Here is a 60,948-nt window from a genome sequence, read left to right as displayed (position 1 = left end):
ACAAATGTGACCAGGCTCCTCTGTCCATGGGATTCTCCAGGCAAGAATACTGGAGTGGGTTGCTGTGCCCTCCTCCAGGGGATTTTCCCAACCCAGGGATCAAACCCAAACCTGTATTTCTTGTCTCCTGCATTGGCAGGCAGGCTCTTTACCACCAGTGCCACCTGGGAAGCCCCTCTCTCTCTCTATATATATACATGTACTATTCAGCATTGAAAAGGAATGAAATTTTGACACCTGCTGCAGCATAGATGAAGCTTGAGGGCATTATACTAAGTGAAATAAGCCTGTCACAAAAGGACAAATGCTATATGACTCTACTTATATGAGGTACCTAGAGTACTCAGGGTCATACATAGAGACAGAAGCTACAGTGATGGTTACCAAGAGCTGAGGGGAGGGAAACATGGGGAGTTTGTTCAATGGGTGTGGAGTTTCAGTTTGGGAAGATGAGGAAAGTTCTGGAAATGGATGGTGGTGATGGCTTAACAACAATGTGAAGATACTTAATGAACTGTACACTTAAAAATGGTTTAAATGGTGTATTTTATAGTACATATATTTGGTATAGTAAAAAGAAAAAAAAGTTGGACTTCACATTGCAACTGAGTAATGCACATACGTTAGGATAAGTTAAGCTGTTGCAACAGTTAGACCTAAAATAAATAGCTGAAACAAATTAGAAATTTATTTCTCTCTCCCTTAACAGATGAGACCAGATATTCCCGGTTAGTGGGAGGATGAAGATGGGTGGCTTCTACTCTAAGTAGTTCTTGGTGACCCAGATTAATGGGGACTCTGCCACCTGTAACTGGTTCCTGGCATGATGATTCTAGCCATCATCATTGCTATTCATCTCACAAGAAGAGAAAAAGGGTATGGGAGAGATTTGTGGAGGATTTACGGGCCAGATCCGCTGGTCCTCATCCTTGCAGACATTACTGGTGCTCACCTTCCACGGGAGATAGAACTGATTCCTGTATCGCTGGAGGTTCAGTGGTTAAGACTCTGGGCCCCCAATGTAGTGGGCATGGGTTAATCCCTAGTTAGGTGAGATCTCAAATGCTACACCGCTCGGCCAAAAAAAAAGGAGAATTTTGGTGGACAGTTCCTAAAAAGGAAAAAAGAAAAAAAATCCCTGGGGGAATATGCATATAAGAGTAGTTTTCTCTGGAGCTGAGATTGCAGCATTTACTTTTTATACTATGTAATTTTGAAGTGCTTGCATTTTTTATAATAAGCATGTGTTACTATTATAATCAGAAACTAAAAAGCAAATCCAGGGTGGAGAGAATAACAAGAACAAAAAATATTTGACTACGTAAAAGGTGAAACTACTTACTGATACATTCTTCATTAATAAAAATGGAAACCAATCTAAATTTCTTTCTTTCTTTTTTTTTTTTTTTTTTTTAGTTCTACCCGTTTATTGCTACCAACCCATCACCCTCCACCCTCATGCACACACGCTCAGTCATGGAACCCCATGGACTGCAGCCCACCAGGCTCCTCTGTCCATGGACTTTTCCAGGCAAGAATACTGGAGTGGGTTGCCATTTCCTTCTCCGCCAATCTAAATTTCCATCACAGGAGAATGGGGAGGTAAATGATGGTATAATCATATAATGGATTAGAGAGCAGGAAAATTTAATGAATAGTACCTACACACAACAATGTGGTGGAATCTTTAATGGAAAAAGTCACACAAGATTATCTGCTATCATTTTCATTAAGCCACATTGATGTGCTAAAAACCCTATTTAAAATTTGTAGTTTGAAAAAACTTTTAAAAAAAAACAGGCAGGAGGGCATCATGAACCCCCAAAGAACATCATTCTGGGGCTTCTCTGGTGGCTCAGTGGTAAAGAATCCGCCTGCTGATGCAGGAGACACGTGTTCGATCCCTGGTCCGGAAGGATCCCAGGTGCCTAGAAGCAAGTAGGCCCGTGTGTCCCAACTACTGAGACTGTGCTCTAGAGCTGCTGCTGCTGCTGCTGAAGCCCCTGGAGCCCACGCCCTGCAACAGGAGAAGCCCGCACACCCCAACTAGAGAGGAACCCCCACTCGCCACAGCCAGAGAGAAGCCCGGGCAGCAGAGAAGACCCAGTACAGCCCCAGTAAACAGAAACTAATAAAATTTAAAAGAACTTTACTCTGACTCAACAGTGATTCATATTTTGCCATATTTGTCTAATCCATCTTTTTTCCTTGGTGCAGTATTTTGAGGCAAGTCCCACATATGCCATCTATTTCTACTTACTTTAGTAAGCGTGTAGTCAATATATTTAGAGACATTTTCTTACATTGTAACAATGCCATGATGACATCAACAAGTTAGCAGTCACTCTTTGGTATTATTTCAGTCCGTAATCAATTGTCTTGTCATTTCGAAAAATGACTTTTAATAGCTGATTAATTTGAATTAGGATCTAAACGGTTCAAGTGTTTAACTTCTGGTTGTCTTGCCCCTAGGACTGCTAATCTGAGGTAGCTGCTCTCTCACTCTTTTTTTTTCTTTTTTAAATTTTCATTGGAGTATAGTTGATGTACAAACTTATATTAGTTTCAGGTACACAGCAAAGTGAGTCAATTATACTCCCCTCTCCCCCCTCCTTTTTTTTTTCATGTTTTTGACTTGGTGCAGAAACTGAGTCAGCTGTTCCTGTCAGGTGTCCCAAATTCTGGATTTGTCTGTTGCTCCACTATGATGACATTTCACTTACCCTTCTATCACCTAAGGCTTTAGCTCAGTTGGTCAAGAATCTGCCTGCAATACAGGAGACCCTGGTTCAATTCCGGGGTGGGAAAGATCTGCTGGAGAAGGGATAGACTACCCACTCCAGTACTCTTGGGCTTCACTTGTGGCTCAGCTGGTAAAGAATCTGCCTGCAATTCGGGAGACCTGGGTTAGATCCCTGAGTTGGGAAGATTCCCCTGGAGAAGGGAAAGGCTACTTAGTCCAGTATTCTGGCCTGGAGACTTCCATGGACTGTAGAGACCATGGGGTCAGAGTCAGACAGGACTGAGCAAATTTCACTTTCACTTTCACTTTTCTATCACTTCTATGCGTGTGTGTGTGTGCGCGCGCGTGCGCGCGTGCGCGCGTGCGTGCGCTCAGTCATGTCTGACTCTTTGTGATCCCATGGACTATAGCCCACCAGGCTCCTCTGTCCATGGAATTTTCCAGGCAAGAACACTGGAGTCGAGGGGATCTTTCCAATCCTGGGATCAAAGGAGCGTCTCTTGTGTCTCCTGCATTGTAGGCGGGTTCTTCACCACTGTGCCATCTGGGAAGGCCTTATCACCTACATCTCCTATGAAGGAACTTTAGCCCTAGAGGCCTGGTAAAAGTCAGGCCTGACTTTTTTGAGGTTGGTGCTGTGAACATCATGCTGCATTACCTCTGGAAATGTGGTGTTCAGGAAGGTTGTCCTGATTTCAGCAATGCAGAGATTTATCTGCGGTTTGGATAGATCAGCCTGATCTGTCCACGGTAAAGTTCCCTATCATCACCTTATCTAATGCTTTTATACATTGGTGACCATTGACAGTATCAATTATTTCACTAGAAATTGCAAAATGCTGTCTTTCTAATCCTATCTTTCCTTCCGCATTTACTGGCTGAAATGCACAATCCTGAGTTTCTAATTTCAGTATTCCTTCCATATGTATTTACAGGAAGTCTGCTGTAAATAACTTTCCCTCACCAACTGGAGGTATTTGGTTACCCCAAAATATAGTTCATATAGGAAAGGCAAGAGAGGACAAAAATCACTGATACTGTCCACTGACATATCCTAAGTATTGGAATATTGTTTGGAATATATAGGACAGTCAATAAATATTTTTTAATTGAATGGGAATCCATATATTGGAATACGATGTGCGTCTGAAAAGAATGAAGAAAATGTACATCTATCTATTGACATAATACTTATAAATAATGTTGAGTGTAAAAAGCGGGAGATAGAACAATAGGTATAGGATGAGTCAATTTTTATAAAACATATATATTCTCAATGTAGCAAAAATAGGATTAGTGGATGAATGTGATAAAACAAACAATAAAATGCTAATTGTTGAGTTTGCATAGTGACTATATGAATTTTCCCTGTTGAATCTATTTTTTATTATGAAAAGGTTCATCACAAAATGTTAGAAAAAGATATGCATGTAAAAATCAGTATTTCTGAAGAGTGGGTTTGGGGGTAAGGATGAAACTTTTAAGGTTTATATACTTTATATAGAGCAAAACTTGTAAACTATCTTTTGACACAGTAATTCCACTTTTAGGAACGTATCCTAATATAGTAATTCTAAATATAAAAAATAGAAAAAAATTTCATGTTGAAAATATTTTATAATACAAATGTGGAAATATCCTGCATGTCTAAGAATAGAATGATCACATTATGGTACAGTAACTAGGTTCGTTATAAATGATAAAAATAATGCGGTGATATTGAAAGTGCTTATGGGGACTTCCCTGGCGGCCCAGGGCTTGACTCCGGGCTTCCGCTGCAGTGAGGCATGGGCTGCATCTCTGGTCAAGGAAATCAGGTCCCACACATCCCATGGCAGCAGCCAAATCAAAGGAACGAGCGAACAAACATGGTGGCAAAAATTTTACCAAAACGACACCAGTGATTTTTTAAATGGTGTACATAAATCACACGGCACTATTATACGACTCCAAAATCCCATGCCTGGATAGGCATCCAAAAAATTGAGAACTAAGACCACAGAAAAACTTGTATACAGAAACAGAAAGTAAACTAATGAGTGCCAAGACCTGGCGGGTTGAGGGAAAACAGGGCGTGATTATGCTAATTGGTGTAGGGTTTCTTTGGGGGATGATGAAAGTATTCTACAATTGATGGTGGTGATGGTTGTACAACTCTGCAAATATACTACAAGCCATTGAACTGTACACTTTAAATGAATAAGTTGTATGGCATGTGAATTATATCTCAATAAAACTATTATCAAAAAATTTAATGATAACACATTAAAAGAAAGTTGGAAGAAAAAAATGTGCTTGAGGTGGTAGGACTATGGGTGATTAAATTCTGCTTCCCTGTATGTTCCGGTTGTTATTCATATGTGTCATTTGTACAAGGAGATAAGCTGTTTTAAAAAGCACAAGATGTGGAGAAGGAAATGGCAACCCACTCCAGTATTCTTGCCTGGAGAATGCCATGGATGGAGGAGGGCTACAGTCCACGGGTCACAAAGAGTGGGACATGATTGAGCAAGAAAAAAAAAAGCACAAGATGTACTTTTTCAGAGTGCTATTTAACTGTAAATAATCAGTGTGACAACTATTCCTCTTGCTTATTTGCAGGTTGTAGGTTTTATGTTTATCATAATATATATATTTTTAAACCTTTATTTAATTTTTGGTCTAGCCTGTGCGAGGCTGTGGGATCTTATTTCCCTGACAGGGATGGAACTGGTGCTGCTTGCACTGGGGGCACAGTCTTAACCACTAGATCGCCAGAAAAGTACCTATGATAATATTTTTAATATTAATATATTTTCATAAATAGAACAGATATCACTTACATCTATTTTTCATTTGAAAAGACCCTGATGCTGGGAATGATTGAAGGCAGGAGGAGAAGGGGATGACAGAGGATGAGATGGTTGGATGGCATCACCGGCCCAATGGACATTGAGTTTGAGTAAACTCCGGGGAGTTGGGGGTGGACAGGGAGGCCTGGCGGGCTGGAGTCCATGGGGTCGCAGAGTCGAACACGACTGAGCGAGTGAACTCAACTGATATCTATTTTTCACTATGTACACACACACACACACACACACACACATACTTACTGCAGTTTAGTTAGGAGGCGGGAGCCAGGACTCCAGGCAGATGTGGGGATGGGGTGGGAAGGGCCGGACGAACCCAGGTCCCCTGTTTGTCCAGGATCAGGCCCCTCTCCTTACTATCCCTTCGGCTCTGAGCTCTGGACTCCCTGGCCGAGAGCCTCTTCCCGGTCCTGTCCCGCCCTTCGGTGGGGTCAGCGTCCCCTCGCTCTGGCCGGTGGTTGGCGAAGGGGCCCTGGGCTCACCGGCCGGGGTCACAGTTCCACCCGCAGGGGTCAGGGCCCCCCCGCTGGAGTCACAGCCCCTCCCTCGGGAGGCGGGGGCTCACTAGCCACGGGCCGGGGTCGCAGTTTCCCACACGCGGTAGACTCGCCGCCTCGGGTCCGCGGGACGGGCCCTCCCCCGGCCCGGGGCCCCGTTTCCCGCCCGGGAAGCCCGGGCCCCTCCCCACGGCGGCCGGCGGCCCCTCCTCCCGAGCCATGGTGTGGGTCCCAGGGGCCCCCGGCGAGTCCCCGGGGGCCGGGCCCGAGGTCGCGACGCTCGAGAGGCCCGCGCCGGCCGGGTCGTCCTCGCTGGGGGCCACGGCCGCCCCGCCGCCCCCCTGGCCCGGCCCGCGGACGCCCGCCTCCTGCCCGGCGGTGGGCGGGTCGCCGCTGCGCCGCGCCGGCTGGGCCGGGATGGCGGCCGGCTCGTTGCTGGAGGCCGGCCTGGCCCGGGTGCTCTACTACCCGACCCTGCTCTACACGCTGTTCCGCGGGAAGATGCCCGGCCGGGCGCACCGCGACTGGTACCACCGCATCGATTCCACCGTGCTGCTGGGCGCGCTGCCGCTGCGGAGCATGACGCGCCGGGTGAGCCGGGCCGGGCGGGGCCGGGCCGGGCCGCGGCGGGGCCTGCGAGCCCGGCGAGCGCCGCCCGGGCCTCGGCCGCCCGCCCCTTTCTGAACCCTCTCTTTGCCTCGGCAGCTGGTCCAGGACGAGAACGTGCGCGGGGTGATCACCATGAACGAGGAGTATGAGACGAGGTTCCTGTGCAACTCCTCCAAGGTGAGGCTCCGGGCCCGGCGCCCCGCCCGCCACCCCTCTACCACTCCGGGGTCTGGGCGAGCCCGGAGGGGGTTCGGGGAGGCTGTGCTGTAGGTGACCTTGCCCCAGACACGAGCGTCCCCGGCTTTTTTTTTTTTTTTTTTTTCTGTTTTTTGCCTCTGAGGAGCTGGTCCTGCGGCTAGAGGGGGGTAGAAACTAATTTGCGAATTAGAAATTGATGTGAAAGGTATTTCACAGTAGAGTTGCCCAACTTTGATTACTCCTTTCTGCACACGTGTATTCTCGGTTTTGGTTACTCACATCAGTAACCAGAACTTGAAAGGCAACGTTTCCCTTTTGGCTACGCCTCGCAGCCTGTGGAATATTAGTTCCCCAATCAGGGATCAAACCTGCGACCCCAGCAGTTGGAAGAGCAGAGTCCTAACCATCGGACCACGAGGGAAGTCCTGAAAGGCAACTTTTCTCTGCCTTGCTTTCATTCAGTCAACACTTAATGAGCACTAAGTATGGATCGGACACTGTTCGATATTCAAGGCGAAGGCCCTATAAACTGTAAAAAAGAAAGCTACCCCCAATCCCTGATAACTGTATCATAAAACTCTTTGTAAAAACTGCATAGAATTCATTTGGTTTTTATTTGAGGGAATTTCATTTATATGTTAGAGATGATAGTGGAACTCCAAAGCATGGTGATAAATGCAGTTCAAGCCTAAAACCTAGTTTTCATTAGATGTGAGTGGTTTTTCGGTGGAACTCTCCATGATGGTTGTGAGGTGTTGCCCTGTCTTTCTAGTGTTTGACTTCTATTAGCACTGCACAATTATCTTCCCTGTTTACTGTCCTGATAGAGCCTAATGAACATGCAGTTATTTCAAGCCATAGATCTTTTTTGAAATCTAAAAAAATAATTGTGACTCACATTTAAAATCTATTGATCAGTGATGGCATACATTTTTAAAGAATAGATAGCAGTTCCTTGGATTTCCCACAGAACCTCAGGAGTTATTAGCCAAAATGCATTGTTAGCCTCAGTGTGGTCGGTCCTGTGGAGCAAGCCACAGAAAGTGCTTGGTCTCTGGGTGTGAGGCATCTTATCTCACTAGCCTAGAGAAAAGAAATCTCCAAGGTGATGGTTCTGATATTTTAATAAGGCTAAACATTATCTAGTAGTAGTGGTGTTAGTCACTCAGTCATGCCCAACTCTTTGCAGTCCTGTGGACTATAGCCCACCGGGCTCCTGTCCATGGAATTCTCCAGGCAAGAAGACTGGAGTGGTTTGCCGTTCCCTTCTCCAGGGGATTTTCCTGACTGGGGGATTGAACCCCGGTCTCCTGCATGGCCACCTGATGCAAAGAACTGACTCATTGGAAAAGACCTGATGCTGGGAAAGGTTGAAGGCAGGAGGAGAAGGGGCCACAGAGGGTGAGATGGCTGGATGGCATCACTGACTCGATGGACATAAGTTTGGGAGTTGGTGATGGACAGGGAATCCTGGCGTGCTGCAGACCATGGGGTCGCAGAGTCGGACACAACTGAGTGACTGAACTGAACTGACTGACTCCTGTATTGCAGCAGATTCATTACCGTCTGAGCCCCAGGGAAGCCCCAGGGAAGCATTATCCAGCTGTCTGTTAAGACAGCACATTCTTAGGTACAACTCTCAGGAACTTTAAATCGCTGCCTAAGAACGTGACTAAGTAGCAGGCTCCCCAAGTGTTTGATGTAATTGATGTGTAAACACACACTGCCAGATTTTGCAGTTTTTGGTTAATTTCGTGAGCTGTGTGATATATTGACCTTCATTCAGAGTCATGTGTCTGATTTGCTGAAGAGATTAGTAACAAAAAGTCTACCTGAAGTCTTAAGGCAAAAAATAAAAAAGTTGCCCAGTTTGCCAGAGGCCTTATTTCTTCTTGTTGATTCTTTTCTTCCTTCTAAGCAGTAATATTGCACCAACAAAAGTAGGTGCGTTATTTAAATTTTAAAATAACTCATTTTCTACCACATACCCCTCTCCAAAAAAGTGATAAAGAAGAGAAGACTTATGGGCAGAGAAATAGAAGGCCTTGCAAAATGTAGCAGTCTAACCCTGCAGCTGGATCACTGCACAAGCGCCAAAGTCATGCAAAAAAAAAACTTGACGCAGCTCTTGTAGATGAATTTTATACAGTTTGTGTTTTGTTGCTAAAGATTCAAATATGCTTTAAAGCTTGGGCATGATTCTAACTCAGAAGCATTGCTGTTGTTTGATGAAAGACCATGTAAGTCAGTCATTTTAAAGACATTTCTGAAAGAAGTTTCTTTTTAGGCAAGCATATACCGCATATATTACCATTCACCACGAACCTTCCTTGTTGCTTTGCTGTCTCACGGGAGTCCCTCTTCCTGCCACTCACATCAGGCGTTTTTCATTTTCTTTTCTGTGCTGGCGGACCTGGCCCCAGGAGTGGGAGAAAGCAGGAGTGGAGCAGTTGCGGCTCAGCACGGTCGACATGACTGGGGTCCCAACCCTGGCTAACCTCCAGAAAGGAGTCCAGTTTGCCATCAAGTACCACTCGCTGGGCCAGTCTGTCTACGTGCACTGCAAGGCTGGGCGTTCCAGGAGTGCCACTATGGTGGCTGCGTATCTCATTCAGGTAGGAGAGGGCCTTCTGGACTGGTGCCCCCCGCCCCCCCTTGTTTCTAAAAGCAATCTGATTTTTATTTTACTTTATTATTTTTAAAATTTTTATCTTTTGGTTGCACTGGGTCCTCGCTGCTGACTGCAGGCTTTCTCTAGTTGCTGTGAGTGGGGGCTCCTCTTCATCTAGGTGCGCACATTTCTCACTGTGGTGGCCTCTTTTTTATTGCCGAGTATAGGCACTGTACTCTGTACATTGTACTTGGGTTTCACAGGTGGCGCTAGTGGTAAAGAACCCACCTGCCAATGCAGGAGACATTAAGAGACCTGGGTTCGATCCCTGGGTCGGGAAGCTCCCGTGGAGAAGGGCATGTCAACCCACTCCAGTACTCTTGCCTGGAGAATCCGATGGTCAGAGGAGCCTGGCGGGCTACAGTCCACGGGGTTGCAAAGAGTCGGACACGACTGAAGCGACTTAGCACGCACGCACAGGCACTAGGGCCCAGGGGCTTTAGCAGTTGGAGCTCCTGGGCTCTAAAGCACAGGCTCAATAGCTGTGGCTCTTGGGCTTAGTTGCTCTGCATCATGTGGAATCTTCCCGAACTAGGGATCAAACCCATGTCCCCAGCATTGTCAGGTGGATTCTTAACCACTGTACCCCCAAGGAAGCCCCTCTTTTTGTTTTTATTTTGGCTGTTCTGGGTCTACATTGTAGCTCGTGAGCTTCTCTCATTGCAGGGTGGACTTATTTGCCCTGCAGCCCGTGGGATCTTAGTTCCCCAACTGGGAGTGCATCCACATTGCCCACATTGGAAGGTGGACTCTTTACCACTGGGCCACCAGGAAATGGACTGGTCCCCTATACAGCAGATCTCCAATCTACTGGCGGACCTTGCTGGAAGGAGCCGCATTCCTAATTTTAGGCCTTTGCGAGGTGGAAAAGACCTGAAATTTGCAGACAGGCTGCAACCTGCCACCTGTGTGACCTTCGGCAAAAGCGGGTTACCCTCTCCAATGCTCAATTTCCTCAAACTAAATGTGTTACAAAACTCAAATAAGAACTATGTCAAACACTGACCTAGAGCAGGCACTCAAAAAATGGAATTACAAAGGATGTTAATACAAGCAAAAAGGCTAGAAACATTTTGTTATAAACGGTATGTCAGGAAATACAGTGCTGTAGGTAACAGTGCTGATCACAGCTCTAGAGGACTCACATTTTGTTAAGCATTTCAGAGTACAGTCCTGGTTATTCGTTTCTAGAAACAGTGGCTCCCACAGAATTTTGCCTATCGATCTGATGATTGGCAGCGGGGATGCTTTTAAAAACATTTAGAAGCCAGCACTCTCTAGTGCATCATTTCCTATTACACACCCTCAGCTCATTTTTGTTACCTGTGAGGCCCCTGAAGAGCACTGACTAAGTAATTTAGACAGTTTTTAAGGTAAAAAGGAAATGTAAAGATAAACGGCCTGGCCTTGTGTTACGTGGCCTGGTGAATATATGATTTAACAATACTAAAGCTTTGATCGTTAGGAGTCTGTTTTGCTGGAAACTGGGTGTCAGGAGATATTTTGGGCCAAGTGAGAATTGAACCAGCAGACTAAAAATCTACTTTCTTGGTTCTGTTGAGTTCTAAACAAATAAGTTGACACGAAGATAGCCCTCCTCGAAAAACTTTAGAAGTACTCTTTTCTAGCCACAGTGACGAGTTATGACATCAATTGTGTACTTTTCCAGGAAACTCTTGTAACCAACAGCCTAGCTCAGAGACGGTATCTAGTAGGCCTAGGCCTGCATGAATTTAGGACCTCAGCTTCATGTGTTCAACCTATTTTTCCAGGGTTTGGCAGAACAAGAAATTAGGTAGAAAGACTGACTCGTGTCCCCCTCAACCCACCAGCCTGCTGCACAAAACTGTGGGACTGGCTGACTGAGGGGGCTAAAGTGTTCTCTCACTTATAATATGTGGGTCATGGTTTTTGTTTTTAAAGAAATGCTGAGAGCCCTTGAGCACCGGTTATCAGCTCAAGGACCCCTTAACACCTGCTCCTTCCTCTCTCTGACATCCCAACCCTGCGCTTCAGGTGTACCACTGGACTCCAGAGGAGGCCATAAGAGCCATCACCAAGATCCGGTCCCACGTCTACATCAGGCCTGGCCAGCTAGAAGTGCTCAAAGAGTTCCACAAGGTGACCGCTGCAGAGGCAGCCAAGAAGGAGATCCATCGCACGTCACTGACATGACCCAGGGGGATCAGGAAGAACGCAAACCAGCGCTGCTCCCTGCAGAATGAAAACGCTTAACAGGACCAGAGGGGCGTAAGCCCCGACTTGACCTAATAGGAATGTGCTAAGTGGTGGTTAGGTTTGCTCCCTTTGTTTCCTGAAATAATACTGTTGTATGGCTAGCTTTAGCATGGCTTCCGTTCGTGGGGCATGGGGAAATGGGACCGGGCTGAAGGTTTATGAGATCAAAGAAATCTGTTGTGCACCTGATGCTGTGCCTAATATTTAGCCCTGTAACTCAAAGACGTTTAGCATTAGGAGAAGGGCAGAGAAATATCCAGCCCCGGCTCTTTCCCACTGTCAGGATCCTAGTCCACTGGCCTTACGTGGCTGTCCTCGCGTTTGGAGCAGTCATCTTGTATGTAGAAAGGAAGCATGGGATTCCATCAGTATTGCGACTCAGAAGTGTGTGGGTGTGTAGCCAGTTCCCCTTAGGAAGTCACCCCTTTAGAATTCAAAACACACATATATCCCTTCAAAAACTTTTATTTGTATGAACAGTTCCTAGCTCTTGATTTATCTTAGAGCTTTTAAAAGAGTAGTGACCTTATATATTTGAGTTTGAAAAAAAGTTTCTGCTATTAACCAGAAATAATCCTTTCTACTTCTTTCTGGCTTACTCCTTGGAATTAGCCAAAAATAAAACCAAAGTGTACATTTTCTGACGGAGAGATGAAAAAGAATAGACGGACATCCTGAATTCTAGTGTAGCCTCTTGCTGGTGAAGGGCACCTTCGGTTTAGTCCATTTTTTCCAAGCAACACCTGAAGGAGAACTCTAACACCTAATTCTTTGTGGGAAAATGACCAACAAGCCGCTTTGCAGGCTACAGAAAAAAACGGAGACTGGACATCTTTCCTTCTGTCCCGGGATCAGGGGTGCTTCTATTAACATTGATCAGGTAGAGAGGGGAGGCTGTGCCTAAGGGTGGAGAAGAGGCGGGCTCTAAGCGATCTGTAGTGAGTGAGGCTCAAGATTACAGGGGGTGGCGAACAGGCTGGCCTACTCTCAGTTCTAGCAGCCAGCTGAGTAGCATTAGTCTAAAAAGCCCCAGACAGAACACTCTTTTAGGAGTTCAGGGAAGGGCTGAGGCGCTGCCTTTCTAACATGTATCAGAAAGTAACATAATACCCAAGTTGGGGGGGGCCTCCGGGGACTTTTGGGTTTGGATAGGGAGGTGCTGGAGGGAGGGAGGGCAAATGCCAGCTGCTCCTGCCCTCAACAGCCTTAGGCCAACACGAACTGCAAATTGGTCAGCAGCACCTTAATGCCTCTGGTGACAGTTACAGCTGAAGTGGCAGGGTCAAGCTTGTAGGTGTTGGCATCTCCCTTTTTATACCGGTCCCGGAAAACATAGATGCTCCCGTTACAGCTGGCGATCTTCCAGAGGGACGGGGCAGAGCTCCAGGCCTCGGGAAGGCAAAGCCGGGTGAAGCTGTCTAGCAGGGGGTTGTAGCACACCAGGGAGTCCCCCTCGGCCACGATGAACACCAGGTCCTTATGCACGGCCGCGTGCATGCGGCCTGCGAAGGGCAGCACGTAGGGCTTCACGTGGCACTTGTCTGTCTCGGTGTCAAAGCACTGGATGAGTCGGGACGGTTTGGTAAAGAAGTCCAGGTCATTCTCCTCCCCCCCCAGTAAGTAGATGATCCCGTTGAGGTTGGCACCAGCGGCCCCTGACACCGCCACCTCTAGCTGGGTTGTCTCAGTCCAGACATTATCACCCACCCGATAATAGATCACCGCGTTGGAGAGGGTGTCCTGCAATGTCTTGCCACCCAGTGAATATATGGCGTCCTTCCCAGGCACAGACACCAGGGTGTGCTGGAGTCGGTCTCGGGGCAAAGGGGCACACCACTCCCAGTCCACGGTGGCATTGTTGCACTTCCACATGCGCCGTGGGATGGATCCCCCTACCACGTACAGGTCCCCGCCGTGCTTGCAGGCTGCTGTGATCTGGTGGCACAGGCTGTTCTGGCCGCTCACACTGATGGAGTCGTCTTCCGCACAGTGCAAGGACACAGCCAACGAGTGCGTGCGAGAGGACTCCTTCCCGATCAGGTAGATGTGCACGTTCTCCCCAATCTCCTGTTGGCGAAATTAAAGTCATAAACGGTGCCTATCAGCTCGAGGCTAAAGGCGCAGCTGAGACTCACACCCTCGTATCTCGCTCTGACCCACTCCCTTCTAGTTACTGTGTGTCACCCTGACTCTCCTCTGATCACCGTCTTTCAGGTACCTTATGCTGGGACAGAAAACCTGTCACACTCATACTTCCAGCCTTTTTTGTAACTATGATGAGTTGGTGCTTTGGTCATTAATGCAATGATGAAAGCAGTTCTCTCAAGGAGCTTTGGTGCCCAGAGGCTGCTGGCTTCTAGGCTCACATACATGTCCTCCACCCCAGCTCTTATCAGCTTTAAGCCAGAGACTTACTTGCCAGCCATCAAAGAGGCCAAGCTGACAAGACAGCTGGAATGCATCTATAGTATGGTGTCCCAACCCTAAAGAAATCTGCCTTACCTTCAAGCTAGTCCTGAGTGACTCTGAAAAAGCCTCTCTTTCTTCTTTATTAAAATTTATCCAGGCTTCTATTGCCTCTGTTGGGTTCTGGGAACATGGAACTCCATCTGCAAGTCAGAGGAAAGGTCTGGTCAATGGCAGTCTGAGGATCCACAAGGGAAATTTAGAGTCAGTGGCTTTAAAAATGTGAATCTCTTTGTTAGACTACCACCATATATATATATATGTATGTGTGTGTATGAGAAATTAACCTAAAATTGCCTTTTCCCCTTAATCAAAATAGATGACTTGATATTCTCCTATTTGCCATGGAAGCAATCTACTAGGCTATAAAGCTCACATTTGAAGTACAGTTATACCTCACTTGCAGGGTTAGCATTGTTACCTAAAAGTTGGCCAGTCACTTCTTAGATGAAGCTTCTTAGAGAAGCTTCTTAGATGTCTGACTCTTTACAGCCCTATGGACTGTAGTCTGCCAGACTCCTCTGTCCACGGGATTTTCCAGGCAAGAATACTGGAGTGGGTTGCCATGTCCTACTCCAGGGGATCTTCCCAGCTCAGGGATCAAATCCATGTCTCTTGTGTCTCCTGCATTGGTAGGTGGATTTTTTTTTTTTTTACCACTGTGCCACCTGGGAAGCCCCTAACTATCTTGACTCACTGTCAATTTACTCGGGTAACGAGTCCCACAAATACATGTGAAGTGTAGACCTGATGAGAACACTTACGCACAAGAGAGGTTAGAATATAAATGCAGGTAGCTCCTCACTACCTTTTGTGGCTAAGTGCAGCTTAAAAAAAAAAATAGATATTTGCATATAATGTGAAATGCTGCTTTAGTTTCCTAATCTCTTCCTCTGGAAGGGCCTCTGTCTCTGACATTAACTACTAAATGTCAACGCAATCTCTCTCTCAGAAGGTATCTAAGTAAATTCTTATCAAGAATAATAACGGAAACTAACACCAGGAGCCTGAGGGTACCCTTGTCCTAGACCAGAACTTTCAGCGGCCGTCACACACGCGTGCAGCTGGGTATGGTGTTCCCCCTCCCTCTGCTTACCCGAGATGATATCAGTGAGTAGATGGTGGGGCAAGTGAAGAAATTCCTCTGTGCTCTGCAGCTGGGCCAGGTGGGCCTTGGCACAGTGCTTGGCAGCGGTGTAGAGCTCAGGATCGCTGTGTCGGTCTGCTAGCCACATCACCTGCAGGCAGTTGCCCACCTGCACTGTGCGGGCCAGAAACCGAGAACATTCCTCAAAGAGAGCTGTCAGCTGATACATGTCTGACACCTCATAAATCTCCTGCAGCTCCTCCGCGCGGAGCTTCACGGTCCCGTGGTAGATATAATCGACCAGGAGCTGGAAGACAGACTCACTGACATCCTGCAGTACAATCACCCGGTTGTGGGCCTCCTTCAGGTTGGAAGTGAACATGGACCGGAAGAAGCAGCTCTGAGCCGAGAGGACCAATCGGTGGAGCTGAAACTCCCGGCCTTCCACGGAGATGGTGACATCAGCAAAGAGCTCTTCCTCCAAACACAGTTTCATGATGCCCTGAGCCACACGGCCTGAGTGTGACCTATCTTTGAAAGTGTAGTTCACAAAGTAGTTCTCATCCATGGATGCTCCAGGTTCCTCTGGTGATTCCATGGTGGTAGCCAACTTCTCTCTCTGCCAGCTGTCTGTAAAACACCACCACCTTGAGTAACTGAAGGAAGCCACAGTCTATGAATCTAACTGTCCAATTCAGGGAGAGAGAAGGGAAAAGGGAGGAGGGCACAGTCGACCCAGATTAGCCTTAGTCCTGGCCCTGCTAATGACAACTCTGATGATCTCCCTGAACCAAAGCTGGGCTCATTCGCTCACAGTGACATCACATACCTAATAAAATCAAGATTTCCTATGCGAGGTATTTCCTTGAGAAAACATGGAAAACTCCTTTTCCATGATGTAACAAAAGGCTTGGTATTTAGGTCAACATATGAGAGCAAGGAGGAAGCCTGTGATTTAAAAAAGCCCAACCAAATGACCCCTGGACGTAAAACTTGTGGAGGCTCCGAGCAGCAGAACCCGACAAGAAGACCCCTACGTCCTTGCAGCCAGGCTCCTCTTTCCTGGCACAGGGAATCCAGACCTTACAATATGAGATTCAGCCTGGGACATCTCTCAGCTCCCCATCTGCTCTTTTCTGAGCCTCTCCCTGGCACTTCCCTGCTCGCCCTAATGACTCCCCAAGACTTCGTCCCAGAACGCGAGACGGAGCTCGATCCGTCTCCGGCAAGGGGCCAGAGGCGGCCCATCGCCACGTGCAGTGTCCCCTCTCCACCTGGAGTCGCCCGGGAAACGGTCGCCAGGGAAACCGTTCTTGTCTTTCCCCTCCCCCTAGCCTGGCCCGCCAGCCCTCAGCAAAAGCTTAGCTCGGGGAGCGGGGGAGGGGTGTGGAATGTGGAACCCAGACCTCTCGTCCCTTCTTCTCCTCTCATCCTACTGGCTCTTTAGGATCTTTGCCTTCTCTCCAGCCTCTGTCACGCCAAGCTAGGGCCACATTCGCCTCACGATCTCCCCACCTGCGGGCTTCGCTTTCTCACCTGCCTTCCCTCCTTTCATTCCGAAGCCCGGTACCTGGAACCTCTGCTTCTGGCCCCGCGACCGCCCGGAAGAAGGTCTGATGCACACTTCCGCTTCCGGTCCGTGCCCTTGGGGGCTCCGTGTCCTACGGGCCTGGCCTCGGCTGCCTTGTGTACAGCCGGTAAAGATGGCGGCGGCGGCGGCTCGGGGTTGTTGGCAGAGGCTCGTGGGGTCCGCGGCGCAGGCCAGAGGTGACCAGTGGGCAGCCGGCTGAAGCCCGGGGCAGGAGCGGCGACGCGCCCAGCGGAGGGAGCCCCTCAGGCCTCATCCTGCGCCTCAGTGTCTCTGTCTTTCCATGCAGTGGCCGCGAGACCCTCGGTGCTGTTGCTGCCGGTGAGGCGGGAAAGCGCTGCGGCCGACACGCGCCGTGAGTATGTGCGAGACCGGCCCTTCTCGGGACTGCAGGCGGGGCCGCGTTCATTCCCTTTGTCAAATGTTTGCTTTGCCCTCGTCCTGGCCTGTCTTTCTCTGCGTCCTCCCGGCAAGCCTCTGCTTGTCCTTGGGAGAGCTGACTGCACGCGTCCTCCTTGTGTCCTTGGGCCTGTTAGGCCCTGTTGCCGCTTGTCCATTTCTCTCTTTCTCTCTGATTAAACTGTAAGCTCTCTAAAATGAGAAGCATAGACTCTGGGCCGCTGAGCACTATTATAATAGTAGCTCCCGTTAATTGAGTGCTTATGGTATGCCAGGCACCTTGCTAAGCGATTAATGAATGATCATAGTTCCCACAACAATCTTACGAGGTAGATAGTATTATGCTCTTCTACAGTAGAGTAGGAAACGGTGCAGAGAGGTTGACCAGGATCACAGCACTAGTAAGTGATAAAGCAAAGCCTGCCTGCTGCCAAAGGCGGAGAAAACAATACTCTGCAGCCTATGGTTTGTAGTTGCTCCAGTGATTTAGTGTTACACGAATGAGTGTGTGGAGATAAGTTCCAGTCAACATAAGCCACCTGAGAATCAGGAGACCTGATATTTCCCCCTTTCTGGGCCTCAGTTTCCTGCTCTGTGCCAAAAAAAAGGTTTCAACTACATAATCTGTGAAAACTTTTAAGCCCTGAAGTTCTTAGTTTGAGAACCTACTATGAGCCAGATGTTAAGGAGATAAAGAGAATCATAAAAGTTCTAGTTCTCACACTTAAAGAGCTCCTGGTGTGGTAAGAGAACTGAGACCCATGCTGCTTTAGCAGAGTTGCAGGCATTGAGAAGGAAGAACCATGGAGTAGTTTTGAGAAGAAGCAAACACCCCAGCTGTAATAATAGGTGAGTCTTTGTGGATCGTGTAGGTAGCATCTCCCCGACATTTTCATCACTTCCTGTTCCGTGGAAGAGGAACTTTCTATCTCCACCTTTCTCAGGATTCTTCAGGGAGTCCTGACTGGGGAACAGCATGCCTCACAAGCTCAAGAGACTATTCAGGCCTCAGTCTGCAGGGCTGATTGCTGCCTTCTACTTTCCTTTTCAAAATATGCCTTCTCTTTCCAGCCACTGTCAGACCACGGAATGATGTGGCCCACAAGCAGCTCTCAGCTTTTGGAGAGTATGTGGCTGAAATCCTGCCCAAGTATGTCCAGCAAGTTCAGGTAATATTCACTACTGGTGTTTGGATTTAGATCAAGAAAGAGCCATGTTCTCAGGGCATGTGGGAGTGGGCAGCCTGGAATCAAAGCACAGACTCCTCCATCCCAGCTTGGTCCTCTCTCTCTGCCTTAAACCAGGAGGTTCCAGTTGAAGTTACCTACTCCGGCTGTAGCTTTGTTCCCTCTCCTCTCCTGTTCTGTGTCGCCAGGTGTCCTGCTTCAATGAGTTAGAGATCTGCATCCATCCCGACGGGGTCATCCCAGTGCTGACTTTCCTCAGGGATCACAGCAACGCACAATTCAAATCCTTGGCTGACTTGACGGCGGTGGACATCCCCACCCGGCAGAACCGTTTTGAGGTCAGTCAGGAGATTGAGGTTTGGAGCGTGAAGGAGGGCAAAGGGACAGAACAGTTTCAGGGTGACAGCTGCCTGTGGGAACCGTGGCCGCCTTAGTTTCAGTTCAGGTCGAACAAATACAACACATCAGTTATCACAGGGTCTCTGAATCAGAGAGACCTTGAGTTTTAGTTGTAGCTTTGCCATTAATAAGCCGTGTGACTTCAAACATTTTGTTTGGTCTTTCCAAGCTTTAGTTTTTCTTATGTGCAAAATAAGCATCTTTAAAAAGTGTGAAACACCCTACCTCACAGGGTGGTTGTGAGTACTCATGGAGATAGTTCAGGTAGGTTGCTAGCACGCAGTATGTTCTCAGTACGTTTAGCTATTGTTGTTTCCTCGTCACCTACTTTTTGCCAGATCCTGGGATCAAGAGAGAAGTAACACCCAATACCTACCCTCCAGAAGTCCCCCACACTCTAGTGAGGAAGGAGGACACAGAGAGCAGTTTACTGTTGGGGGAGGGAACGGCACCCCACTCCAGTATTCCTGCCTGGGAAATCCCATGGACGCAGGAGCCTGGGGAGCTGCAGTCCATGGGGTCTCGAGAGTCAGACACGACTGAGGGACTAAACCACCCCCACCAAGCAGATACAGTGACTGTTAATTACACTCGAGAAAAGCCTATAAGAACAAAGTAGATTCAACATATTGATATATATATATTTTAAAGTTTACTCTAATCACACAATCCATGGGATGTTATAAGAACACAGGAGGGGCACTTAGCCCAGTCTAGAAGGCTTTTATGAAGGGAGAGAGAAAATTTGTGCTGACTCTTGATGAATAATTAGGAAACCAGGTATTAGTCCCATGGGAGGTGGGGTGGCGGGGAGGAGGAGTTGGGAGACATCCAGTAGTGGGAGCAAAGATAAGCATGCTGACAGGCTGAGCTATAGCTTAGGCATTTGCAAGTAGTTGTGAGTATTGGAGCATCTTGAGGTTTTGAGCTTTAGGACAGAAGGCAGGTTCACAGGGTGGAACTTTATCCCCTCATGGTCCCACTCAAGGACTTCTGCCCCAGACCCCTCAGCCTGTGGTCATCTTGGTCCTCAGCTCCCTCCATTCTCCCTAGATTGTTTACAACCTGCTCTCTCTGCGCTTCAACTCGCGGATCCGTGTGAAGACCTATACAGATGAGCTAACGCCCATTGAGTCTTCTGTGTCTGTGTACAAAGCAGCCAACTGGTATGAGAGGGAGGTGAGTCTCTGCACATGGGGGACCCTGCACCTGGGCCAGAGTTGCAAAACGCATTGGATTCAGTGGACGCAGTGCAGCCCCTCACCCCTGTGATAGCCAGTTGCCTCTTTTTTCTAGATCTGGGACATGTTTGGAGTCTTCTTTGCTAACCACCCTGATCTAAGAAGAATCCTAACAGACTATGGCTTTGAGGGACATCCCTTCCGGAAAGACTTCCCGCTGTCTGGCTATGTTGAGGTAGGAGCCTTGGAAGTAGGCCGCAGGCTTGAGGGCGAGGGACTGGAAGGGATGCTGGGCAGGAATTATGGCCAGTGGACCGTGGTGGGCCAAGAGCATCAGTGCTGCATTCTGTCCGAGCTCCACTCTGACACAGTTTTCTTATATGCGAAATGGGAGCAAGAGTCGTGCTTAACAGCAGTAGATTTGTAGTAAACTAATTGGTGTATGTTTAAAACTGGTGTATTGTAAATGCTCAGCTGTTGTCACCCATTATTTTAATGGTTTTAATGGTCATTTTAATGACTGAGGCAGATTTGAGGACACAGTTTGTCACCACGATCTGAACGTGGAGTGTCTCTTTACCCTGCCTGGATCTCTGGAGAAGGCAAGACACTGAATGTTCAGCCCTCGGATTTCAGTGCTTTACTGAGCACTGCCGTGTGTGGCAGGCTCCAGCAGGAAGCTGGGCTGTTGTATGTATACGTCCGTGGTTTCGTAGCAAAGTAACTTTTCAGAAACGTTGAGGTGGTGGCAATCCAGCCCTTTCTCTTCAGTACCCAGGTCTCTTCTGTTTCCTTATATTTAGCATGGTCCCATTTGTAGCAGCGGATTGCCCTCACCCTATCCAGCTGCTGATTTTCCAGTAACAGGAAAAGTCGTGCCAAGTTTACTACCTTACACCTTGGCAGTGATAATGCCAAGGCCCCCAGGCCTGAACTTGAGTGCTTGTCAGCTTAGGTTTATTCTTTTCAGCCACTGACTTGCTCCCTCATCCTGGGCAAATGCTTACCATCAACTTATAGGGTGTGTGGAGGGAATTCCCTGGCGGTCCAGTGGTTAGGATTCCACGCTTTCACTGCCATGGGCCCGGGTTTGATCCCTGGTCGGAGAACGAAGGTCCCACCAAAAGGAGTATGTGGATAGGTGGGCAAGGTCAGTTCTGGTGGAAGACGAGCTCAGAGCATAGGATGTGGGGTAATGGGCTGGGAAGCCTGCCTGGGTGATGGCAGAGCTTGAGGTAGAGGCCATTTGAGACGGTGGTTGGGTTGTGACCACCTAATGGGTAACACAGATGAGGATGGAGACTAAAAGAGACTGGGACAGGAGTCAAGGACGGAGGAGTAAAGGGGCTGAGGATAGGTTTGGGAAAGTGGGCCTTTTGTGGCTGTATCAGGCTTTCCTCAGTGCTCAAGCCTGCCTTTTTCTTCTCCAGTTACGCTATGACGACGAGGTGAAGCGGGTGGTGGCCGAGCCGGTGGAGTTGGCTCAAGAGTTCCGCAAGTTTGATCTGAACAGCCCGTGGGAGGCTTTCCCTGCCTATCGCCAGCCCCCCGAGAGTCTCAAGCTTGAAGCCGGAGACAAGAAACCTGAAGCCAAGTAGTTTCAGGGAAGGCATGTGTATCCTAGAAAGCGCCTTACCTATAATTGAGTGTCCCTGTAAATAAAATCCTACTAGACTCACCACTTTCTGCGTGCTTACCATAAGGAGAAGTGAAGCTTGGACTCAGGAGAGGAGGGAGGTGCAGGCAGGGGTTTTGCTGACTCCCTTAGAGAGACTCTTCCAAACCGGGAATCTGTTTCAGTGGGGCTGAATACTGCAGTTGTGGACAGGGTAACTTGCACGCCTAGATATACTTCTGAGACATCCTGGAACTGAAATGGAAAGTTCTCACAGTTCACAGGGCTTAGGACGGGTGTGGCATAGAATCTTGGCCATTGCTGGAGAAAGCCCTTTGTCACAGCAGACTCTCGTGGCAGCTTATGGGTCCAGGGGGCCCATGAAAATAGGGCAGCTCCCACCCACCCTCATCCTGTTCACACCACAAGGTTCCAAGAGCCGACAGCCAGGACCAGGGCACGCTGCAGCCCGTTTCGAACCCTGTGTCCTGCACCCTGACAGCGCATCAGGCCTGGGCTGAGGGAACCTTCCTGGATTCTGGTCTGAGCTGAGAATGTTGTAAACAAGCAGAGGAGGGTCCCAGTCTGGGGCCAAAGACAATCAGGAGCTGCCGACCTCTCGCCAGGAAACAGTACTCCCCATTCCAGCCAGTCTGGGGTGTGTTCAGCCGGCGGCTGAGTGCCTGAGGGGAAGAGTTCTCTGCCTGTCCAGGGGCCATTCAGCCAACCCACCAGGCAGCTGGAAGATCACGCTTTGCGGCTGTTGTTCTTGGCTACTGAGGGGCTTCCTGAGGCTGGGCCAGACTGAGTGTCAGAGGCTAGAGTCAGTTGCAGTGTTCTGGGGGTGAGGACAGATAGTAAGGCAGTCTTACTGCCTGGGGTTTCGCCTACCTCTTTGGGAGGGCCAAGCCTGAGCTGTTTGCTACCAAATGCCTTTTTCCTATTAACTAAGCATCCCGCCCATCTGGGCAGGAATAGGCTTAGGGCCTGACAAGCTGGGAGCCAGGCTCCTACTGCCAACAACCAGATTTCACATTTCTCTGGGATGGAAAGAGCCCCTAGGAAGCCAGAGCCCGCCCCTCCCTGTTGAGCGCTGAAGAACGACACGCAACGCAGGGAGCAGCTGGAGCAGCCTAGTGGAAAGCTGGAGCCCCAGTGTGTGCCAGGCGGATGGAGGTGCAGAGAGACCCTGCGAAGAACAAGACTCAGAGGGCCTGGTGGGGCATGGCTGGGACAGTGCAGTTCCTGGCTTGGCTGACGGTAGCCATTTGCCTCCTCCCCGGGGTGACTACAACCTACCACCATGCAGGTACCTGGGCCATAGGGTGGCGTGGATGGGAGCTAAGGCAGGCTGGTGGCTGACAGAAGTCACACTTGGTCCTATCTGAGCCCAGCAGGGCTTAGGAACTGTGGGTGTGATAGCTGCCAGGCTGCCCTGTGGAGTGGGGGACAGAATGATATGGGCTTCACTCAACCAGAAAGGTCCAGGTGAAGTGAGGGTGGTTCGCCCTTGGTGCTCTCAACGGGCCTCGGGCTTCTTCCGGCTGATGTGCAAAGCAGGACCTCCTGCACTGCCCTGGGCTTAGGGCAGACATTCCAAGGGTTAGGCAGCACCCCAGAGAGATGCGGAAGCTGCGGCAGACATCCTGCTTTGCCTGGCCTCCCGTCTTGCACACAGTCACTTACTGAGGAGCAGGAAAAGACTAGGTCCTTCTCAAAGGGGTCTTCACCTTTGGGGAGGGTCACTGGCACTGTTTCAGGTCACGCTGTTCCCCGATGATGATAGGGAGGGGTAATGGGAAGTGAAGTGTCTTGTGACTCGTTGGCCTGGAGCTCTTGGCCAGGGGAACTGTAGAAGTGCAAGGAGGAGTCCTGGACATTTGCCGAGATGGCATCTGGGTTCGGGCTGATGCCTGGGAGAGTGAATGTCTGTGTGCGTGTGTGTAGGGGGAGGTGGACATGGGGTGGCATTCCTGTTCTTTTGTAGATAGAACTTCTGGGCACCCCCACCAGGCAGCTCAGGGGCACTCTGGGGATGCTGGGGTGTTCAGGGTGGAGCTTGGCAGGGCCCTGACTCCTCTCTGCTGCCCCAGGGCAGCCCATGGACAGCACCAGCGTGGGAGGTGGCCCGAAGGAGCCAGAGGCCCCGGAAGTGATGTTCGAGGTCTTTCCTCCAGCCTGGGACGTGGGGGTGGGAGTATCCAGAGGTCCCCGAGCTCAGGGTCGGGAAGGGGGATGCCTCAAGCTGGGGCTGCTGGGGGAGGGGGCAACCCAGCATGGGTCCTACTGCCTGCTTGTGGCCCCCAGCACAATACTGCTCGCTGACCTGCCCCCTAGGCCCCAGCCCGCCCCTTACGTGGCTCCCCTTGCAGCTGCTCTGGGCGGGGCTGGAGCTGGATATCGTGGGGCAGCTGCGCCTCCAGGACGAGGAGCTGGCATCCACACGTCCAGGCCGCCGGCTCAGGCTCCTCCTGCAGCACCAGGTGCCCAGGGACTTGGAGGGCGCTGAGCAGCGGCTGCAGCAGCTCCAGGACCTGCGGAAGGGACCTCCTCTTAGCCCTTGGGACTTTGAGCATCTGCTCCTTACAGGCGTGTCCTGTGTCTACCGGCTCCACGTGGCCAGCGAGGCCGAGGAGAGAGGCCGCTGGGCCCAGGTCCTCACCCTCCTGGCACAGGAAGCACTCTGGGACCTGTGCAAGGGCTTCTGCCCCCAGGGCCAGCCCCCTTCTCTGGGGCCCTGGGCCTCCGTCCTTGACCCCTTCCCCTAACCTCCCCTTTTGCTTGCCATCCCTCCTTCCCCCTCCCCCCCAGCCCCAACCTGAGCCAGACCCACCTTTGGCAGGGGCTTCCATCTGGCAGCCGGTTCTTGCCACTGTGTTCGGGTCTCTGGGCTTGCCTTGTATAACTGGACCCCAGTCTACCCCTCCCCCATCTTCTTCCTCGGGCCCAGGTTCTGGGTCCCAGACCGGCAGGCACAGACCTAAGGGCAGGACTTGCAGGCAGTGTGTGTGTTTGAGAAGTGTGTTTAAGAGATGCTGAAAAGGAAGCTCCCACCCTCCAACTCCTACCCTGCTAGCCCAGGTAACTCCTCAGTGCCCAGTGCCCAATCTTATGTAGATACCTCTTTTAAACCCAACCAAGGCTCTGGGGGTCCCTAAGTTGCCCAAGTATCCCATCTAGGCTAGGAGAATAGACTGGACATTTTTAGTTCAGTCTGTTGGAAGAATGAGGGGAAGCAGGTGGACAAACATTATCTTTTGAGGGGCAGGGAAGTGAGAAATGTTTTTTTGGTCCATCTAACAAAGCTCAGAGAAGGGGGTGAGGTTGGGAGGAGATTGAGGCTGGCTGGAGTGGTTCTGATCCTGTGTAGCTCATCCCATAAAATGTTCTGTTCAGGCCTCCTGGAGCCCTGTGTCGTTCTGTGTCAGATAAGTTTGTTAACCGCGACTCTGAGCAAACCCCCCTACCCATCCTGGGAAGGCAGGAATCGGCAACCAGATACCAGCTGCCTTCCGCGTTCACCACCGCCCTTACGGTGGTGAAGGTACCGTTTCCTTGAATCCCATACACCCAGTGAGGCCGCGGGGTGTTGTCCCTTGTCACAGAAAAGGAACTAGATGGGCCCTAAAAATCACATCGGAGTTCAACGGGGAAGAACTACAGGGACAGACTGGAAACGGACATGGAGGGGAGACCCACGCGGAGTTAGACCGGACAGGAAGGGTCCAATCAGATTCTCACCTCGCTCGCCCAGGGAGAATCCTGCCCTCGGCCTGCCGACCCCCCACCGGGGTGGTCCCTCTTCTCCCGCCCAGCCCCAAGACAACAGCGTCGCAGTGAGGACAAAGCGCAGGACCCCGGCAGACAGGCGCCGGCGCAGGCCCACTTTATTGGCAGAGTCCGCCACGCGCGACGGGCCGTCATGCTCGCGCCGGCGGGGCGTTCGGGCCGCGGGTCCGGGCTCGGCATGCACGCCCCGACCCCACCCCACCCCACCCCACCCCACCCCACCCCACCCCACCCAACCCCGAGCGGCTCTCCGGGTCGGGGTTCAGAGCTCGGGCGGCCCGAGGCCCGGCGGGCCGGCAGGCGGGAGGTCGGGGTACACCAGGAAGCCGGAGAAGGTGATGTACTTGCCGTGGTTGCTGTAGGCGCCGTAGCCGTCGCGGTCGTGGCTGAGCAGCCAGACGGCGTCGCCGCGCCGCAGCGCCAGCATCACGCTCTGGCTCTGCATCTCGCGGCGCCGCGACGCGCCGTCGTCGTAGATCATGGCCTGCACCTCGTCGCGGTTCTTCATCAGCTTCACCGACAGCGTCTTGCGCGGCAGCTTGCCCAGCGTGAAGGAGAAGAAGTAGGCGCCGGGCAGGCGGCAGCGGAACACGCCGGCCGCCGCGTCGAAGTCGCCGCCGATGTTGACCAGCTCGGTGTCGAAGGCCAGCGGCCGGTGGCGCGGCCCGGGGCCCGCGTCCGAGCCCACCAGGCTGCGCGTGCGCGCCGCCGAGAAGGCCGAGCGCGGCTCCGCGGGCGCGGGCGGCCCCCCGCGCGCGGGCGCGTCGGCGTCGGCGTACACCAGGTAGCCGCTGAAGGTGGCGCCGGGCGCGCCCAGCGCGTACCGCGGGGCGCCGTGCAGCCGCAGCCACACCGCGTCGCCGTAGTCGAGCTGCAGCATGGCGCTCTGGCTGGCGGCGCGGCGCGTGCCCGGCCGCCGCTGCTCGTCGAAGGCCAGCGCCTGCACCTCGTCGCGGTTGCGCACCAGCATCACGGACAGGCTCTTGTGCGGCGCCTTGCCCGCCGTGAAGGAGAAGAAGTAGGCGCCCGGCACGCGGCAGCGGAACTGGCCGGTGGCCGGGTCGAAGTCGCCCCCGACGTTCACGTACACCTTGTCGAAGGTCACCGCCATCTCCGACGTGCCCTCCAGCGGGGTGGTGCGCGCCGCCGAGAAGGCCGAGCGCAGCTCCGCGGACCCCGGGGCCGGGCCCGGAGCCCCGCAGGCCGCCGGGCTCAGCAGGCCCAGCAGCAGCAGCAGCAGCAGCATGGCGCCTGGAACGGGAGGCACGAGGAGGAGGGAGGCGAGGGTTGTGGAGGGGCGGCCGGGGGCCGGGTCCCCCTGCACCGCCCCCCCTTGACCCACAACTCGGACTTCTGGTTTTCTACACACCGAGACCTCAAAATTTAAGTGGGCCTCGGTGTCACCTGGAGGGCCTGTTAAAACACACATTGTTGGCCCGCGCCCCTGCCTCGCCTGGGATGTGCTGTGCTTCGTCACTCAGTCGTATCTGACTCTTTGTGGCCCCATGAACAGTAGTAGCCCACCAGGCCCCTCTGTTCATTGAAGTCTCCAGACAAGAATACTGGAGTGGGTTGCCATTTCCTTTCCCACTCGTCTAGGATGAGGCCTGAGAATTTCCATTGCTCACAGGTTCTGAGGTAATGCAGAGATGCTGCTCGTCCAGGGACCACAGTTTGTGAACAATTAGATCAGTGACCTATTTTTTCTTTTTGTAACCACCAAACCCCTTTGTGTAAAATTTCGCAGATACCAGTGGAAATGCTCAGGTTCAAGGGTCCTAATGCCCTGTCTGCTGCACTTGCCACGTGCCCTTCTCCTTGACACCCAGGGGCCCTGGAAACAGAGGGTGGTCAGGGCGTCCGGGGTTATCTTCAGCTTCCAGTCGGCTACATTTTCCTGGTCTGTTCCATGGCCCTTAGCGTGCCGCTCACTCAGGCACTGGCTGGCTGTACTGGCACCCTCCTTGATGGCTGCTTTTTAAGCCCCCATCTTGGCGGGAAATAGCTGCTCCCTGACCTGACTCATTGGAAAAGACCCTGGTGCTGGGAAAGATTGAGGGCAGGAGGAGAAGGGGACCACAGAGGATGAGATGGTTGGATGGCATCACCGACTCAATGGACATGAGTTTGAGTAAGCTCCAGGAGTTGATGATGGACAGGGAGGCCTGGCATGCTGCAGCCCATGGGGTCGAAAAGAGTTGGACACGACTGAGCGACTGAACTGAACTGAACTGACCCGTTTCCTGGCTTGTGACCCAGTGAAGGGTCAGCTCCCACACTGGACCTCCAGAATCACCAGGGGCCCTTCTTGCGCTGAAGAGGTCAGAACAGTTGGGTTTTGAGGTAGTTCCCTCCCCCCACAAAATCAGAGTGAGAAGAGAAAGGGACTCTTTCCTCTGAGCTTTGGGGTTGGTCCCTGAGGGAAAAGAGAGAGCCAGGGGCTGCTGGGGATACAGTGGCAGAGGGGTTCCAGCGGGCTTTGCCAGGTCTGTGAGGTCAGCAGCTTGGTTCCTCGGTAGGAGCGCTGGGGTGTACAAGACTGGCAGCTAAACCTGGGCTCAGGTCCTGGCGCTACTCCTCTACATGCTGTGAAACCTTAGGCAAGTTCCCGAATGTCTCCAGGCACGGCCCCTTCTGTATAAACCGGGGGAGGATATCCGCCTAACAACCTTACTGAGGATGCTGAGATAGCAGGTGTGAGCACCTCTGTTGGATGGCAGTGCAGTCAGTTTTGGGGGAAAACTGATCTGATCAAGTGGTTTTTTTAATCTAATTTTAAAAAATTACATTGGAGTATAGTTGATGATCAAGTTCTTCACATAAGGGGTTAGGGTTCAGTAACCCTTACCCCTGGAAGCTTGGTGAAGGCACTACTTGACTCAGAGGATTGTCTCTCGGAAGATAGGGAGATGCTTCCTCCATAATGCTTCCTAGTAGGGCACAGGCTCTGGGGACTGAATTCCCTGAAGCCCTGAAGTGGAGGCAAAGTGGGAAAGAAAATGAGCTGGCAACAGCTTAGGATGTGGGCTTCTATGGGAAATGCCCTGGGAGTGTGTGTACCTTTGTGTCGCTTAGAGATGCTGGGCGCCTGCCAAGAAGGAGTGCCAGGAGCAGGTGCACAGATGCGCTGTGCTCAGCAAGGACGTTCACCTGAAGGCAGGTGGGCACTGGAGTGCGGCCCGCATCCTATTTGCCCAACAGTGTGGAACTGCTGCAGCTGGGGAGTGTGCCTTTTTCTGCTTCCCATAAGAAAGACCCCCAAGTCCCTAGCCCAGCTGAACACTCTCCTTCCAGAGACAGTACCTTTCCTCATTCTTACAAAGGTGCCCCTTGGGCTAGCCAGTCGCTTGTTGAGGGCAGTGGTGGGGGGAGTGGGGGTCCCTGCAGCAGTGATGATTGTACCTCCCAGTATTCATCGCAGTCCCTTTCCCAGGGCACTTCTTTCACCCATGTGGGTGTCACAGCTAACCTGCAAGGTGGGTGGGCCCTCTCCCATTTTACAGGGGAGAAGCTGAGGTCCAACCAAGGGAAGCGTTTTGGCCCACGGTCACCCCTGGGGCCCTGAGGCAAGCCTTGAATGGAGGCCTTTTGGCTCCAAATTCAGTGTGCTTTCCTCTCCACCACCTTTCCCTTCTAAACGTAGATATGTCCAGCCAACCTGTTATCTGCCTCAGTTTCCCTTTTTGCAAAAATAGGAGGGGAGAGAAGTGGAATGAGTCTTGGGATCTAGGGCTAAGGGGGAAGAAAGCAAAACCAACCAAAAATACTAACGTTTTTGTCTCCTGGGAATATGGGAGCATCACAACTCTTCCTGACCCTGCGGCTCTCCTAGCAGGTCTCGGCCCGGGATCATTCGCCCACTGGACCCTCGGTAATCTCCCTGCCGCGCCTCCTGTGTGTTCGGTACCCGGCCCTGCCCATTTCTCAGATCCCTAGGTCCCCATCATTCCCTAAGCCCCCTTCCCGGAGCAGGTCAGAGGTGAGAGGGTGTCAGGTGGGCGTCACAGCTCCAGGGAAGGAAATGGCTGTTCCTGGCTTCGTGCAGGTGAGGCTCAAAACAATCATCTTCAAAGAGAAAAAAAAAACTAGGACACGGTGCGCTGGACAGAGCCCCGGCGCCGACCGTGGAGGTGCAGCCATGCCAGGCTAAGGGGATTCCAGAGACCCTCCCAGCGAACCCCACTCCCCAGTCACCCCCTCCCTCAAGCTCTGCCCAAAGCGCCCTCTCCACCTACCTTGAAAGCCCCTCGGGCTCCCAAGAAGATGAGTCCCCCTTTCACGGAAGAAGCCAATTAATCCTTTCCCATTAAAAAAAGGAAAAAAAATCCCTCAGAAAATGGTGCCTTAGCCCCTCTCTCCCCCAGACCCCCCTTCATCCATCCTTTCGGATGAAAAGCCCTTGAGCCTCTTTCATGGAAGAAGCTCCCAGATCCTCCTTTCAGGGGAAAAAAAAAAGGATTCAATTCCCGGCCCCCGCTTCCCGTCAAGGAGGAAGCCTGGCTCCTCGCGCCCCAGAGCAGCCCTCACCTGGCTGCGGGCGGCGGTCGGCCGGGTTCGCTCCGCGCCCGCGATCCGGTCCGGGCTGCGGGCGGGCGCGGGGCTGCGCACTGGCCGCCCGCGCTGCGGCGGGGCCGGGCCTGGCGGGGGCGGCGGCGCCGGGGGCGGGCGGGGCGCGGGGACCCCGGGGCGGGTGGGCGCGGGGCGGCGAGGGAAAGCGGACTGCCGGAGAGCGAGCCGCCGGGCCCGCGCGGGGAGAGGCGGGCAGAGGCGGGCCGGGGGGGAGAGGGAGGGGCGCGCCGAGCGCCGGGGCCCAGGGGCACCGCACGGAGGCCCCCTGCGCGGGCCGCGCGAGCGCCCGCCTCGTCCTCCTCCGTGACCTCCCTCGGGCTTCAGCCTCTGGGTGTGCAGAGCAGGCATCAGGAATCCAAGTTAGCAGATGGGGAAACTGAGGCAGAGGACCACCCCCCCCCCTCCACCCCCCGCCCCACTCCCGTCCCCAGCCCCGGGGTGGCTCGGGGCTGTCTAGAGACCCAGGCTCCTCCCTGCTTGGAGGAGAGGGGGCTGGAGCGGGGCGCGGAGACTGGACTAGCCTCGGGGCTGCAAGGGCAGCGGAAGGGGAGAGCGAGTTCGGCGGGACAGGCTCGGGGCAGGGGAGGGGGTCTGCGGGAAGAGAAGGATAAATGGGTCAGTGCCGCCAGGAAAGGAGGGGCTTACAGTGACCGCGTTTTCTTCCTCCCCTCCAAATCGGAAAAGGCCATGGTTGGTTAGGAAGGAAGGAGGAAGACCAAACTCCCAGGCTGGTCAGAGGGGCAGCCCGGTGGGGGTGGGGGTGGGGGTTGTCCCGGGGAGGGGGCGAGGAAGGAGGGGTGTCCTTGCAGAACTGCCTTGTGGCGGGAAGGCTGCCTTCATAGCATCTGCAAGGAGGGAGGGGGTTGAGAAAGGCGATGGGAGGCCTCAATGGGTCTGTGTGCCGAGGGACACTGACACCCCGCCTAGCTGGGCCCAGGGGCGGGTGGGCAGGCCCCAGCAGGATCCCCGGGCTGGGAGCGGCTGCCGTCCCACCGCGGCACTCTCCGGGGCCCTTCCACCGCTTCCACCCTGGACTCTGACCCCACCTCCGGGAGGCTGCAGTCCTCTCCTGAAGGCTGTGCTGGGCATGCACTGGCTGAATGGATGGTCGTGAAGAGCCCCACTCCCAGCTGCCAGAAGCAGGAGCCCTCGGACTCAGGAGGCCCAAGTTCTAGTCCTGGTCCTGCCCCAGCGCCTCTGTGACCCCCTGCGCTCTGGAGCTCTCCTGCAGCTCTCAGAACCTACACGACCCCCGTTAATCCAGCATGGGTTAGTCCTCATGAAGGTGTTGACAGTGATGAACTCTTTAAATATTCTTCAGGTGTTGAGGGAAAGATGAGGTGAATGGATATGTACCTGAACAGAAAGGAATGGATGAGGCATTTCTGGCTGGGCACAGGGTATTCGGGGGAACACAGGATGAAGCCCCTGTCCAGCCCTTCCGGACTATCCTTTGTCTCCTCACCAGCCTGTAAAGGTCTAGGAGGGGTGTGGGGAGAGGCTTAGGAGGGCTGGGGAAGACAGGAAGCCGACCTGGGGCAGCCACAGCCCTTCTTAGGGCACCAGTGCCTCTTCTGAACCAGGAGGTTGAGGTTGCCATCATGAAGGTGTGCTTTGAAGGTGTGATTCTGATGGTGGGAGGACTGGGAAGAAGGCAGGGCTCTAGAGGCAGAACAGCTAAGCCCAGTGGGGCTCTGTCTCAGGCTGAAAGCCATTTGACCCTCCCTGGGTCCACAAAACGTTTCACCAGAGGAGTTAGGGTGGGGGGTGGAGACAGGTGGCTGAGGCAGGGTTTGCGTCAAGGGATGGGACGAGGTGGCCCCTGGCAAGGAGATATGGAGGAGGAGGATGCCTTGTACTAGCGGGCATCTAGGGGGCGGGCGCCCCGGAAGGGAAGATAGGGGGCAGCAGGGTTCAGAGCAGACAGCCCCAGGGCTCAGTTGCAGTTCCTGCCTGCTCCAGCTCTGTCCTGAACAAGTTGGAGCAACAGTAATAATTTTCATAGCAAGTTCCTTTCGCTGGGTGTTGCACATGCTACCAGGCCCCCTCTCAAGCCCCCAGGTCTACGTGGAGGCCACCTCCTGGCAGCTCCTGAGCTCGCTCTGTGTCTCTCCTGAGGCATTCCCAGCTATGGAGGCAAGGGTGGGGCAGGCTGGAAGTGGGAAATTAACACCCTCCAGGGTAATCCTCAACAAGGAGGGTCCAGAGTTAGTGGGTAAATCCTCTCGCTTTCAGTCCCCCTGAAAGCGGGACAATCCTCAATTCCCAGGTGTGTTCCAGTCTCAGACTCCAGCAGAATGGACCAAAGTCGTCCATGGGGAAAACCTGCTTATCCCTGTAGGCTTTGCTTGCTTTCCTCTCTTGCCTCACTTCCCCACTTGCTCACCCTGCTCTGGGATCACCTCCTAAATAAACTACTTGTATCCAAATCTCTCAGAGTCAACTTTTGGGGATCTCAAACAGAGACAATGAACCATAACTATGTTAAGTGCTTTTTCATTTCACCCCTTATTTAATTCCTATTTATTTATGGCAGTGCTTTGAGGGATGTGGGATCTTAGTTCCCCGACCAGGAATGAAACCCATCCCCTGCAATGGAAGCACAGAGTCTTAACCACTGGATTGCTAGGGAAGTCCCCTTATTTAATTTCTAAACATCCTCTGAAGTAGATGTCACGAACCCAGTTTCACACAGGAGCAGTAAGGAAGTCAGTGCACAGAGAGGGTTCAAAGTCAGGTCGATCTGGCTCCAAACCCAGTTCTTGACCTCTATCCTCTGCAGCCTTCCTGATTTTTTGATCCTCTCTGGGCCTTAGGTTTTCATCTGTAAAATGAGGAATGAGCCCTTGAGTATGAAGGGAGGCAATGTACCCAGTGCCTCCTGCAGCTAGACCTTGTCAGTGAGATGTAAGCAGAAATTATTAGGAAGGACGTCCCTGGTGGTCCAGTGGTTAAGACTGTGAGCTTCCATTGCAAGGGGGTATGGATTCGATACCCAGCGGGGGAACTAAGATCCCCCATGCCTTATGGCTTGGCAAAAAAAATAAAATAACAACAACAAAAATTATTAGGAGAGAAAGTGGTTTAAAGGGACTGACTAGGCCCACTCTTTTCGCCCTCACTTTTCCCTTTTCCTGGAATGTATGCATGAAGGCTGGAGCTCCAGTTGCCACATTGGGCCAGGAGACAACAATGAAATTTTCTGAAACAGTGTTAAATAGGGTACTCAGGAGGAAGCTGAGATGAATAGGATGCAGAGATCCTGCTCTCAAGGAGCTGATCATTTAGGGAGAGCGGCGGGATTTGGGTATAAAGAACCACAATAGGTAAAAAGAGATCAGCACCAGGAGAGAGGTACAGAAATTCCTCCTGGGGGAATCAGGGCGGTGTCACAGGAGTTATTTCCAAATGACGGTGAGGATTTTACATTGTGCTGGTAGAGGAGTAAGGGAGTGGGATCCAGTCCAAGTTAAAATTTTGGGCAAAGGCGTGGAGCTGGCATGGATGTGCCAGTGTGTGGCTAGTTGAAGAGGGAAGGGTTTGTGAAGAGACGCGGCAGATGAGGTGTGTGGGGCTTAAATGCTGAGCTAAGGAGCTCGGTTTAACCTGCAGCAGAAGGGAGAATGCCGAGAGCAGTATTTTAAGATTGTTCCAGCCACAGAGTGAAAGGCAGGGGACAGAAGAGGCAGGGAGATCCATAAGAATCTACTCAAAGTGTCCAATCTAAACCACACAGGGTTAGTAAGAAAGGAAACGAAAGGGCAGAAACAGATGGAAGAGAGGCTGAGAAGAGGTGAAGAGACAGAGGGCACACGCGCACAAGCTCACAATTTAATTAGCTTCTTGGTTTGCCAACGGATTACAGGGGAATTAGCAGAGCTCAGAGTCGAGGGACCTTGCTGGGAGTTGAGGGGAAGCTAATGAGAAAGGCAACAACAAGCCCCAGGGAGAAACAAAAGGGGAGGGATCATTAGCCAAGCAGAGAAGCTGGCAGGAGAAACAGATGTCAGGGCGCTGAGTCCCTGCCTCCCTGGGAGATTTCAGCCTTCCGGGGGGAGCAGACGTTCAGAGCGCCTGGGCTGGGCTCCTGGCCCCACGGCGCCTGATTCCAATCCCTCTGAGCACTTGGTAAAGAGCCGGGACTGGGGGAAGTTGGGAGTGGCTGTGAGGAGCAAGTTCTTAACTCTCCATTGGCCCTTTTCCCAGAAGCAGATCCCTAGGTCCTTCTGCAGATGGGGAGGTCAAGGCCTGCTCCTGACTAGACGTGGCAAATTGCATTTTCCAAAGACAGCTGTGACGGCATCTCCCATCCCACCTTGCTCTTACACTGGGACCACACACTACCCTCTAAGAGGCCTTGGGTTCACCAGTAAAAGGTGATGCCGCTTCTGTCTGGTGTTCGCTCTCTTGATTTCACACTTGGAATCCAGCCATCATGATGTGAGAAAGCCCAGGCCTTACGGAAAGGCTGTGTGTGGATGTGGTGGCCAACAGCCTGAGGCAGGACCAGTTATCTAATTTGCAGGGTCCAGGACAAAATGGAAAGACAGGGCTTTTTGTTCAAAAATTAAGAATTTAGGTGGTGAGAACTGCCTTACACCAAGCATAGAGGCCACGTGTGGGACTCTGTGTAGTCGTATAAGGCATCCTGTGCCGCTGGCCCTGACCCCAGCTGAGGTCCAGCATCCACTGTTTGCGGTACGACTACAGAAGCCTTCAAGATGACTCGGGGCCCAGGCACAGTCTGATGGCAACGGCGAAAGAGCTCCAAGCGGGACCCACCTGGCTGACCCAGTGCACTTCCAGATCCACTAGGGACAGAACTGACTGTTTTAAACCAGAAATTTTTGAGTTACTGCACAGCCTTAGACAGTTGGAACGCTGGCGGAGCTAGAACATGTCACAGTCGGACTGAAGAGGCAGCACACTGACTGAGTTTCCCCGCGAACCCAGACTCGTCTGAGCTGATGTTTCAGGTCCTTCTTGGCCCACGTTGGCAGAGGGGATTGGAGGCACAGGTAACTCCACACCCTCCCGAGGGCCCGCTCACTATGGAAGATGGTGGAGCCATTTTGAGTAAGTCTCTGTTTCTTGAGGTTAAAAACACTCCAACTTTTACAAGTTATTTCCTCTCCCCGGGTCTTGGTTTCTGTGGATGTACACTGGGAAGACTTCATAATTTAGGGCTTGGGAGTCTCTGGAGGGAACGCACGGAGGACCTGGTGGCTAGAAGGTGAGGGGCAGGTAGAGAAACTGGAAGAGTCAAGAGGGTTGACTCTGCCTCTTTCACTGGCATCTGGGAGGACCGGAAGGGAAGAGTTCAGCCTGGGGCAGACATTGACATGACTGGTTCCACTCTGGGCACTTAGATCACACCACCTTTGGGGGCTGGGAAATTGGGGGAGTGGGTACTTACATAGCATTATCAGTCAGGTAGAGACTATGACTAGGCAGCAATTGACTGGATGAACACCAAAACAGCTAGTTAGTTATGGTGGGTTCAGGGACATTTTACTCTGTGAAATGTTTTCTATCTCCCAAATTTTCCACAATGAATATTTAGTCCTTTCATTTGAAAAGTGATTTAAAATATCAAGAAAAACTTTAATTTCTTTCAAATGTATCCAAATACACATTGGAATTGGAATATTATAAAAGTGGGAGTTTAGAGAAGACACATGATTTAATAAACTGTATGGCAACGACTAGGCAGCCATCTAGAAAGCTCTAAGTTGGATCCATACATCTTATATACACACATGTGTGGACGCTCAGTCACGTCCGACTCTTTGAGACCCCACAGATTGTAGCCAACCAGGCTCCTCTGTCCGTGGGATTTCCCAGGCAAGAATACTGGAGTGGGTTGCCATTTCCTTCTCCAGGAGATGTTCTGATATATCATACCTGATACCAAAACAAATTCCAAACGGATCACATATTTAAATGTAAGAATGAAACAAAAAATGTACCAAAAAAAAAAATCAAGTGATATTAAAAAAAATTTCAGAGTGAAGTTTGAAGTATGATATAAAATCCAGAATTCATTAAAAAAAAATTTAAGCTTTTTACTACAGCTTAAAAGGAAAACATTAACATAGCAAACTGCCAGAAGCAAAGTCAAGACAAACTACAAACTGGAAAATATATTTGTAATTCATAGCACAAAGAGCAAATTTCTTTAATATATAAGAGCTCTGAGAAAAGAAGACTCAGTAGGAAAGTGGTACAAACAGTTAATAAAAAAGAAAATACAGGTAACTCAGAATAAGATGCCATCCTTTTTTTACCTCTCACGTTATCTAAGATCAATAGGTTTATAACATATTCTGTTGGTGAGGAGGTGGAGAAACATTCATACCCTTTTAGTGGGACGGTCAACCGGTACCGCTGGATAATTGGACATTATCTACCAAATTTTAAAATATGCATGCCCTTCAACTCTTTGATTCTATTTCCTGAAAAGCTGTTCTGATATACACCCGCATCTGAAATGACATGTTATTCACTGCAACATTGTTCGCAATAACAACAGAGGACCCATCCAATAAATTCTGAGGCATAGAATACTAATAAGTCTTTATAGAAGACTGGGGAGTCATTTTGCATATTGATGTGAAACGATCTCTAAGATTTACTGTTAAGTGGAGGAAACCAGGCGCACATTTGTGCTGAGGCGGTCGGCGAGCAGCTGAGCTACAGCCCGGCCAAGCTGTGGTCATCTGCAGTCTTTCAGAGCTGCTTCATGCATCGCCTCCACAAGCCGTGGATTACAGCAGCTGCATTCTGCAGGTATCGTTTCTCTTCCCCCTCACATTCGCTCCCCTGCCTAAAACAGTATTATTCAACTCTTGGCTGGCTTTTTGTTTTTGGCTTTCTACATGAGAGTCTTTCATCTCCTTTATGTCTTAGCTTGAACATCACCAAATGAGACAATATTTCCTAACAACTGTCTATAACCCAGTCCTATTCCCATCACCCCTAAAAAAAAAAAAAAAGCAAACAACTTGCTATTTCCCGTTTACTCGTGGAATTTATCATTTCTAACATATCTTTCATCTATATACTCTAGAATGTGACTTCCATATTAAAGGTTCGTTGAATGAATGCTGGTTACGTCTTTTGCTCTAAGATCCTCATGTGTATTGTTTGGAAACTTTGTTTTTGTTGCTGTCATGTAAAATCTGCACGCCAGTACAGGCTAGACTACTCATCAGGCTTCTTTTTCCGTAAGTCTGCTCCGGCTGTACTTGGCCCTCAAAGTCATCCCTCGTTATAAATGGAGAGAAGACAGTTTTATGGAAGGAAATAATTTTGCCTCCTTTGCTTTCAATAAGATGACCTCTTTTCTCCTCTGACTCAAATTTCCTAAAAATTTATTTTTTTTTTAAACCAGAATTCCACTTTTCCACTGATGCTTTCCTGAAAGAGTTCCCATGAGTTTCCACTTAAACAAGAAGAGGAGTTTAGGACCAACCCATTGTAATATATTGGAAAATCTGTTAAATGTTATGCATTTTGTATTCAAGACTTAATTGAGAATTGCTTTAAGTTCAGGTCTCCATGCTGGAAGTGTTATAGCTATACTGTTAGTTATTATAATAACTTTTTTGTAATTCTAAAGTAATAGTTTATTAGGTGAGAGAGATCCTTATGACCATTTCTGAGTATACACTGGGTCTATATCTTTGAGTAATGAATCAAACAGGTTCATGAGTCATGAAATAAATATTAAGGAAATAAACTGCACAGAATGCTGCCATTTCTATTTTTTTTTAAGTATGCATTTGCTTTTTTTGTGCACAGAATACTTCTGAGAGAATCTTCTAGAAACCATTAACAGCAGTTGCCTCCCGGCAAGAGGAACGGTTATGGGAGAAAGACATCCTTTTCACTGTTTCACCCTTTTGTACCTAAAATTTAAAAAGGCAGGGAGAATCACTATCTTTTTAAGCAGCTGCTGGGTTCCTGCTGGCTCCTATTCACCCTGAGGTCAGCTGATAGCCCTCAGCCTTTTTCATATGCACCGTCAAGCCAAACTGCCTTCATCTTGTGCTAACGCAGCTGATTTTTTAAAAATACATAAAAACACAGGTCTTTCCACTTCTTTCAAATTCACCCTGTTAGTTTCAGCCCACTGTTTTAAGATATTTTAGGGTCTTGATTCTGACACCCAAATATTAGCTTTCCCTCCCCATAGTGGTGCCATCCGCATTTCCAGTGTGATAGACACGATTAACCTCTGAGCTGACCAAATGCAGAATCTAGAAGCATGAACTTTAAGGCTTCTCCTCGGATTTGCATCACTTGAATAAGCAACCTGAGGGGGGCAGCGCAGTGGTTAAATGGGCTAGAAGCCCACCAGATGGGCAATCTAGGAGTAGCCACTGTTTTCCTGGTTGTCTCGATTGAAAGACATTTGATGTCTAACTGGAAGCAGGGTACAATATGTCCAAGGAAATGATCCTAGGGGCTTTCTAAAGAAATAATAGCAAACTGGATTTCTGTTGGTATTATCTTGTTTTTAGTGAAGGTACCAGTTCTTTTCATTTCTTGTTGTTCAGCTGCTAAGTCGTGTCCTACTCTTTGTGACCCCATGGACTATAGCAAGTCAGGCTTCTTTGTTCTCCAGTATCTCCCAGAATTTGCTCTAACTCATGCCCATTGAGTCAGTGATGCCATCTAACCATGTCATCCTCTGCTACCCTCTTCTCCTTTTGCCTTCAGTCTTTCCCAGCATCAGGGTCTTTTCCAATAAGTCAGCTCTTCACATCAGGAGGCCAAAGTATTGGAGCTTCAACCTCAGCATCAGTCCTTCCAATGAATATTCAGGGTTGATTTCCTTTAGGATTGACTGGTTTGGTCTCCTTGCAGTCCAAGGGACTCTTGAGAGTCTTCTCCAGAACCATGACCCACAATTCAATTCTCTGGTGCTCAGTCTTCTTTATAGTCCAACTCTCACATCCATCCATGACTACTGGAAAAACCATAGCTTTGACTCCAAGGGCCTTTGTCAGCAAAGTGATGTCTCTGCTTTTTAATATATGTCTAGGTTTGTCATAGGTTTTCTTCCAAGGAGCGTCTTTTAATTTCATGGCTACAGTCACCGTCTGCAGTGATTTTGGAGCCCAAGGAAATAAAGTCTGTCACTGCTTCCATTTTTTCCCATTTGTCATGAAGTGATGGGACTGGATGCCATGATCTTAGTTTTTTGAATGTTGAGTTTTAAGCCAGCCTTTTCACTCTCCTTTTCCACCTTCATCAAGAGGCTCTTTAGTTCCTCTTCACTTTCTGCCACTTTCTTTTTCTAGGTGTTCTCAAACCCAGTTTAATTATATAAACCCAGTTCATTATATTCTAGAATAAGGTTGGGGATTCCCTTGAAGTGTTCCCACCTAGAGTTTCCAGAATCCACCTTTTTCTCTTTTGTCACATCAGGACATTCACAGCCATCGGGCACGGGGGGCCCGTTCCTTTCTGCATGGCTTCCTCATGTACAGTGGCAAGGGCTCCAGGATCTTCTCTGCAAATGTTTAACACCATTTCATTAATTTTTGGCTGCACCACGCAGTACGTGGGATCTTAGTTCCCTGAACAGGAAATTGAACCTGTGCCCCGTGCATTCGGAGTGCGAAGTCCAAGCCACTGGGCCACCAGGAAAGTCTTACAACTTGTTTAAATGAGTGTCTGGGCTTACTTACTGTCTTTTCTCTGGAGTTTCAGTTTCCTCTATCCCACATTTTCTTGCCTTACTCCAGTTTAGAAATGCTCTTTGATGAAGAGTGAAGAGAATCGGGGTTGAGTATCCTGCTTTCCAACAATTGCTGACCTGACATGTTCACCCCCATCCTCTTTATTCCCCCTTCTCTGAATGTGACCAAGAACGTCTTTTACTGTCTGCACTCTTTCAAGTCTCAGCTTACCAAGGACTTCAACCTTCCTCCTCTTACACCTGCCTTTACATTTGTGAGCCTGTCAGGGAGCTCTCTGCACAGCTCTGCTGGTTTCTTTGGGTTTTCCCCTTTTCCTGTTCGAGGATTTTCTGCAGATCAAAGTGTTAGTCATTCAGTCGTGTCCAACTCTTTTCAACTCCATGGACTGGAGCCCGCCAAGCTCCTCTGTCCATGGAATTCTCCAGGCAAGAATACTGGAGTGGGTAGTCATGCCCTCCTCCGGGGGATCTCCCCCCCCGCAGGGGATCTTCCCCACCCCGGGGACTGAACCTGGGTCTCCTGAATCGCCTGCAGATTCTTTATCATCTGAGCCATCAGGGAAGATGGGCTGTCCTCATTTTCTATCTCAGAGCCTCCTCTCTCTCTGGTGCTACATTCCCAGTTAAATCTCTGAACGTGAGATCCTGTTTTCTCTCATTTCTTAATTTTCCTATGACCCTATTATTTATTGTCTCGCCCACTCATCCCACGGCCGGCACGCCCTTCTTCCTTCACCTGTCCACGGACCCCATGTCACTGACAGCACCAGGCGGTCCTCTCCCATGGTCAGAGACCAGGCTGGCGGAGCCGCTCCCTGGTAGGAGCGTCCTCCCACTGGGAGAGGCACTCGTCAAGGGCGCTCAGCAGGGAGCTGCGCGGGACTGTGGCTGCCAGCCCCCACCCTGTGGCTGGGCAGGCAGAAGTGGACTCCTGAGGGCTCGTAGCTGCCAAGCGCTCACCTGTCAGTCTCACCTAGAGGCTTCTCCGGGGCTGCCATTCTGCTGCACGGAAAACACGCAGGATTCGGAGTCAAGCTTATCCAGGTCTGAATTCTAGCCCTGTCCCTTCCCAGCAAATTTTCTCTGAGTTTCCATTTTTTCTCACTTGAAAAATGGGGATATTACGGAGTTGACGGGGTGACCGAGTAACTATACACTCACACACACCCCCGTGCTTAGGTTTTCAGTACCCATCAACCCGTGCGGACCTCAGGCTCCTGGTTTTCACAGCGTACGCTCTTGGTGGACTGTGCTGTTGCTTCTTTCCCCTTTCTGGCCGAGCTGGGTCTCCCGGACACCCTGCAGTGTATGTCTGCGCCTGCTGAACCTTGCTGTGATGAACCACACCCGTGACCCTTAGATCCTTGAATCTGCAGATACAGACGGCCGACTCTATGGATTCAGTGAGGCTGACTCAGCTCTGGCCAGTAGAGTACTCCATCCCCGAGACATACCGAATGGACGCTTTACAGACGGAACTTCCCTATGAGATCTTTACTCTGAAATTACAAGCTCTGTGACCACGTGAATGAAGCTGCTATTTATCATCTAGTTGCCTAGTGGAGAGAGCCTGTCTGAGGGAAACCAGGCTGAGGTGGGGCAGAAGGATGTGGCCTGTGGGAGTCCTGAGGCCTTTGTTTGCATCAACAGGTTAACCACTGGCCATTTTTGTTGCTTGAGACAATAAATTTCTTTCCTTTTTTTTGGCTCCACCGTGAGCTACGTGGGACCTTAGTTCCCTGACCAAAGCCTGACACTGCACTCCTTGCATTGGACTCGAGGCATCCTAAGCACTGGACTGCCGGGAAGTTATCTAAATCCCACCTCTTAATTAAGCCAGTCTGCTGGGCTTCTGAGTATGCAACCATGATATACAATGATATATATATCCACATGGTTATAAGATCACAAGTTCTCTCTCATCATTTCATTTTTACCTCGTTTAAATCGGTTTCCCTATTTTTATGTAGAAAAATAGAACTCAGTATATGCACATGACATCTTAGAAATTCCCCAGGTTTGCAGGCCCAGATCTGGATCCTGGTTTTGTCATTTATCAGTCTTGGGTAAATCAGTTAAACCTGAGCTTCACTTTTCCATCAATAAAATGGGACTGTTTCTTGTTTATATGGCTGTTTCATGGGTTGAAGCTAATGGATCTATGGGCAGATCATGCAGCAGGCCGCCAGCAAATGCTCTACCGTTAGGTGGTAAGGAGGGCTTCCCTGACGGCTTCCCCCAGTGGTGAAGAACCTACCTGCCAATGCAGGAGACACAGGTTCAATCCCTGTGTTGGGAAGATCCCCTGGAGGAGGAGATGGCAACCCTCTCCAGTATTCTTGCCTGGAGAATCCCACGGACAGAGGAGCCTGGCGGGCTACAGCCCACGGATTCACAGAAGAGTCGAACCCAACTTGGTGACTGAACCACCAGCACCATCTTACACCATCTTGACAGCTTTACTCTGTATGGCTGTCTGTAGGGGCACCTCTTTGCAGGCGACACCTCTTAACCACCATGGTTTCCAAGTTGATCATGGCCTTGACCAAGGAGAGTGCAGAAACTTTTGGGAAAAGATGAAAGATGAGGAGGTGGACAGGAATTTGAAAGCTCAAATGGTGGAGGAGATGGAATTAGCCGTTTTAAAAAACATTTGCCACTGCAGAACTCTACACCCACTTTCTATTTATAAATATCCCAGTCTCCCGGCTTTGCTCCTCCTGCACAAGACTCCAGCGGAAAGGAACAGATACAAAGAGCAGCTGCGAGCCAGGGACAGATGCGCAGAGCAGAAGAGGCTGGAGGAGAGCCGCCTGCCCGACGTGGGTCAGGTGCATGAATTCAAGGATTCTGGGGCAGGACGTCTCACGAAACTTAAGTCAGAAAGTACTTTGTCCCTTGCCAAACGCCTGTTCCGGCAGAGGAAAGGTGCAGCCATCCTCCATAACCGGACCACGCCACGGAGCCCCAGCTTTACTGCCTACCGTCCTGCGCTGGTGGCGGGAAGACAAGATTGAAGGCTGCCGCGACAGCTGAGCAGGGATGACGCGCTGAGGCGGTGGGGACAAAGGGAGGATGACAAACTCAAGAGGCACTTCTGGGAATCCAGCCCTGACTTCTGAGAAGAGGGAGGGGTAGACAGGACTCGAGTCACCTCCGGGCTTTCAGCGTGGCAAACAGGGTGATCAGCAAGCGTGGAGTAAGGCACCAGCGCAGGCTCGGGAGGTGGGCTGAGATGTCACCGAATCTCAAGATAGCGAACAAACGTTTATTGAGGACTGTGTGCTAGGGACTGTCCTGGGTGCTTGCGATAGCGCAGAAAAACAGCGCTGAAGAAATGCGAGGACTGTCAATGGAGGTGCAATTCCACTTTCCCTCACGGCCTTCCCTCGTTCTGTGACTTTGCCTGCGTTATCTGGACTGGTACCTTCTAGTCCTTAAATAATCACAACAGCTACCACATTCCAGATAGTTACTATGACATTGGATTCGAATTTACGCTCCAGTAAGAGGAGTATTACCCTCATTTCAGAGATGAGGAGCCTGAAGCTGAATACAATCAAATCACTAGTCCCAGGTCACAGGGCTGCCAAGTGACAGAGGGGGGAATTGCTGCCCTCCCGCCAATCTGCCCTTAGAGAACCAGCTCAAAGTCCACTCCTCCATGAAGTCTTCCCGGAGTCCCCCCAGCTGGATGTGAGCTCTTCCTCTTGTGGATCCCAGGGAGCTTGGTTTCAACTGGCATCACTGCAAGTATACCAGGGCTTGCTACTTTTTCTTTGGCCTCAAAGAAAAAAGCTGCAGTGTGGGGCCTTAGTTCCCTGACCAGGGACCAAACCCACGCCCCCTGCACTGGCAGCGTGGAGTTTTAACCACTGGACTGGCAGGGAACTCCCAGGCCCTGGTTTTTCACACGTGGTTCCATTTAATCCTCCCAACTTCCCTAGTTCTGATGCTCTCGTCAGACTCCGTCCTCTCCTCAGTGCACAGGAAGGCCCAGGGGGCCGTGGAGATGTAGGGCCTTCCCCACGGCCCCTGCGCAGGGCTTCGCGCGCTGAGTGGCTGCGGTTGTGTGTATAAACTCTCAGTGTGGTCCCCTCGGCAGCAAGGGTCTGCGATGCTGGACTGCAGGAGGTGGGGAGCTGTCTGACGTGAGGCGCGGCTCTGTCGTTTCGTTTTCACCCTCCTTTTTCGCTTCCAGCCAGAGGACACACTCACCAGTCTCTGGGGTGCCAGCAGGGCAGGGCTGCAGACAGGATGGAAAGTCGGTAGGCACACTTCTGCTGCTTGTCCTTATCTCACCTCTGGCTCTGCATACTACTCAGTTTGGAAATAAAAACCGCAAAGCCTAATAGATTTTTCCGTGGAAATGTGGCATTACCAGGGAACAGTCCATTCTTCTGGCTGCCTGAGGGAGGCAAAAATTAGTGCTAGAAAAGGTTCTCTCACCCCAGGTGGCTTCTTGGATTTGGGACGGGGTGGGTTTATTTCATTACTTACTCTCCCTCGGGTAGCTGGCGAGTCTTCAAAAACTCCTCCAGGTCACATTTTTGTTTCTCTCCCTTTTCCAAAGCACTGTCCTTCAGCCATTTTTGGTGTGTGGTACTAATCTGAATCTACTTGGAAACATTCTTTTTGGGGTGGTAGTAAGTTGGTTCCAGAACAACTGTGGTTTTTAATACAAGATCTAACTGATCCCAGACAGGAGACTGGGGCCCCGGCTGCAGAGGAATCCACTTGTAAGAGCAAAAGGCAAGTGGGCTTTTCAACATTTCCTCTCACGACAGTGTGTCTGGAAGACCTGCCTCCCCAAGACAGCGTGGGAAGGCAGCGAACAGAGGAAGCTGACTCATATGGACAAAATTGGTTGGAAGGGAAAACAGTTGCTTTAGAAAACTAATTGCTGCTACTAGCCAAGATATTCTTCTGCAATTGTCGGGGGGGCGGGCATTGGTGGCAAAAGGACCTTTCATTTGCAACTTCCTCTCTAGGACAAAAATCAAGAGTTCAAGATTCTGATTCTCTCAAGTCTGATGAGACAATAAAATGAGGGATCAACAGAGGGAGAAAAAATGAGATATCACATGTGACATCCTTAACCCTAAAAAAAAAAAAAAAAAAAACCTTCAGATGAGATAAAGACACACATCTTTGTCTACTTTTAAAAACAAACTCCAGAGGAATTCCCTGGCAGTCCGGTGATCAGAACTCTGTGTTCTCACTGCTGAGGTACAGGTTTGATCCTTGGTTGGGGAACTAAGATCCCAGAGCTGCATGGCTCCACCAAAACTAAAAAGAAAAACAAACAAAAAAACCACCCCAGAAGTCCAAAGATACAAATTACTATGGCACCTAGGGAGGCAGCATGAATGAACCCATCCAATAGGCAAGTATGTTTCGGAAGAATCCACTGAGGGAATTCCTTGGTGGTCCGGTGGTTATGAGTCCATGCTTTCACTGCTGAGAGTCCAGGTTTCACCTCTAGTTACAGAACTAAGATCTCATGAGCCGAGGCAAAGAAAGAGAATCCAGTGAGCTGACATGTAAATAAATCACTTTCAAAAACCGTTAGCCTTCAGATGGAGTAGGGAGTTCCAAGACACTGGACTGATGAGCCCATAGGAATAAAGCCTTCCCATACAGCAAGTGTCCGAGCTGTATAAACCCCAGTAGCCTAGGAAAGCAACGGTGATCATTTCTATCTTCAGTTGCTTCACCTACTTATCATCCTGCAGAGGCAAAACAACAGGTCTCTTCTGATCAAAGACTGTTTTACCCTATTCTACAGAAGGCTCTTTTCTTTGGTTCACTGATTTGACTAAGAGGGAGGGCACTTGTCCTCAGATGGATGAACCCCTTACCATTCGGCTGACTGGCTACTTTCTCTCGGCATTTCATTGCTCCTAGGGAGCAGCAAACATGCCTTGGAATGTGACTCAGGTTTGAACTTGGCTCTGAAACATACTAGCTATATAATTCTGAATGAGTTACTTGGGTCTCATTTTCTTTATTTCTCAAGTGGAGATACCTACTGTACCAAAAGCTTACATGACAGGCGGGACAGTCACGACCATTGTTCTCCTCACTTCCCTTGTCTGCCATGCACGGCACCTTAAACTGACCAACTTCACGCACTTACTTCACCAGCTACACTTTTCCTACAAAGCCCAGGGAGGCTGCTGTTTCCGTGGGCCTGTTTTAAAGGGATCAATATAATTTTTTCCCACAGATTTTCAGATCAGAGAGAAGTGATGCTACTGCTATGTGAGCCCTGAACTCAGTGTGGGATGCAGCTTCTCTTCTGTCAGCTTAGTTGGCAATATCATTACAAGCCTTGGGGGAGGAAGCGTTTGAAGGCGAAGATCTTGTCCAGCTGAGAGGACTTAAGACAGACTTCACAAAGAGACGACCCTAGAACTGAATTTTACCACACAGGGAACACTTCAAGGGAGAGAGGGAAGGAGGACGTTTCTAGAGGAGGAAATTATAGCCGAATTATGGTATGTTTAGGTAACATGAGAAGCTGGGACACAGGACTGGGTTTAAAGTTTCTTTCATCCTGAAGTTGTCTGTATAGCCTGGTACTTTTACAAGCACCCAAAGTTCCAGGAAACCCCACATTCTCTCCTTCAGTCAAGCTTCAGTGACCAGCACACTCCCCAGGGGGAATATTTCCTGGCAACTGAGCCCAGCCCTGCCAAGGCAAACCACCTGTGCCAGTTTCACAAGCACAGCCTACAAGATACTCCTTATCTAGGTTTACACGATTTACACATGAGTCAGTTCATCATTTCTTTTGTGTGTATCTTAAGAGCACCTACCTACCTGCATTTACCAGCCCCGGAATAAACTTCTGAGTATGTTAATGGCTTATAAAATTTCATGGAGGACCACAGATGTAGTCCTCTCGCCTGAAAGATCCCACGGACAGAGGAGCCTGGGGGGGCTACAGTCCATGGGGTCACAGAGAGCTGGACACAACCGAACCACGAGGCACAGGTGTAGCACCCTTATCGGATGGATAGCTTGGATGCAGTGAGCTGGATCAGCCAGTGTGCTAATTAATCCCAGGCCTCCGTGACACTTTCCACAACTTTGCCCAACTTTCAAAGGCAAAACCGGAGCCTTGGCGCCCTCTGGTGGAAGACTGGTTCTCATAGTCAGACCAGCTCCCCAACTAGGAGGCGTGTGTGAAGACAGAAGCCACAGGTCATAAACATGGCAGTTTCCTAGATCGTCTTTACTTGAAGATTTTTTTGGGGGGGAAAAAAGTAGGTAATGCAAAACATTTTTATATTAAAACAAATGCAGATAATATTCAATAGAATATAAAATTTACATTGCTTTTTGAGACAAAGAGACATCAAAGACATTTCAAGGTAAGTTATGCTACTCACGAGCTTCAGGCTATATTCTTAAACTCGGGGTGCGGGGGTGAGGAGAGGAGACCCTGCGTGCTCAGTCTAACACTGTGGGTGCTGCTGCTTTGACGGGAAGTAGCGAATTCTTCTGAGAAACAGCAAATGAAGCGTTTACTCATTTGGCAACAACCCAGTGGATTATTTAAAGAAGTAAAACCAAATGCTTTCTCATTTTAAGAGCATTATAACCTGCTTGGAAAAGGCCTGAGTAAAATAAGAGCTTTGTGTTTGAGTGACAATTTATTTCCTTCTAAAATGATTTTTTTCCCCTACTATGACTGTTAACATGCCTAACTGAGGGTATGACATGCAAGCTGGTCAATAATCTAAGAATCTTATGGATGTAAGTCTGCACCATCAGACGTGAGATTACAAGTACACCTTCCAAGGGTGTCATGAGGAATGAAAAACTACTCACCTTCTGCAATGACAAAATGCAAACAAAATAAAAAACTGAAGAACAAAAGATTATATACAATTAGAACTGTATGATGATGTAATTTAGGGACTGGCAAGTAACGCTACAGTATTTGCTTTTCACACTTTACATGACAGTAAGAACTTCTTTGAGGGGCAAAAAGGAGACATTACACTTCCTTTCCAAATCCTGCTAATTCTCTGTAACTGTCCTTTTTCCTTGTTGTTGGCAACACAATTTCTTGCTTTGCAGTAACAGCGTGCAGATTTTCTAGAGTAGGTTAGGCATGTATTGTCCTTTCTGTGAGGTATGAGACAGGGTTAATTGAATGTGCTAAGAATAATATGCTGGGAGGCAGGTTCCAGTGGATGCCGCTGAGTTTGGTGGTCTACCAAAGCAAAGGTAATTTATAACTTGCCATATCATTTGCCTTATTCATTTTCTTAAGTTTTACAGAATTATTTCTCTTTCTTCATGGGACTGTACTCTCTTCATTTTACAAAACACTGAGACTCAAATTGCGTGACAACTTGCTGGTACCTTTAGGTAAATGCAACTTCGTAAGTAAAATGCCCTGGGGTAAAAATGTCCCGTTTCAGGGGGAGGATCAGTGGTAAATCATGTGCTGGGAAAAAGAACAAAAAAGGCAGACACCAAACACCTCCATTTTCCCAAGATTAAATGATTATTTAAAAAAGCGCGCCACACTGTATAGAAATCAGCATTCTCTCCCATAATTCTGAGCGTCTGGGACTATAGAAATGTCACTGTCCCTGCCCCACATCTTCAGATTAACATTCTCAGGTCACAACAGTAAGTCTTCCCAAAGGGGACCTTCCGGAAAAACAAGCTATTTCCTCGGCTCATATTTCCCTGAAAGAGAAATAAAATAAACACAAATAAAGTCTAGTGTGAAAATGAGGTCAGCTAGTCCAAAGCAGCAAAGACATCCAACTGGACATATTTCTGGGAAATGAAATGATGAAATGACCAGCAACGTGTCATCTCTGACGCAAGCTGAGCCTCTGTGGAACTACCTACCATTTTGACACGTGGATAAAGGGAAGGATTTCTTATTTAGACAGATCTTCCTAGGCAGATTCTGGCTCTGCTGTTTGCTAGTTAGCTGGGCCATCAAGTGTGTCAATTCATATCAAGGGTCATGAACAGTCCTAACACGTAGTAAGCGCCAGCTCTTATTTCTGTTTTTTTTTCGGCTGCACACCTGATCAGGGTTGGAACTCGTGCCCCTTGCCATGTAAGTGCGGAGTCAACCTCTGGACCACCGGGGAAGTCCCCATGTCAGCTTTTATTTGTTTTGAACGAACAGTCAGATCTCTAGAGAGTACTTATAAAATCTTATAATTGAAGTAGTCATGTTGTGAGTTTAATTGAGCAGACTCTAAGTTAGACAGCCTGCACGTAGATCCTGCTCTCCCAAATACAAGCTGTGTGGCCGTGGGCTACACAATTGGCATCATTTGACTGTTCAAAGTCCCAGCTTTTTCATATGTGAGGCGGAACGGTAAAGTATAGTTTCTCTCCTCACAAGGTTATTTTGAGGGTTGCATGAGCTGAAACATGGAGAACTCTTAGCATGATGCCTCGTATACAGTGAATGATCAGTTAACATTTGCTGTTGTCTTAAGCACTTAAAGGTTCAACTGTTAAGTGTCTGATACCCTAATAATTTTCTATTTGGTTTCTTTCTTTAGCAGAGGGTTGAATGTTCATGTTAGGGCTGTCTGGTAACCATCCAAGGGTCCTGGCCTGGGTTCACAGAGGGGCTTGTCGGGTCCACTGAGCAAAAGCCCCCCAGCTTAGGCCTCTACATTCAGAGTTTAGGCTGGGAAGCCTAAGCCCCGGGAACAAAAGGCCTTTCTCATCGGTGTCACAGTGCTCTAACAGTGTGCAACAAAGAGCTTCCTCAAACACTTTCCTTCACAGTCCTCTACAAAGTGCTTCCCACTCAAAAACAGCTTTCAACTGATGGCCACTCTAAGTGATTCCATCTTAAATTTAGGGCACAGCCACTCATTATTTTGGTTCCTATTAAAGCTCTGCCTAGACTGATGAAGAATTTTTGGTTGGAGATGACCTACCCCGTAGCAAAAGCAAAGAACACACTGGAATCTGGGCACCGCATCCACTAACGTGACTGCAGAAGCGAGAGAGCAGCTCCGCTGACAGCACGGCGGCAAATAATGTTGTAAACAAACAACTATTTCTCAGCTTCTCTAAATATATTAGAAAATAAATTTCAGAATATATCCTGACCAGTTACAAGAAGATGAGGTTGGAAAAAGTAATCTGAAATCCAGGGCATCATTTTAAAAACCAGAATAACTGACTGCCCAGACCTTATTTGTAACTCGAATGCAACCACTCAAATGGGTTCCAGGTCACATCCAGGACTTCTTCCTTCTTCACCTCCTGATTCTTTCTAAGCAGCATATTTTACAGCCACGCCAGAGCGACATATGGGCCACTGAGAAGAATGCATTTAACTGGAGTAACTAAAGGATAACCTGTAAGAATTAACCTGGGATCCCAGAGACTTTTAAGAAAACAAGCAAAAAAACTCCAGAAAATATGAGGAGGGGAGAAGGAGGGAGGGAGGGAGGCAGAGAGAGGGAGGGAGGGCAAGAGAGAGAATGAGAGAGAAGTACCTCTTTCTGTAGCATGCACCAGCAATCTATCCAAGAAGAATATACTGGGGCGTAGGGAGGGCATCCACCAGCAAGCCTGAAATAGAAAAAGGGATTAGTTACCGAAGTCAATATTTATAAAACATTCTCTCAAGAGCTCAATAGATCTTGGTCAAAATATTCTGCCTGGAAGGTTCCCTGGGCAGCAATTTTAGCAGTTCTGTAGAGACAAATTCTGTTGGCACAGGGGGAAGACTGAGCACCCAAAACAGATCCCACTTTCTTGCATTTAGGTTTTGAATCAACACATAAAGAGAAACTTTAGTTATGTATTTTCTAAAACATCTAGGCTTTAATTAGTGGACAAATGAAATTCTCTGTGAAGCTCGCTCAGTCGTGTCCGACTCTTTGCAACCTCATGGACTGTAGCCTACCATGCTCCTCCATCCGTCGGATTCTCCAGGCAAGAATATTGGAGTGGGTCGCCATTTCCTTCTCCAGGAGATCTTCCCAACCCAGATATCAAACCCGGGTCTCCCCATTGTAGGCAGATGCTTTACCATGTGAGCCACCAGGGAAGCTCTAATTACTAGAGCTAATTACTAATTACTAGAACATAGTAATTATACGATTAAAGAGCTGAGAAAGGGAATTTAAAACTATGTGGTGTTCAAAAGACTCCAAACATGACAATGGATAGTGGTGTGAAACTGCGGTGACTACATGCTCTTACTCAGGCGTAACTCCTACCCTTGTCTTCTCTGAAAGTGAAAGTTAGGCACTCAGTTGTGCCTGGCTCTTTGTGACCCCATGGACTACAGTCCACCAGGCTCCTCTGTCCATGGAATTCTCCAGGTAAGAATACTGGAGTGGGTTCCATTTCCTTCTCTACGGGATCTTCTCGACCCAGGGATCAAACCCAGGTCTCCGGCATTGTGGGCAGACTCTTTATCGACTGAGCCACAGGGAAGCCACTTCTCTAAAAAGACTGCAAATAACAAGAACACACTTATCTCATCCTTCAAGCCTGCTCTGGGCTACAATGTGGCAGCCGATCCGCAAATCACAGAACAAACAGAATATGGTAACTGTGCTTCTGTCCAACCTGGTAGTCACCTGGCATGTGGAAATCAGCGGTGTCCATCCCCACCCCCAGCCCACCTTCCCAGTCAATACATGAAAGGTCGAGAAACTTTCCATTTTCAACCAAATTTTCTACTTTTCTTACTTTAAAACACTTTTTCCATGAAGCCCTGATGAAAAACAGGTACAGGCTGTCATTCAACCCCTAACATACCTTTCATAACGTTCATAAGAGAGGATAAGCATTAATATAAGGAAAGGATGTGAGAGTAATCTGATCATTATTCCACTATTTTCAGAAAAGAACCTAGACTACTGGCAAGTGCAAACTATTTATAAGTACTTGAGAAATATTATTTGTGCCCTTCTCTAGTTCAAAACAGTATATGAAGAGACTGCTCATAATATAAATTGATGGCATTGCTGGTGTATGGGGCAGACAGAAAAGAATTGGGAATCTATCCATAGCATCACCTGTACTTATCCTTGCCAACTTTCTACCAGGACTGCTCTGCCTGTCAGGCACACAGGCAGCCAATTACTAGGATAAGAAATGCAAGGCACTTACCCACAGTTGTTGACAGCCATAAGATTAGAGACAAGCACAAAGGGATAGGTCAACATGCTGGCAAAAAACTGTCAAGAGGGAAAAACAGCTCAGTTACCGACTCCCGCCCGGCCTCTCTCGTGTTTCTCCTGCCTCACCCTTAGCCCTAGTGCCGCTGCGGTCCAGCGCGCCAACACTGCTTTTGCTTTCTCTGTATCCCAGGTTAAGACTTAACTACGCATTTTGGAGTCTGGAGATGTTTCTCCTCTTACCATGCAACCTTTTCACCAAAGGTCAGAAGACTTCTCTTATTCTGTGACTGAGCCTCATTCAAATACAACTGAACTTCAACATTTAAAACTAAGTACAATGAGCATTTCAAAACAGCCCTGAAGAAAACAAGAAAACATAAACATCTTTCCAAAGACAATGGAAGCCACTTCAAAAGTCAACCACTGGAAGGCTCCACATGAGTGAAGAGACTGAAGTGCCCAGTATACGTTCGGCAGGACACAGAAGGAAGAGGGGCAGGTCTGCGTTGAGAAATGCGCGCTGACCCCTCTGGAAGCCTACCAGCGCCAAACCATGTGGGTTTGTTATTTCTGCTCCTGTGATGCAGGGACACTGGGCTGTTCATACCTCTGACCAAAAAACAGTAATGACACATTCTAAATTTCAAAGAAAACAAAACTACTCCTCAAAGGTTAAGAGGTTAAAAACTTACTCCTGTGACAGCTTGGGAATAACTCTTCATTTCATTCATGGTGGAAACCTGTAATAGGAAGAAAGCCTTTATTAGAAAGAGTGAGAAAATTAAGCTGATATTAACAGCTAATTGTCCTCCCCATATCAAAACAGTCTATTTCAGAATTCAAGTTCTTTGACAACCTGAAAATTAATTTACAGGATGAAAACATAAAAGACTGGCTAGAAGTGGTCAAAATGATCACCTTGACTCAACATTAACAGGCAAGTTCATGTAAGACTAGGATGGCTTCTAGGAACTAATACAATGGCCTCAGGATTTCAAAAGCTCCAGGAAGTGAGATTGGGAATCTTTTCCCATGTCCTAGAAATACATCTCCCGGAAACCACGTTGATGATACTCTTAGGGCCAAGTCACTCCTTCTGTATACCCCCAGCTGTGTCCCAGACGCTGTGGGGAAGATCAGGCTCTATACTCCAGTAACCAAATGCAATGTAAGAGTCCCCTTAGCACTTCCAATTAGACGAAACCCCTGAATATACGATAGAATTGTTCTGCTTCATGGTGTCCTCTAACATTAGGCATCAATAAAGAAGCAATCTTCTTGCAGAAGCTTAGGCTCATCCTGCCAGACCCTTTCCAGGTGCCTCTCTCTGAGGTAAGCAGTGTAGATCATTCCACTAGCCTCTGAAAATCTGACCATTGATATTTAGCTATATAATGGTGAGTCTCATATCACCAACTGCCATCTTAGCTAGCTGCCAGGTGGGGGCTGTGAAGTCAGCGCCAGCGCATCTCATCAGGAGCCCAACCTACCCCACTGTCCAGTGCATAGGTATTGACGAGGTAGGCCAGCGAGTTACAGAGCCACAAGGAAATGATGTCACCAAGGAGGCGAGGAATAAGACCCCTGCGTGAAGAAGCAACAAAAACAAGAACCAAGAGGTCTGATCAGTTGAAAGATAATCCACTCATTTATATTCATCTATATAAATCATACAATAATTTATTTATCCTTCGATTAAAAAATAAATGGAGATTTTAAAACATTCTAGAGAACCGAAAGGAACCGAATACCAGAACGTAACCAGTTCATTCTAATTAATACAACTGTTCTTGGAGCTAATCTCTAATGACCTGTACTCTCATTTTTAAAACGAGAATTTTAAAGGCTACATCCCTCTAAGCTGTGGCTAATGGCTCAACTTTTACTATTAATAACTATAATCAGGGAGGCAAATAATTTGCCTACTTCAGAGAAGAGACTTAAATATGATTACTGCTAGACTACTTGATATCCAAATTTGGCCACGCAAAAGATGAGAAAAATGACAAAATGAAAATGGCCCAAACATGGACACAGGTGAGAGGCATCAGAAAACACATTTCCAGGGCCTAGGTAAGCTAGGCGAGGCAGTGTGGAGCAACGGGACAAAGGTTACCTCTCAGACTGAAGACCAAGGACTAAATGCCACTTCTACCACTTATCAGCAAATCAACTTCCCAGAGCATCAGTTTTGTTTTTTTAATCTCTAAAATGAGAATAATAATAGCTATCTTGTCTATTTCCCAGAATAGTTATGATACTCAAACAAAAATCAACGATGTGGAAACACTGAAAATTAAAAAGGACCATTTAGTTAAGAATGCAGTTTTTGTCATTAACAGAACTAAGGTAGTAATTTACTTTAGCCTAAGTTCCTCTCAAGTAAATTCAAGGGAATGAACACGGTGCACAAACACACTCTGAGGATAAGAAATACGCCTATTAGACAGCTTTCCATTTTTCCAAAACGAACTTTCCTCATTTTATCAACTGTATAGCAACTGAGAACTTACTATGAGGGTAGAAACTTGGAATGAATTTATTAATTAAAAAAACCCTCTCCTTTCAACCATTTCAGATGTGCAGAGCAAAAGTTTGGGATCTCTTGCAAGAACATTTAAGTCAGAGGGGCCAAAACACAGTTTAACATGAAATAAACCCAGAGAGTACATTTTCCCTGAGGCTGAAATAAGGAGTCATGTCCTCATTCTCATTAAAGCTTCCTACTCACACAAAAATCACACCCACAAATCAGTAATTTACTCACGCAAAAAATCCTAGGATGCCCTCTTCCCGATAGATTGTTGCTATGGAGTCACAAAGTCCACTGGGTTTAGAAGGAGGAAAGGTAAAGTACATTCAGATTACAAGGTTCAACTGCCACTTTGGACAAGGTCACACCCCCAGCCCCCCTCCGCTTTCTACCCTCCTCATTCCTCAAAGACAGATGAATTCAGAAACAGAAGGGGAGATACTGCTACCTAAGGGTGTAGTCACATGGTGTCAGGGTGAATTCTAGCTTCGGGGGTGTGTGTGTGTGTGTGTGTGGGTGTGTGTGTGGGTGTGTGGGGGTGTGTGTGTGTGTGGGGGGTGTGTAGGTCAAATGATATAAGATATATGAATTTGCTTTGCAAGCTCTAAGGCATCACAGACATGTAAAGTATTTGACATTAACAGATCTCCGTAACACTTGAAAACAGAAACACTTACCAGTACTTGGATTCTCTGCCAATGAATTGTACCATAGATCTCAGAGTGATCACTAAAGGATACAGAGGAAAGATTTTTAACCTACATCCAGATAAATTTTAATAGCCCTGAAAAAAAAAGGTTTGCCCACCTACAAACACTTTTGGTATCTGGATAAACTGGATAAAACCCAAAGCAAGCAAACCAAAAACACACAGGCAAGGCCCTTTAGTGAACTCTCATGTCCACCTATGGACGTAGACAGGAGAGGTCATGACAGAGAGAGATAAACAGCCGAGTCTCAGTTGCCCGCTGCACACCTACCGTGGAAGGGGTGCGTGATGAGGGTAGCAGCAGAACGGGCCATCATCTCCCGAGTCGTCTAGAAACAATCGACACACACACTTGTGAAATCTGAAAACACGACACTGGCACTCCTGCAAGAAGTCACGTGGGTGGGCACCGAAGGGTAAGAAAGTGGGTGGCACAGCACTCCTGCCCTTCCTGGAGGCCCTTCCTGGAGTCAGGATGAGCAGCCCCAGTAGGCTGCAGTATGACACAACCTCATTCTAGCCCAGCTTCCACTCAGGGGTTTCAATGTCACGTCTCAGAACGACCCTGTAAAGCAGATTTCTACTATCATCTCAAAGGAAAACAAGAGCAAAGAAACAGGTAAAGGGCCTTCCCTGGCGGTCTGTGCTTGAAATGCAGGAGGTGTGGCAACCTGGCTGGGATAAAACTCGGAGGACTGTGTTTAGATTATTGAGTGGCTCTCTCACTGCGAGTGATTTCAGAGACTCTGATGTCTACAATAGGCAAATGTCAGGCTCTGTTTAATCAACACCAACATCCTGAGATGTTGAACAACTTTGGTTTGGTTTGGTTTTGTTTTTCGACCACAACCCTGTAACCAACTGTGCACTATCCTGGAGCTCCTATATTTATCCCAGCTTATCTTTCTTACCCAGGATTCTGTAAAGAGGTTAGTGAGAAAATTCAATTGCAGTACTTGGAGGTAGTTGTAAATACAGAAGGTCTGTCATTCATGTTTGCACTTAGTTAAGAGATCCCTCACCTCTACTCTAAGGGTAGTTCTAAGAGCCGCAGGATGAACTCAATGCAGTTAAGAAAATGCAAAACACATATTAATACGTGTATCTCTGTGCTTCTCGCTCAGTCACTACTCAGTTGTGTCCGACTCTTTGTGACCCCATGGACTGTAGCCCAGCAGGCTCCTCTGTCCACGGGATTTCCTAGGCAAGAATACTGGAGTGGGTTGCCATTTCCTTCTCCAGGGGATCTTTCCGACCCAGGGATCGAACCCAAATCTCTTGAGGCTCCTGCACTGGCAGGTGGATTCTCTACCACTGTGCCATCCAGAAAGCCACAGTATGTTTCTGAAGGTAGCTTTTACTGAAAATCATGACCTTACTATCGACAATCAAATAACGTCAAGACTAAGAAATAAAAAAGAGTATTATTAAGTTAGGCATGCAACCAACTCCAACAGCAGAAGATAGGGGTGGGAAATGAATCATGAGGGCATTTCAAAGTCAGAATGATGTTGTAAAAGCATTTCTAGATATATAATGTCCATCACATGCAGGGCCTTGGCTACTATATGTTAACACTTTGGGGCCAGAGATTTTCAACTTTATTATAAGAAGTTTCAATAGAAACCTCTTCCATATTAAAGATGAAATGAGTGGGCAAAATATGTTTCCTGGAAATGCAGCAATTCCAGACAGCAAGCAATGCGTTTTTCTTTCTGTTCTGCATGCACTAAAGCCCGTATTAAATCGAAGGTTTAATTTCCCTTGGAACACTGAACACATGGGCCCGATGATCCTGATTCCATAACTGCCACTCCGCTCTGATTCAGAGAGATCATAACCATCTCACCTCCTTGATAACCCGGTCAAAGGAAGATGAAACTTCTTTCTGTACATTTCCAGATCCTGACTCCTGGAAATCAAAACGAAAGATCGCTGTCGTGATGGTTTTCAACAGAACTGGTCAAACTGGTGGCCACCCTGTATAAAAACATTCTCCATGATAAAAGCAAAGCTGACTGCTTGTCTCTCTTCCTAAAGAGGACAACAAACAGCAGCGGCCTGCGGGGAGAACGGGCTCAAGCACACACACCGGCTCCAACTTACCTCAGCCTTGTCGCACTCCTGGTAATGCTGCAGAGGAAGAGAGAAGGAAAGAACGATCAGGCCTAGCGTAATGCCGCTGAGACAGGACATAAACGGAAAACCCTATTCATCGGCAGAAGTTAGAAGGGTTGATTTTGGGGGGGGATGGGGCTGTAAATTTCCCGTTCACTTCTCTTTCTAATTAGCACTCGGAAATATTACCATTAACAAGTGTCTTTCAGATGATCCTGCTGCTAAGTTTACCATACTGATGGGGTAACTCACAAAAACTCCTATCTAAAAGAAGAAAAAGGAGGGGCTTCCCAGGTGGTCCAGCGGTTAAGACTCCACGCTCCCAGCACACGGCCCAGGTCCTGATCAGGGAACTAGCTCCTCCCGCTCCAACTAAGAGCTTGCAGGCTGCAACTAAAAGATCTCATATGCCGCAACGAAGACTAGGTGCAGCCAAATAAATTACATAAGTATTTAAAAAGAAGAAAAAGGAAAACAAAACAAAACTCCAAGAGCACGATTTACTAAACACACACTAACAAAATAAACTCGTAAAAACAGTGCTTCCCAAGTGGCGCTAGTAGTAAAGAACCTGCCCATCAATTCAGGAGACGCAGGTTTGATCCCTGAGTCAGAAGATCCACGGGAGGAGGGCATGGCAACCCACTCCCAGTATTCTGACCTGGAGAATCCCAGGGACAGAGTTGTCTGATAGGCAAAGAACCAGACACAACTGAAACAACTTAGCACATACTCAGAGTACTACGACTACAGAAAAAGCCTCAGGACTTTTTCACGGAAAAACTCAGGCCCAATACCAAATTAGGGCAAGATGCTTTCCTTCCCTGTACAAAGAACAGAGAACTGGTACTAAGTCAGAATAGCTAAACCTGCCTCACTTTTCCTTTTGAATTTGACTGTTTCTGAGCCAAACAAGAGAGAAGATGCTTTCTTAATTCTGGCAAAGATACATGAAACTGCCAGAGCTTAGGCTGCACTGGAAGAGGAAATATTACTTGTGGGATATTTCAGAAACAGAAGATGGGCTAGGCGAAATATCAAGAACCACACAACTGACTTCCTAGACATAACGAGGTTTAAATAATAGACACTTGTCTTTTGCAAAAAGAACTGCATTTCTTAAAAAGAAAATCAGAGGGAAGAGGACAAACATCACAAAATGAAATGATGGTTTGGGGCCAAATTCCAGATCTTTGGCCAGAAATTAATTCTAACAGTTTCAGGCATCTTTAAAAATTCTCACTCATTTCTAGACTTTGCTTTTCACTGTTAATAAAATTTTCAACCGTTTCTTCTACATTATCCTGAACAGATTTCAGTTTAATTCTTGTTCAGATATACAGAACTCTAACACAGTCTAAAACAGTCTCGTCAATCCTAAATTGGGCCTTCTTCTTGACTGTGTCAACTGCTTTTGATTCTAAGTGTAGTACCAAGACCCTGTTCTATTTCACTTGGCTACGTGTGAACACATATTCCAGATACCTGCCCACCTCAAGTTTGTCTTACTTTTCCTTTATATAAAGGAACTTGAGTAATTCAAGAGTAATTACAAGAGTAATGTCACTCTTGCTCTAAGCCTGCACATTAACCTCCTTGAACTAGATGGCAACCGGTTTCCCACATGAAACTTCCCTGGAGATCCAGTGGCGAAGGCTCTGGCTTCCAGTGCAAGAGGCACGCGTTTTTCCTGGTTGGAGAACTAAGATTCCACACGGTGTCTGCAGCACAGATTGAAAACAAAATCTAAACCTCACTTGGGTAACAGCAACACTTTCACTGCGTCAGATAACGGTGTGGCTGGAAAAGAGAGTAGTAATCCACGCCCCAAAATATCAGTCCATTAACACTCCATCACTCTGACCCACGTCAAAGTCACTCAGCTGTGTCCAACTCTTTGCGACCCCATGGACTATGCAGTGCGTGGAATTCTCCAGGCCAGAATACTGGAACACCGTTTTGGGTGACCCTGACCCAAGGGCCACCCAAAATAGTGGCTCATCAGTCCACAGGCATGATGACAAGAGTAAGTATAATGAACAACAAAACAGCTTCCACAAGAAGAACTGACTGGAAAACCTCTCCAAATCAACTCAACAAAGTCTGAAGAGAATTTAAAATCTAAGCTAATCAGATCATGAAACTGTTCAACAAAATCATGATTTGCTCATCAAATGATAACATATTTTTATCCGGTAGAATTGGGGCACTGTTAAAGCTACTTTGAAAAGTGCACGGAGGACTGTACCGAGTACTGCCTGAAATAAATGGTTTGCAAACATTTGGAATTTAACACATTTGATATATAGGTTGAAAATACTACAAAGATTTGGTTAGCTAATACTGCTACACTTTTAAGAACTAGAGCACAGAAGGTAATGTATCTTTGGTGCCAGTGGGAGATGGAATAATGAACAAGAAAATCCATTAATTTTATATTCTCAACCCTAGTCATACTGAACCACCTTCCCACGAACTGTTCTAAATGGTACAGAATTTTTATGTGTAACACCTCCACAAATATACCAAGAGGCAACTCTGCTGACCCACAGTGTATCTGGCGCAACTGAGAGACAAGTACAGTCTAAGTATCTAAAGTTAAAAGGACACAGCAAAGCAGAAGGATAACCACGAAAGAGATTAACTGTGATGTTTTTAAAAACACTTTACGAAACAACTCAAACACAGAATAGTTAAGGAAACGATGCATTACCTATGTATCGCCTACTAAGCTTAAACAGATGTTAACATTTTGACCTTTCTGCTTAAAATTTCTTGCCTTTGTAAAATAAACTGCCACAGATACAGCTAAAGTTCCACCCTTCATTTCCTTCCCTCTTCTCAAAAGTAACCATTACCCTTATAGTCAATGCACACACTTGGGTGAGGTTTTCTTAAAAAGCAAACATTCAAATTTACACAGTATAACACAAAAACAGAGAGTGTACAGAAGACAAATGCACAGTGGAACAAAGAATTAAATGGCAAATATCCACACGGCCGTGATCCAGGTCAGGGAAAATCATTTCCACTACCCTAGTATCCCATGCCTGGTCTCCCTGCCTCTTCCTGTAAATAAACACTATCCCGACTTTAACGTTTATCTTGTTAAGTTAAAAAAAAAAAGTGTGCCACAGAAAATATTTTACTAGGAGTGACACTAGGAATAAGAGGAAAATAAGACCAGAAATGTATGTTTTAACCAGCTTCCTTCGTCTTTTGAAGAAATAAGATGAGTTATGCATGAATGTTTAGTCTTTAAGTCAAGTTCGACTACAACTCCATGGACTGCAGCCCGCCAGGCTTCTCTGTCAGTGGGGTTTTCCAGGCAAGAATACTGGAGTGGGTTGCCATTTCCTTCTCCAGAGGCTCTTCCCAACCGAGGGACTGAACCTGAGGCTCCTATCCCATCTCCCCCATTGCAGGCATATTCTTTACTAATGAAGGAAGCCCCAAGTAAGCTATTCAGGAGCTCAAGTAAGTGCACTTAATTTCTGCTCAGAACACCTGGTCCAGAGGAAGCTTGTGCAGATCAAAATCAATTATTTCATTTTAGACAAATTCTCCTTGCTTCCCAGGAAAGAATTAACAATGAGTATTTCAAGTACATGTTTTTCAAGAGGAAGAAAAGCCATGGATATAAAT

The 60,948-nt window shown here is 48.6% G+C and overlaps 6 protein-coding genes across 7 annotated transcripts in view; 3 read left to right on the top strand and 3 right to left on the bottom strand.

Moving 5' to 3' along the window:
• On the top strand, positions 6,294–11,994 carry PTPMT1 (protein tyrosine phosphatase, mitochondrial 1). The gene is made up of 4 exons (XM_018059090.1): positions 6,294–6,680; positions 6,795–6,875; positions 9,320–9,511; positions 11,584–11,994. The coding sequence occupies exons 1-4, from the start codon at positions 6,309–6,311 to the stop codon at positions 11,740–11,742; spliced, it is 804 nt and encodes a 267-aa protein (XP_017914579.1). The 5' UTR covers positions 6,294–6,308; the 3' UTR covers positions 11,743–11,994.
• On the bottom strand, positions 12,255–16,999 carry KBTBD4 (kelch repeat and BTB domain containing 4). 2 transcript variants are annotated; one of them, XM_005690172.3, is made up of 4 exons: positions 16,895–16,999; positions 15,368–15,988; positions 14,308–14,414; positions 12,255–13,872 (listed from the first exon to the last, which is right to left on the bottom strand). In XM_005690172.3, the coding sequence occupies exons 1-4, from the start codon at positions 16,911–16,913 to the stop codon at positions 13,012–13,014; spliced, it is 1,608 nt and encodes a 535-aa protein (XP_005690229.1). In that variant the 5' UTR covers positions 16,914–16,999; the 3' UTR covers positions 12,255–13,011. The 2 variants fall into 2 exon arrangements, with proteins under 2 accessions (XP_005690229.1, XP_017914575.1); XM_018059086.1 differs by lacking the exon at positions 16,895–16,999 and adding an exon at positions 16,765–16,886.
• NDUFS3 (NADH:ubiquinone oxidoreductase core subunit S3) lies at positions 16,991–21,793 on the top strand. Its single transcript, XM_018059089.1, has 7 exons — positions 16,991–17,125; positions 17,236–17,301; positions 18,417–18,514; positions 18,721–18,870; positions 19,985–20,110; positions 20,228–20,347; positions 21,543–21,793. Exons 1-7 carry the CDS (start codon positions 17,062–17,064, stop codon positions 21,708–21,710), a joined length of 792 nt encoding a protein of 263 aa, XP_017914578.1. The 5' UTR covers positions 16,991–17,061; the 3' UTR covers positions 21,711–21,793.
• On the top strand, positions 21,870–25,133 carry FAM180B (family with sequence similarity 180 member B). The gene is made up of 3 exons (XM_005690174.3): positions 21,870–23,036; positions 23,821–23,891; positions 24,100–25,133. Exons 1-3 carry the CDS (start codon positions 22,898–22,900, stop codon positions 24,493–24,495), a joined length of 606 nt encoding a protein of 201 aa, XP_005690231.1. The 5' UTR covers positions 21,870–22,897; the 3' UTR covers positions 24,496–25,133.
• C1QTNF4 (C1q and tumor necrosis factor related protein 4) lies at positions 25,180–30,128 on the bottom strand. Its single transcript, XM_018059088.1, has 3 exons — positions 30,044–30,128; positions 29,752–29,814; positions 25,180–26,767 (listed from the first exon to the last, which is right to left on the bottom strand). The coding sequence occupies exon 3, from the start codon at positions 26,760–26,762 to the stop codon at positions 25,779–25,781; it is 984 nt and encodes a 327-aa protein (XP_017914577.1). The 5' UTR covers positions 26,763–26,767; positions 29,752–29,814; positions 30,044–30,128; the 3' UTR covers positions 25,180–25,778.
• MTCH2 (mitochondrial carrier 2) overlaps positions 47,016–60,948 on the bottom strand; it is a 17,463-nt gene continuing 3,530 nt past the window's right edge. The window contains exons 4-13 of the mRNA XM_013969889.2: positions 57,292–57,318; positions 57,035–57,097; positions 55,457–55,514; positions 55,154–55,205; positions 54,711–54,770; positions 53,434–53,527; positions 52,636–52,683; positions 51,933–52,000; positions 50,303–50,378; positions 47,016–48,506 (exon numbers count right to left, since the gene is read on the bottom strand). Of these exons, the coding sequence (XP_013825343.1) occupies positions 48,420–48,506; positions 50,303–50,378; positions 51,933–52,000; positions 52,636–52,683; positions 53,434–53,527; positions 54,711–54,770; positions 55,154–55,205; positions 55,457–55,514; positions 57,035–57,097; positions 57,292–57,318 (633 nt within the window). The 3' untranslated portion in view covers positions 47,016–48,419. The remainder of the gene's footprint in view (positions 48,507–50,302; positions 50,379–51,932; positions 52,001–52,635; positions 52,684–53,433; positions 53,528–54,710; positions 54,771–55,153; positions 55,206–55,456; positions 55,515–57,034; positions 57,098–57,291; positions 57,319–60,948) is intronic.

Source organism: Capra hircus, chromosome 15 (assembly GCF_001704415.2).
Source record: "Capra hircus breed San Clemente chromosome 15, ASM170441v1, whole genome shotgun sequence".
Lineage (NCBI taxonomy): Eukaryota > Metazoa > Chordata > Mammalia > Artiodactyla > Bovidae > Capra > Capra hircus.
Note: the sequence above shows the minus strand (reverse complement) of the source record. Positions and strands in the feature narration are given on the sequence as shown.

Coding starts and splice junctions, on each gene's coding strand:
- PTPMT1 (XM_018059090.1), top strand. CDS start 6,309: ATGGTGTGGGTCCCAGGGGCCCCCGGCGAGTCCCCGGGGGCCGGGCCC. Junction 6,681..6,794: donor TGCGGAGCATGACGCGCCGG/GTGAGCCGGGCC, acceptor TTGCCTCGGCAG/CTGGTCCAGGACGAGAACGT. Junction 9,512..11,583: donor TGGCTGCGTATCTCATTCAG/GTAGGAGAGGGC, acceptor CCTGCGCTTCAG/GTGTACCACTGGACTCCAGA.
- C1QTNF4 (XM_018059088.1), bottom strand. CDS start 26,762: ATGCTGCTGCTGCTGCTGCTGCTGGGCCTGCTGAGCCCGGCGGCCTGC.
- NDUFS3 (XM_018059089.1), top strand. CDS start 17,062: ATGGCGGCGGCGGCGGCTCGGGGTTGTTGGCAGAGGCTCGTGGGGTCC. Junction 17,126..17,235: donor GTCCGCGGCGCAGGCCAGAG/GTGACCAGTGGG, acceptor CTTTCCATGCAG/TGGCCGCGAGACCCTCGGTG. Junction 18,871..19,984: donor CCCGGCAGAACCGTTTTGAG/GTCAGTCAGGAG, acceptor CATTCTCCCTAG/ATTGTTTACAACCTGCTCTC.
- KBTBD4 (XM_018059086.1), bottom strand. CDS start 16,789: ATGAGAGGAGAAGAAGGGACGAGAG. Junction 14,415..15,367: donor ACTCACTGATATCATCTCGG/GTAAGCAGAGGG, acceptor TCTGACTTGCAG/ATGGAGTTCCATGTTCCCAG. Junction 13,873..14,307: donor CACTCAGGACTAGCTTGAAG/GTAAGGCAGATT, acceptor TTTCGCCAACAG/GAGATTGGGGAGAACGTGCA.
- FAM180B (XM_005690174.3), top strand. CDS start 22,898: ATGGAGGTGCAGAGAGACCCTGCGAAGAACAAGACTCAGAGGGCCTGG. Junction 23,037..23,820: donor TACAACCTACCACCATGCAG/GTACCTGGGCCA, acceptor CTGCTGCCCCAG/GGCAGCCCATGGACAGCACC. Junction 23,892..24,099: donor CCCCGGAAGTGATGTTCGAG/GTCTTTCCTCCA, acceptor CTCCCCTTGCAG/CTGCTCTGGGCGGGGCTGGA.